The following is a 72,089-nucleotide window of genomic DNA, read 5'->3' on the forward strand; positions in this document are numbered from 1 at the left end:
CGTGGAGGTTGTCCGGCGACGCCGCTGAGGAGGCCGCCGCCACGAGGCCCACAACCACCCCGAGCCTCCTACACCAGATGCCGATCTAGTCGAGGTTGGTGGCAAAACGAGTGCGGGGCAGAGACGCGGGCGAGGAGGGATGGTCGCTGGTCGGGAGTTGCTTCACCAGTTGCTGGATCGGGCAGCCGCCTCCAGCAACGAGGCACACACAGATCGAAATCGCCGCCACCCGCGCGCAACCCCTCCGCCGGATATGGAGTGCTGGCGCTCGAATCCCTGTCGCCAAGCTCGAGTTCGTCATTCCCCCACTCGTGGAGATGTCGAGGAGAAGGAGGGGAAGAGGCGAGGGAGTGGAGGCAAAGGTTGCGTGTGCGAGGAGAGGAAGACGAAAGTGAGGAGAGGGGGCGGCCGTATACGGACAGGCTAATCTGAGGATAATATATCTGCCTCCCCTATTCTTTTCTAGCCAATACGCGTGCGCGCTCAACAGTACAGCTTGCCGACGTGGCATGCGCGAGCATCCGCCCCTTGCGCGACTGTTATTGGGGTAAATGTTGAGCCAACCCTTTTAATACACATGAGCTACTATGGTGAATACACACATCACACAAGTACGCACGCAACGCCCGCATGCATGCATGCAATACTCACATGTACACATGCACAAACAATACTCGCATGAACAAACCTACGCGTGCATGCACGCACGCAACGCTCGCACGAACACACGCAAGCATGCATGCATGCAACACTCGCATATACACATGCACAAACGCAACACTCGCACGAACACATGCATGCATGTACGCACGCATCACACGACGCAACACATACGTTCACGCTCCAGTGCTCAACCTACACATAGCCAGAATGGTTCGCCCACAAGGACCAGTTCCGTGGGGTCTCATGTTCGAATCCTACCGTGCCTATGTAATTTTTTTACCAACTGACAGGTGGGACCCGCAAACCACGTGGTCGATTTGACCAGTCAACAAAGTGCCACGTACACTTTTTAATCGGTCAACTGAGTGCAATTTGTAATTACGATTTTCACATCCGTATTGTGCCGACGGGTTTCGGATGTTCACTCCCACCTCGCGCGCACGTGAGGAGCTAGTCGACCGGCTTAAATAGTCGAGTCATCTAGAAGCGACAAGTTACAGTCATCATTGCATCCTTTATTAAGGACATGGATTGTTACTATTAATCTTTTTTGTGATAAGCAAAACATTAATGTTTGCACCTTTCTTTTTGAATCACAATGTGTCAAACAGGTTATCAATGTATATGAATAGTTCAAAAAGAACTTAACACTCGATGAACAATCATCAGTTTGTGAGTTGGTCTGCGTCAGGCTCGCGCGGCGAGGTGAGACAAAAAACCAGCTCAGGCGAGCTTGTCTCCTCTAAGAGAGGAAAGAGCTTCGGCTGGCAGCAGGTGGGACCGCTATGTGTTGGAGCGGGGTGCCCGGTCGTGTCCGGTCGTCCCTACATTTGGTCTCGATTTGAGGGGTGCTGGTCAGTCCGGACGTTTAGGGACTAAGTGGGTGGTCCGGCTGGGTGAACTTTTTTGGTCGCGCACTGACCCAGCGAACGTTGCAGACGTTTAAGGAGGAAATAGGACGCTCAGGGACAAGTTTAGAAGGAAAAAGACGGTACAATTACAACACGCATGTCACATTCGCGTCCAACCCGAGACGGTTGGTCGGGCACGCTGCTCACCCAAGGAAACGTGTGTCTTGTGTTTTCATTGACACGTGGGACAACATGTGAGCAAACCAACGATAGGCAGATTCTCACGCCTATCGCGCGTCGGCTGAGTTATTATAAGAGAGAGTAGGCTGCTCAGAAAAGAGAGAGAGAGGAGGTAGAAGAGATAAAGGGTCGAGTTTAGATATACATGGAATCCAAGAAATTGGTGAGAGCGTAAAGTGGGTCATATGTTAATACAGTACTATATTCGTCCTTGTATGTTGATCCCCTTTGTATTTTATGTCAAATTTTGATTATATTTAACTATAAAAAGTATCACCAAAAATTATATCGCTGAATTTGTATTTGAACATAGATTCTCATGGTATAGGTCTTTATGAAATGCAATGATAGTTTATTAGTTAAATATATAGTCAAAATTTAACACTACAAAGGGAACAATCAATCAGGATAGAGGTAGTACTATGGGTGAACCCCTGAATTGCACCGTCTCCCCTTCCTTTCAGCTAAATTTCATGTGTTTGACCCTTTTGCGAAACTTGATCGAGATCTGACCCTGCTTTTCAAAAATTTCGGATTCTGACCCTTTTCTTACCGCTAGGGTCCATGGCGGTAGGTTATAACAGCCTACCGCCAAGGTCCTTCGCGGTAGGGTTGCATGCCTTGCTGCAAAATTTCCTAAGTATGAACACAGTGCGCTCTCGCGCCTACCGCCGGGCACCTTGGCGGTAAGATTGTACAGACTACCACCAGCCTGTTTTGACGGTAGGGATGTTTCCTACCACCAAGATCCTTGGCAGTAGGTTGTTAAAGCATCTCCAGCCGTGCCCCCAACACGGCCTCCCCAGGCGATTTTTTCGCGCCGGTGGCGAAAAAACGGCCCTGTCGCGCCCCAGGAGCCCGTTTTTCACCGGCTTGGGCCAAAATCAGCGCCGGTGGACCCAGGGCGAACCTGACGCGTCGAGGGGCGCCCGGGGGCACCGGGGCGAGTTTTTTGGCGCGAAACAGCCGCGGACCCGTCGAGTCAGTGAGGCGGCCGCTTCGTCGCCCTCATCGCCTCGATTCCCATGGGAATCAATGCCAAGGCTGCCGCGCCGGTCAGCCTCCATTGATGCCTCATGGGCGGCACAGTGAAGACGCCACCGAGGCGCGTTCCGTCCGCTCCCACCACACGTCCTCCCGCATGTCGCCTCCCCGCCGCCCCGCTTCGGCTATAAAAGGCGTCCACTCCCCGCATGTGAGCGCCACAGCCTCCCCCCTCTTCCTCTCGCAAAAGCCTTCACCCCCGCCGGCGAGTGCCACTGCCTTACCCCCCCTCCCATCCCACCATGAGCAAAAGCATGGCCGAGAGGTTCCCAAGCGACAGCGCAGCGGCGAACGGCTTCGGCCACCGACACCTCCAAGAGCCGGAGGCATGCCTCCTTTACGAGGCCGAGTACCCGGCGCCCCCCGACATGCGCGTGCCGGGGGCGTGGAGACTGAGCGCCGACAGCGTCCCGGTGCCGTCGATGCCCGAAGGGGCGGCACAGCGAGCGGAGATCGCCCGCGTCCGCTCCTCCCTGACGGAGGAACAGTGCAACGAGCCGAGGTACGCACCCGACAACAAAACACTGTGGACGCTATTCTTCCAGCGCCGCCGCGAGGAGCAGATCGCCTCCGTCAACGACATTATTCCGCGCGACCGCTTCAACAACGAAGGACGGCGCGAGTGGGGCATCCCCGGTCGCACCCTCGATGCCGTCCTCGACCACATCGAGACCGGCCACGTGGCGCGGCTGGAGTACCCGGCGCGGTCGTCCTTCTCTCGCCGCCGCGACAGTTCCTGGATGCCGCGGCGAATGGACCCGGGGTCGTCCTCGTCGTCAGGCTCTGGCTCGCCGGCCCTCCACCCCGTCAGGCCCGAGCCGGAGGGGACCCCTCTCGTGCGTCACGCTCGCAGCGGCGCCCTCGTCATCAACGAGCCCTCACCGCCTGCGAAGGCACCGGCGAGGCGTTCCCTGCGCCTGGTCTAGCCGAAGCCCGAGACGGGCTTGCTCCCCGTGAAGCCGGAGCACGTCGACATGGTGGCCCCCGACGACGAGTCTGCCCTCAAAATGGGCGAAGAAGGACTAAGCTCGCGAGCAGGTGCACCACCAGCGCCGGGCGTGGAAGGAGCTCCGGGCCCGTCGCCGTGCCGAGGCCCGTCGCCGCGCCGAGGAAGGCGGCGTCATCGTCATCGACAACGACGACGAGGGCGAGGCCGGGCCGTCAAGCGCCCCGCCATGTGTCGGCGACCCCGGCCAGGGCTGCAGCAGGGACGTCGCAGGCGAGGCGCGCGACGACGACGACGGCGGCGGCGACTACACCCGCTTCTACATGCTTCTCGACATGTAGACGACGGCGGCGGCGGCGACGGCTAGCTAGGCTAGTTTGTTTTTTAAGTTAGGCGTGTTTTTACGTTTTTTGTACAAATTTCGATGAAGTTTGGCCGAGTTCCTGCAAAAAATCGTTGAGTTTGCAAAAAAATGAAACGAACTTCGCCGAACGCGCGGCGACCGTGGTCCTGTGACTGGGAGCGAACCGAACCCCAGGGACCAATTTAGCGCCGGTTCGCCCCCAGGCCGCTCTTTTTCGGTGCCTTGAGGGGCCGGACGGCTGGAGATGCTCTTATACCCGTCATGGACCCTGGCGGTAGCAAAAGGGTCAGATCCCGAAATGTAGCTATATTTATCAATAAATAGCAGGTGGTAGCACAATGGGCAAACTTTTTTAGTTGAACACAATGTTAATTATTATGGAAAGATTCAATTCTTTGCTGATTTCCCCCTACGATAATTTTATTTATTCTTACTGAAGGTGCTTATATTTAATTCAGTAGAGCACATGTATAGCCTGTGAAGTTTTTCTATGACACCTGTAGTTTTTATGCACTTATATTACTTCATTTTTTCTTATACGTATGTTTCTGTTTTCTTATTTTCACTTAGGGGTTCCATACCAAATAAGTCAGCATAATTCTTCAAGCCGAAAGCAGATGAAGCTTTCTGCTTTCTTTTCTGAGAAACAAAATGGAATGCGGCATCAGGGCAATCAAAATGATGAAAACAAAGACCTTGAGTCTTGTGAATAGGAAGGGCCATTACTGAATGTGGAGGTAGCAGAAGACTCACTATCCTCAGATGAACATGGAGTTCCATTAATGAAAATGGAGGTAGCAGAGGACTCACTATCCTCGGATGAACATGGAGTTCCATTAATGAAAATTGAGGTAGCAGAGGACTCACTATCCTCAGATGAACATGGAGTTCCATTAATGAATGTGGAGATAGGAGCGGACTCACTATCCTCAGATGAACATGGAGTTTCAACATTTGAAGAACGAGATGGTGAAGATATTGCAGTGGATGAGGATGATAGTGCCTGTAAAATAGCATTTTCAGAAAGTATGGATAATGACATGGATGCTGAACTTCATGTGGCTCAGTCTCCTGATGCTACTTCAAGGTGTTCAGATGTATGCGGTACAGTCTCTGTGCGCGGCCATTTGTCAATTTGTTCATTGGAGAAAGATACAGCTAAATCTTCTAGCCGATCACATTCAACCCTGACAGATCCTAATTTTGTAGAGAATTATTTCAAGGCATGTTACTCAAACAATTTGCCATCATCGATGTTCCGTTTTCATACTTGTTACACTATTCTTGGCATGCTGTGGTTACTCAAACAATTTGCCACTGAAGTCTCGAAAATATTCTCTTTTAAAGGAATCACATTTATGTCCAAGTCCTGTTCTTGTGTTGGTAAGGATTGGACAGAATGCAATCTTGTGTGCAGTAACTGTATATGGAGGGGTGGTTTGAGGTCTCATTAATAATTTCTGAAGCTCGTAATTACTGAGATGCTTTGGTGCTTCTATTTCATTATAATATCAGATACCTTATCATAAATGTGATGTTGCATTTTTTTTGTCACACTGATTATTTTTACATTGACCTTACTTGGTACTATAGCATTCTCGACTGCATTTCATTGGGACTTGGCGAAATCGCTACCGCAAGCGCTTCTCAAATTTACCTGGAGCTAAAAGCAGTAAGGGCAACAATGATCATTCAGGGAAGAAGAAACCAATCATTCATATTGATATGGTAATCTTGTTAACATGTTGTCCTTTTTGCTAGCTGTACAAACAAATTGTACTTTTATACTGCTGAATTTGGTCGTGAAGATTTTTTTTGCTTTGCACTATATTTCGCTGTATAATTAGGCATTTCACTTTGTGACCTTTAGAATCCAGGTTTAGTTATGCCATGCTTATGAGTTAGGAGTCCTTGATCAGTGACCAGTCACAGTTTTGCAATTTGGTTTTTAAATATCATAATGAATGTAACAAGCGTGGTAAATTGAAATTCTACTTCTAAAGGACACACCATCTTTTGAGAGGAATGTGCTGAAAAAGAGCTAAATACCACTAACCATGACTTAGTTCTCCATGTCATTGGATTCTGGGAAAAAAAACATCCACATAGACACTAACAGGTAAGCAGCAAATCAGATCTTTAAAACTTCAGTCCAAGCTACACATTTCAGTCAATAGTTGAATTAATACTCACAGAAGACTGAAGATCAATATTTTCTCAGTTGCTTATCTTGATCCTGGGCATAACCTTTCTGCAGATTCATTACTGTATTTTGGTACCTGCTATTATCAGACGCATGCCAGAGCTATTTGCATCATAGTTGTTATCTTGACATTTTACACATTTTCCCGCAATTCCAGGACTGCTTTTTTGTATCCGTCGTCATCAGAAATAGGCCAAAGCTGCACGATAAGCCGGTAGCAGTTTGTCACTCTGACAATCCTAAAGGAACTACAGGAATATCATCTGCAAACTACCCTGCACGAAACTATGGTGCATTTATTTTTATTGGAAATCACAACTGGAGCTTAAAATCTTGTTACTATGGACACGTCTAAGTACTTATGTGTTCTCTTTTGTGGGTTCCAGGGATAATGGCTGGCATGTTCGTTAGAGATGCCGAAGCTTGGTGCCCTCACCTAACGGTTGTTCCTTATGACTTCGATGCATACGGAGAGGTTTATAGTTTACTACGACGGTCAGTTCGCCTTCAACTTCTGTCTGGACACTCCCTTTGTTATAGTGAGATATTGGTATGGAATTGTTGTAGGTCGCGGACCAGTTCTATGGTATTTTACATGAATATTGCACTAAGGTTCAGGTTTGTACTGTATTTTCCTTTGATTACTCAGCATGTATTCATGTCAATAAAATCCTGGCACTGTGATTGTCACACTTGCACCCAGAAGTCTAACAAAGTTATTTAGGCTTTGAGCTGCGATGAAGCTTTTTTGGATATGACGGAATGCTCACACGATAATCCCGAGGAAGTTACAGAGAGAATGAGAAATGAGATTTTTGGTACAACAAAGTGTACTGCCAGTGCAGGTATTGCTGAAAACAGGTTCCTAGCCCGACTAGCCACCAGATCTGCAAAGCCGAACGGGCAGTTATTTATTTTATCTGAGAAGGTATGCGTCCATGTTAATCGTGCCTATCCTTAGATTTGTAAGATACTAATACCTCCGTCCGGGATTTTTAGCTCGGCCAGCAACTCAGCGAGGTCCGGCTTTACTAGGCCGCATGCAAGAAAACTAATTAAAGAAGTACTGCATTCAAATAAAGTAATGAAGGAGGGAGGCGTGAGAAGGTGTACTATGTGCGTGCAGCGGTCAGTTACCCTGAAAAGGAGCGAGGCGTGCAGCTTTTTGCTGCATGGAACTATATTAATTTGCGACAATCTAGCTAGTCTTCTCGTTTTTCATCCCGTCTTGGTACGAGATTTTCGGTCAGCAGGAATTGTAAACCCGGACGGAGGTAGTAGTTCCATTCCATGTACCAGGTTAGTAAAAATGAGTTCCTGTTTGGAACAACAATTTTGTAGGAATATGAAAGAATTTCCCTGTCTCCTACATATTTCTGGCACTTAAAAAACGAGCCATCAAAGTTGATTACAACTGTGAAGTCAACTACACAAGCTTGTTGGCTAAGAAAGTGCATGTTCTGTTATTTAGAAAATCTTACCTGTAATTTGTTAGATCGAACTACACCTTAAGGTGCTAATGGCTATTCAGCTGGAGAGTATGAGATAAATGAACAACCTTGAGAATCTGTGACTGTGTATAAATCTTTTGTGAAAATATTTTCGATCTGCTTCACAGCTTCAGGTTACTGATTTTACTTTAGTCTTTGCATACAGTTCAATCTAATTCAGTACATTTAATTAGTGCAAGTATTTGCTTTATTCATCATGGCACAGTTTCTTTTGACCTGCTCAATCAACTATTGTTTGGTCTAAGAGCAACGTTATTACAGGTTAATGATTATTTGAGTACCCTAAAGATTATATCATGCATTGCCATATCTGTGATTTGGAGCTTTGTACATATGCTTTCTTTACTGATTTTATTCAATTAGCTTTACTAGCGTGCAAACATTTCTTACGTAGGATGCTCTCAATAAGGACTTCGGAAAAAAGATCAGTAATATGCTATGGAATTATTGCAGAGGAATTGATCATTCAGTTGTTGAATCTGTTCAGGTAGAAGCATCCTAGTTTTTTTTCTGTTCTGAGAACATACACCTGTATTGTCAAGGCCATAACTTTCTTGCAGGGTGACATGCAAATTTGATGCCTGTTTTGTGTTAAAGGTTGCATCACTAAGAATGCTATCTTGAAACTGCACACTGTTAATTCATTTGTTGCAAACACCTCAAACTAACTTCATTTATGTTGTTTTCTCACAAATTGATTTTGTAGACAGGAAGTATGCCTTGTGAATACAAGAAACAACAGTCCCCCTGAAATTCTAAAAACTGTTTTTGTTCCGTACACGTGTCCTGTCTTTTGGAAGGAATTAATTACGTGAGGGATGCATGCCTTCAGTATGAATTCAGATTAATATTGGTAATTTCGTGCATGTTGTACTAAAATGCCGTAGACATTTTTTTCTTACAGATGTACAAAATGTCGTAATGTTCCTTTGGCATAATCTCCTCTTATCGATTGTTGCTATTGGATACAAAAGTCATAAGGGAAATGAAATATACATATTAATTATTTTACTTTACAGTATTCTGCCTCCTGCATATATCGATTGCACTATTTTTTGCTTTATTTTGATTTATGACCCCCCCTCCCCCCCCCAGCTTCTGCGTAGCATGGATTATTTGCTGAAATACAACTGTGTCATATGGCATCGCTTCAGTAATATCTGAAGATAGAGGACACAATCAGACATGCTAGGACTAACATGGTCTCCAAGAATAATAGTTATTTCTTTCTTTTGAACTGCGTTAGCTGTTGACATGGGCGCATTTTTCTTCTTATCGGGATTCAACGGTTTGATTTTATTTATCACTGATACCTAACTGGCACAGTTTTCCGGTAATATTTTTCTTTTGGAATTGAATAACCTGATATATTTAAATCTTTTTGGCACCCAAATGATACAGGAAACAATATCTGTGGGTGCCGAAGTCAATTGGGGAGTCAGATTTAACGAGAACAAAGATGTATGCCCCTTTTATATTTTTCTCCTGTGTATTATTTTAATGCTGCACCTTTTCGTGTTTAATATTTTTATGTTTATTTGCAGGCTGATAATTTTCTAGTCAACCTCAGCAAGGAGGTTTCTTTACGCTTACAAGGATGTGGACTACAGGGCCATACTATTACCCTTAAGGTTCTTTGGGCTGACTCAACACACTTTTCTCTCCATTTCTTGCCAGTTGATAGAAGGTTCATAACCATATGTTCCACCTTGAAGGTGAAAACAAGAAGGAAAGGGGCTGGAGAAACACTAAAATTTATGGGGTGTGGTGACTGCGAACCATGAGTCGTTCTACCACGGTAAGGGTTAAATAGTACATTTGAATATATAGAGTTGTGTCACTGTGTTGTAGTCTTAGTTTTCTTTTGTCTTTCTGTTTGAACTTGCTGTTCTGTCTCATTGTGTTGTAATGTTGACCATTTTTGGCAAGGGTTTGACAATTAGTTTTCCTGTAAAATGAGTTATCAGTTCTTATTGCATATGTGCCCGTTATTGTATTTTGCACCATGTGATTTCTTTTATCGCTACTGTTTTACCTTTCTTTCTTTTCCTTTGCTGTTTCAAAGATCACAGGTGCAACTGACAATTTACTCACCCTTCAGAGAATTGCAAGACATTTGTTTGCAGCTTTGCATGTTGGTAAGTTCGATATATTCTCCTCATCTTATATACACCGCTGTAGACTGCCATACGTCTGTTTAAGTAGCCTTTTTTCGTGGTTACTTTGTTGAAGACTAAGTTCTATAATGCCATTTTCTAGATGTGAAGGAAGTTAGGGGAGTTGGACTAAAAATGTCGAAGCTTGAGCATGCAGATTTAGTTCGGGGAGGTATCTTCTAACTATTCAATTCCTTAACACCCTTTTGGGCACAGTATACATGTTGCTGCACTGTTTATGTAACTACCTTTTTCTCTAACACGCTTCTAAATGCGTGTCGTTGTGTATTAGAACACCAAGAAGACATGGTGTTTATTTAACAATGTTTTCTAAAGGTACTCTCGGGTAGTATTGGTTTTAAGAGAAAAGACAAGCATCAAAGGTTCCTTTCCAGGGCACTAATGCAATAAGTCAATAACGTTTATCTCTTCCACCACCCTTATGATAGCTTGCTCCAGTACGTCTCAAATGATTTGTGCTAAAATAACATTGACAAAGCAGTTCAAATACTATCTCTAGGTTGCAATGCTGATAAATTTCTGCCAAATGATAAGTGCGCTTCACGTTCTTCTTTCCCTGTTGCTTACCTGATTTTATGAATGCTTGTCTGTTATCTCCTTATGTTTTTTATTTTTAATTAAGCACCACAAGGGAATATGCTTAAGTCATGGCTTGGTTCATCATCTGAGAAGCTCAAGAAACAGTGCAGTGAGAGAACCTGCTTTCTTAAGAACAGTGATGATGCAGGTATTGGGCATTTCTATTTATCATATCAAGGTGTTGTTTTCCATCATGTAGCAAATGCATTATTTGATGTTGCTTTATGTGCTTACTTAGATTTGAATTTGCAAATTTTCCATTCTATGGATTTGTTTAAAAGATTTTTGACTTGCCAGAGATCTTGTAGGAACCAGTGAGGTGCGAAATCTCGGAAGCTCCAGACCATTATTTACAGGTGTTGCATCCCACTCGTCAAAGGTGAACCTTACAGGTGGTAGGTCTACCAGAGTTCATGCCGTTGAGTTGCCACCACTATCAGAACTTGATTTGGAGGTCCTCAAGAACCTTCCTCCAGAGATAATATCTGAAATGAATGACATTACAAGGGAGAATTGCATGGTTTTCAGTGCATGAGAAGCAGCGATGAAGGCAAGGAAAGCAACTCAAAATCTCGTGTTTTATCTGCCGTTAACCAGAACTCTGTACCTGTTAGTAATGCAAGGTTGCACCAATATGGGGAGCGCACTGACTCCATGCATTTGGAAAAGCGGAATAATATTAAGGCGAGATGATCACTACACTAAAACTGGAAACAGAGTGGAAGCACTAGTCAAATCTTCTACTTTTTTATTCCTATTTTGAACCATTCCTCGAGTATTCTAATTGTTGCATTATTCCCATAGGGGGCATCAGATGAGGAAGTTCAAACTGCCCATGCTTCGTGCTCAAGAGCCAATGAATTGATTGATACAGAAAGTGACACACGGCTTGATTTCGTGCCTAATTCTCTAAGCCAGGCAGACTTCACAATTTTGCAGGAATTACCTGAGGATGTCAAGGCTGATTTGTTCAATGTGCTTCCATTACATAGGTCAATAGATCCTACACGCCACACTTCAAATGTTACTGAAAATAAATCTCTGAAGAATGGAGGAACTGATGATCCAAAAAATCCAGTGATTTGCGTTTTGCCAGGAAGTTCTGAGAAATGGGCCGAACAGTTCAGAGTTAGTAGTTCCCTACTGTTGAAAGCTATTGCAGAGCAACACGCAAATTCTATCTCCAGTCAACCTTTATCTTCAATTTTGGAGCATGCTGCTTCCCTCCTCCTTCTGTGTCCTCCCTCAGGTAGCGAAGAATGGAACGACACACTCTCCCGACTCTGTTCTTCTTACAGTGTATATACACCTGAAAGTTGATTCTGATATTGAAGAACTGTACAAATGTTTCCTTCTTTTGAAAAGGTAAAGTGTACTGCTCGAGTAAAAAGGAGTAAATCATACAGCCATTTAATCATCATTAGATATGTATTTGTTGGGAAATTGTTGCAAACCAAGATGTGCATACTTAGTGAACATGAACTGGTATAAATGTTGTAGTTAGTCTCTCTCACGATGAGGACGGTATTCATGAAACCATGTCTTATTATTAATCACTGAACTTTCCTACTGTAGGTTCTCGTCAGCATCTGAGCTTTTTCTGGAATGGCACAATAGCATTCTTCCTTTACTACAGGTAAAATTTACATGTTCAATGTTATCATTTTGTTTGTGGACGAGATTGTTAAGATTTACCTCTGTATTCGTTATGGCTAGACTTCAAGTCCTTTGCTTTATCACTTTTGGCTTTCACAAACATGAGGAATAAACTATGTTAGTTTTTAGATGGAACCGGACAGTTGTCCACCTTCATCTTCGTTCTGATTATAAAGTTTTTAGTTGTTTCTATTTAAGCTTTATAAAGGTCCACTACAGTTTGAAATATGAGTAATTTGTGCTGCATGTACACAAATTTGCAAGCTGGATGCAAGTAGACACATCAACTCAGCAGTTCAGATTCTGGACATTTTTGTCCACAAACTAGTCAAACCGCCCATCCCAGTAACTGTTTGGTCCTTTTATAGGATTCCAATCATCAACCGTATGGCGGGACACTGTCTCTAGTTTGAAGTTTAGGTATTGCGTACCATTTGGCGATAGAAAGGATATAGAGGTGCTTGGCGGTCTCTGCTCTCGTTTATCAGTGGTGACAATGGAGTGTGATGACTGGCTGCTCTTCTGGTCCGAGCATATGAACCGAATCAGGGTTCTGAATGAAATGGAAATCATGTACACCTGTGAATAGTAGAGTACTTCTAGAATACATGAAAGATACCACGAGCTCGCATTTTGTTCTTTGTAACATAGGCTTTTCTCCTTTGAAATACCTCGCTGTAAACCGAAGAATGCAAAAGCTGATATACGCCAGTTGAAACCATCATGGTGGGCGTACCTTTTTTTGGATGTATATATATGTCATGAAAGATAATAAATCCTTTTGTGGTTTGATCAGTGGATCGGCGACGCCCCTCTGTCCGCCCGCTTTCCCGATCTCTTCGCCATTGCAGTTGATCCTCGGGTCTCTGTTGAGACGGTCCTTATTGACTTAGGGCGCCTCGCGTTCCGTCGTCCTTTCGGCCCTCCCGAAGTGGCCGCCTGGGATGCCCTTCTCCAGGACATCGTCCTTCTCCCGATGAGCGTCACCGACGCCCCGGACGCCATCTCGTGGCGCCTAGAGTCTTCCGGACGCTTCTCTACTAGGTCCTTGTACGCGGCCATCGCGCCTTCGCCCGCCCCCGAGCCCTTCGGTTTGATCTGGGATATTTGCTTGCCACTGAAGATTAGGATCTTCCTTTGGCAATGGATCCGTGGCCGCCTCCCCTCCGGAGTCGAAGTCCTCAAGCGTAACGGACCTGGAGATGGGCTTTGCCCTCTGTGCGGCATGGTGGAGGATGCTAACCACGTCTTCTTCACGTGCCTCACGGCCCATTCTTTGCTCCAGTTTCCGCGAGACGGTTGGTGGACAGTGGTGCAACTCCAACTTCCCCGACCTTCTCGCGGAAATCCATGCCTCCCCCCCCCCCTCGCTACCGCCATATTCGTTGGCTCTGCGTTGGGGTCCTCGCCTGGACGCTGTGGACCGTCCGCAATAAGCTTGTCATCCAAAAGGTCCCTCTACGACGTGCTACTGACGCCATTTTTAAAATGTGTGGGTACATGCAGCTTTGGCGGCCGCTTAGCCGCCCTCAGGATCGGGACGTCATCAGCACCCTCCTCGCCGACCTTCGATCGCTCGCCTTCCGCTTGGCGCCACCGCTCCCCCCCCCCCCCCCTCGAGCCTGACTAGTTGATGTCGTTCTTTTCTGTTCTAGGGCTTGTTGAGCTGTGCCCTCAGCATTAACCCTTTTTGGATCGTGTGTGTGTACTTGGTGTGTGTTTGCGTGCGTGTGAACCTTTCTGGATTGTTGGCTTGGGTATGTGCTTTATAATATAAAGCGGGGCGAAAGCCTTTTTCGATAAATCCTTTTGTGGATCTATATCATGGTTTGTCGCACACATGTAGTTACATCAAGAAACAGCAAGATGAGAATTTGTCAACTTTGATTGAATTCAAATCGCAACTTTGGACTGCAAGTCTGAACATGGACATGAGAACTCAAAATTGTGAAAAGGAAAGCTTTGTCGATTGCTTAGGTGCGTGCAGAATTATAATTCGACACAGCCACATCTTTCCCAACAGGACGAGTAATTTTTCTTTGCAGATTTGTAGCATTAAATCTCGCTTTCAATTCGTCAACTTCTTTCGATCAACTACAGAACATGCATACGAGCTACAACTACAAGCAACTGCATTGCAGTATGCCATGTTCAGTCTTTGAGAAGAAGGATATACTACATAAAAGTGACCTAAAAAGTGACCAGGACTAGTTCTGGATCAACTGTTTTCTTGACTAGAGCTACACTACACGTGAAGCTGCGTCGTCCTGACCGAGAAGGTCTTCTTGACCATGGAGCTGGTGCACCGCCTGATTGGCTGCATCATCTTGGGCGCCTGCACCAACTGCGTCTTGCGCCGCCGTTTGGCGTCCTCTGCTTCCTGGTAACCCTGGCGGAGCTTGCGCTTCGCGGCTTCCATCTTCTCCTCCGAGCAGAACTCAGCCCGGTCACCGTCGGCGAAGCTGGCGGCGGGATCTGACGCCTTTTTGATGATTTCCGCCAACCGCTTGATCTTGGGAGGTCGCTTCGTCTTTGCGTCAGGATCGGCGGAGGCATGTTGCTGGCCGCCAGCCGCCTTGGGCCGCGGCAGCTTCTTCACGGGCGTGGCTGGTGTGACCTTGGCGCCGTCGACCTCGTTCTGGACGGAGGCCTCCCACCCGCTCACGATGCCGCGCGCGAGGAGGCGGACGCGCTCCGAGTCGTGCTCCCGCAGCGCGCGCACAGACTCGGCGAGCTCCGTGGAGACGGGCGCCTCTGGCGTTGATGGAACCAGCCTCAGCGTCTCGAGAGACTCCGCCATGATGTCGTCGAGAATCCGGCAGATGCGCTCCGCCTGGTCGTCGTCGGCGGCGCTGCAGAGCCGTCCCAGCAGGTCCCCCCTCGCGCGCCGGAACACGTGGCGGGAAAACTGGTCGGGGTCGGCGGCCTCGATGGCGGCGTCCACGGGGTCGAAGGCACCGTAGAAGCTCTGCCACCGGCGGAGCATCTGCGCGGCCATGGCGGCGCCTTTTCCGCGAGCTCCTGATCGATCTTGGATTGGATTGGATGGAGAGGTTGGGAGGACTGGATGGAGAAATTGGGAAGGAAGATGGCAATCGCCTACCACGAGGCCTTCAATGGAGCTTATATCTCCCGCCGAGGCGGTGGCCGTACTCCAGTCGGACGCGAGCAGAGCGCCACTCCCGGTCGAAATCGGAATCCGATTGAACAGCGGCAAACGCGCTCCACGCGTTGCGCGCGCGCCACGAAAAATTGCCATGTACTCCCCTCGCTTGCTCACCAGCAGAGGGGGCGGGTACCCCATGGCCACCGTCTCGCGAATAGCCGGCGCTGAAGCCGCCATTGGCGCCATGATCGACGACCACCATTTTATCAAAAAATGATCGACGACCACGCCGCTGGCTCCCGCAGGAGACGGCGCATCGGGAGCACCGAGGACTAGAGCTGACGCGCGTGCTCGGGAAGGGCGGCTTCGGCGTCGTCGTCAAGGTGCGCCACCGCGCCACCGGCGCGGACGTCGCCCTCAAATGCCTCATCCGCTCACCCGACGACGGCAGCGGCAAGAGGAGGCGCCGTGCCACTGCCCACGCGCTCCGCCGCGACTTGCTGCGTGAAGCGTACTGCCTCGCGGCGTGTCGCGGCCATCCCTCCGTCGTCGGCTTGCACGGCATCGCGCGGGACCCCCGCACCGAGCAGTGCAGCCTCACTCGGCTTGGAGCACGTCGGCCCGAGCCTTGGCCACGTTCTGCGTGGTCGCCGCCGGCCGTTCGTGGACGAGGAGACGCGCCACATCATGCGGCAGCTCCTGACTGAGCGGGGCCGGGAGGATGCACTAGCGTGGCATCGTCCACCGGTACGGTACATCAAGCCTGGGAACATCCTCGTCGGCGGCGAGGGCGTGGTAAAGATATGCGATCTCGGGCTGGCCATTTCCATGGCGAGCGCGACGCCGCCGCGCGGCCAGGCCCGCACGCTCTGGTACATGGCTCCCGAGATGCTCCTGGGGAAGCCGGACTACGACGAGCTCGTGGACGCCTGGTCGCTCGGCTGCGTCATGGCGGAGCTGCTCGCCGGCGAGCCATTGTTCCATGGCCACAGCGCCACCGACCAGCTCCTGAGAATCTTCCGCGTGCTCGGCGGCACGTGTATGGCATCCACGGACGACCACATTCTACCTCATCACTTGGGAGTGTTGTTTAAAAAATCACTTGGGAGTGCATTTCCATTCCTCCGATGTACAAAGATGATTTATTTTGTAATGTATATTGACGAATTTACTGCCGGGGAATAGTTTCGAATAGCGAAGATAGCATCCGCTAGTGCGTCTGCAATAGAGCTAGCGTAATAGCGTCCGATATCGCTCAAAATAAATGCCATTATTTTTTCTGAATGATCTAGAATAATATGCAATAATCTAGTGTTTTTAAAAATTCATCATGCGGACATAGCGTCCGCAGTATCGCCCGCTATCCGCATTCCGCTACACGGATCCCGATCCGCTACCTGCGCGCTATCCGCTATTTAAAACCACTAACGCACCTTGTAAGCAAGCTAGTGGTTGGGACGCACCCTGGTCGTGTCTCTTGAGACTGTCCGGTGACGCACACCTATTTTTCTTACAGTTATTTGAATATAGGTGAATATGATATCTTTAAACTAATGCAACTGAATCAGCTATGCAACTATAGGAGTACTCTGTAAAATAAAATATGACCTCAAATATATCAGACCAACTTTCTTATATAGCACAGAAACTTCGTAGGGAAACATTTCAACCAAATATATTTAGGGTCTATAGGCATCATTAATAAACATAACAAAAGAAACATTTATACAGGTGAGGTCATCTCGACCTTCTATGTAATTCAGCACAAAAGCATATACACGTCAGATGACAAGAATAAGAAACAAATGGAAAGGAAAGATAATCTGCATTGAGTCCGAGTTTGCTTGATTGTGTACATTTCATCAACTCAAAATTATGTTGAGTGGGGTTATCTGCAACAAGGAAAACATAAAATCAATAGATGAAACATTGCAAATTGAGTTTTTTTTTGCACAGTTATTGGGTTATCTACACCATGAAAAAACCCATAAAATCTAGAGTAGAAGAATTCCTCTGGAGAAAACACATACCAAAAAATGAGCAAAAGAAAAGCATATGAAAATATATCGATGTTGCAGAACTGACATGTTCTTTTCACTAAATCAGCTACAATATGCACTAATATGCAAGAATAGCTGATGCAAATAATCGTTAAACTTTCATGAGAGCTGTATAATTTCTACCTATATATGTCGAACCGAAGCAAACATAACTCATATATATTGAAGGAAATCTGCCATCCATGCCTAGCACATTCACAGTTTTGCATAACCGAAACATCTATTTTAATAATTATCATGTGTATGGATCTTTGTGAGAAATAAAACATACATGCATACCTTTGGGATACAAAGGAAGCATGCTAAATAGTAGCAGTTGCGAACATAACATTGGCTGAACCAATAGCTACCTATCGGGAATGGCCATATAAGTATATATCATCGCTATCAGTCCTTGCCAACATGTAAACCACCCAGCCAATAGTAAATGATGTTCTAGAGTTGATGCTAACTAATTCTACATAGGCAATGCTTTAGCAAACATTATGCAATATATAACAAATAAATTAGTAATCTATTGTTAATCCAGGACAAAGTGAAATTACCTGAAAAGAAAGCATTAGAAAAGAAAAAAGAACTAGCTGACAGCAATCTCATGGCATCGATAAAGAAATGCTAATGAGGCATGAACATCTATAGAAGGAAGTGTTGCAAAACCGCCTCTAGAACAACCCATAACAAGTAGAAGTAAAAGGAACTCTGAAACTGTACATACATTTCCAGTAGAATACAAAAGACAGATGTAAAATAATTAGAGGGAACTTCAGTTTAAACCCCTAATTCAGTTGCAGCAGAGAGGAAGCTTGAATTTAAATCCCTAATTGAATAACAACACACATCTTCGTTATGAACTTATTTGAGCTAGACTCTCCGAAGTGGATTTCTGTGAGCTAGACTCCAGAAGTGAACAATTTTTGCATGGTTCATCTGTGCTGGTGCAGAGTTGATACGTCTCCAATGTATCTATAATTTTTGATTGTTCCATGCTATTATATTATCTGTTTTGGATGTTTAATGGGCTTTAATATGCTCTTTTATATTATTTTTGGGACTAACCTATTAACCGCAGGCCTAGTGCCTGTTTCTGTTATTTTTGCCTATTTTAGAGTTTTGCAGAAAAGGAATGCCAAACAGAGTCCAAGTGGAATGAAACCTTCGCGATGATCTTTCTTAGACCGAAAGCAATCCAGAAGACTTGGAGTTGAATTCTGAAACGTCACGAGGAGGCCACGAGGCAGGAGGGCGCGCCCCCACCCTCGTGGGCCCCTCGTAGCTCCACCGACGTACTTCTTTCGCCTATATATACTCTTATACCCTAGAAACATCAGGGGGAGCCACGAAACCACTTTTCCACCACCGCAACCTTCTGTACCCGTGAGATCCCATCTTGGGGCCTTTTCCGGCGATCTGCCGGAGGGGGAATCGATCACGGAGGGCTTCTACATCAACACCATAGCCTCTCCGATGAAGCGTGAGTAGTTTACCACAGACCTTCAGGTCCATAGTTATTAGCTAGATGGCTTCTTCTCTCTCTTTGATTCTCAATACTAAGTTCTCCTCGATGTTCTTGGAGATCTATTCGATGTAATACTCTTTTGCGGTGTGTTTGCCGAGATCCGATGAATTGTGGATTTATGAACAAGATTATCTATGAATATTATTTGGTTCTTCTCTGAATTCTTATATGCATGATTTGATATCTTTGCAAGTCTCTTCGAATTATCGGTTTAGTTTGGCCTACTAGATTGATCTTTCTTGCAATGGGAGAAGTGCTTAGCTTTGGGTTCAATCTTGCGGTGTCCTTTCCCAGTGACAGTAGGGGCAGCAAGGCACATATTGTATTGTTGCCATCGAGGATAAAAAGATGGGGTTCATATCATATTGCTTGAGTTTATCCCTCTACATCATGTCATCTTGCTTAATGCGCTACTCCGTTCTTATGAACTTAATACACTAGATGCATGCTGGATGGCGGTCGATGTGTGGAGTAATAGTAATAGATGCAGAATCGTTTCAATCTACTTGATACAGACGTGATGCCTATATTCATGATCATGCCTTAGATGTCTTCATAATTATGCGCTTTTCTATCAATTGCTCGGTGGTAATTTGTTCACCCACCGTAATACATGCTATCTTGAGAGAAGCCACTAGTGAAACCTATGGCCCCCGGGCCTCTTTTCTATTATATCACATCTCTTTTCCATTATATCACATCTCGTTTATTATTTTGCAATCTTTACTTTCCAATCTATAGAACAAAAATACCAAAAATATTTAATTTACTATCTTTATTAGATCTCACTTTTGTGAGTGACCATGAAGGGATTGACAACCCCTTTATCGCGTTGGTTGTAAGGTTCTTGATTGTTTGTGCAGGTACTAGGGTGGCGAAACCCTAGCCGCCACCCAAGCCCCACCTCCTCCTCCCTTCCCTCGCCATCGCCGGAGGATGCTGTCGAGCCCGGGAACCTAGGGTATCCAGGCCCTTCTGCTTTCGGCCCAGGACGCGGCGCATGACAAGGGACTAATAAGTGGCCCACCAGTCGGTATGGCGAGCAAGACCCCTTACGAGGCCCTAGCCTCCTGAGGACCCCTCCTCAGGGAGTGGGTGAGCAAGCAAAGACTTAGCGACTTCACCAAGCGCCTCGCGAGGCCCTCCCTCGAGGCGGCCTCCCGAGGCACCTTCCCCAAGGCAGGCAAGGCAAGTGTCGTTCGGCCTGGTCATGCAGTCTCATGTCCTGCACATGGGTGATGCACGCGGTGATGAACGGCTGCAGAGGCCATGCCAGCAGGCGCGGATGAAGAGGATTTTCCCTTTTGTGCTAAGGGAGCAAGGCTAGCAATCTAATTCCCAAAGCAACCCCCAAAAGGTTGCCCGATAGGTGAAAGAAGACCAAGACGACGGGCGCCCGAGGCGGAGGTCATCCTCAAGCCCACCAACGCTCCATGGATGGTAGCTTTGCAGGCGAAGACCACCTTTTGTCAGGACAGACTGCGCTCCTGTCCCCCTTCAAACTTGTCATTGTGTGGCCACCCTTCCCGCCAATGTTTTCAGGGTAAGAGGACTGATACTCTCCAATGTATCTATAATTTTTTATTGTTCCATTCATTTTATAGCAACTTTATATCATTTTTTGGGACTAACCTATTGACATAGTGCCCAATGTCAGTTGCTGTTTTCTACTTATTTTTTACTTCACAGAAAATCAATACCAAACGAAGTCCAAATGCCACGAAACTTTTTGGAGAGTTTTTCTAGATAGAAGACATCCTGGGAGCCAAAGAAGTGCACGGGAGGAGGCCCGTGGGGCCCACTAGGCACCAGGACGCGCCATGGTGGGTAGTGGAGCCCTCGGGAGGCTTCTCTGCGGCTTTGTACTGAGTGGGCTGGTGCGCACCCCTTGGTGACACGGATTGGACCCCCTAGAGGTGTAAACCCCTAGAACCGAACAAAGCTTCACGCATTGTCGCACATAAGACCCCGTATCGTCTCCCACACCGCAAATTAGCAAGAAATTCCAACATTTGCAATCTTGTGAAACTCCTTTGTGAATCAATAGATTAGAGCATCTATAGTCGGGCTCCTCAAACCCACCTCGTACGCCCGGGCAGGCCGCCCAGTCACTGTCCGGTCACTATTTTTTGACCTAGACGGGCCCCTCAAACGACCCTCAAATGCCCGGGCTGACTGTCACCCCCCATATCTAGCCCAAATATGGGGCGGATATGGGGGTGCCTGGGCGCGCCCGGGCACGCCCGCCATGCCGGACCCGATAGGCCGACCCTACCCCAAATTGCACTAAATCCAACCAAAGACCAGCCGGATCCATTTGTTATCTCCTCTCTTCTTACTCCTCCGCACCGTCCATCTTGCGGTCCGCCTCCGTGCCCGCTCCGAAGCCGTTTTGAGACTCCCCGCCACCAACTTCGAAAGATCCCTCCCATCCTCGCCGCGCGGGATGTCATCGCCGGCCCGGACGCTACCATGGTACGTCCGGCAACTCTCTGGCTCTGCCTTGTGCTTGATGTGTTCAACACATTGTCCGACCGGATTTTGTGTGATTTTGTTAGGTAAAATGATGGATTCCGATGCTTCGTTGGACGAGGAGTATGGACCAACGGAGCTTGACCAGATGATTCAAGATGAGTTCTTTGATTCGTCTGATTCGAACGAAGAAGTGGACATGATTATGCTCATGAGCATGCAAGAGGAAATGGACCGGCAAGTGGAGCATATTCTCAACTTCAAGGGCTCAATCGAAGGGAGAAGAGTGATCAACCGGGACAAGGTGTCCGGAGCAAAGATACCGCACAAGGACTACATTGCTCCCAAACCTACTTTCTTGGACGATCCATGGTTTCTTCGCCGTTTTCGCATGCGAAAACCATTGTTTTTGCGCATTATGGAGGGAGTGGAGGCACATGACGAATACTTCAAGCTCAAAATGGATTTATGCGGCCAACTCTCTTTCTCGGCCAAGCAGAAGTGCATGGCTGCTCTGAGGATGCTTGTGTTGGAAATATGCCCTAGAGGCAATAATAAATTACTTATTATTATTATATTTCCTTGTTCATGATAATCGTTTATTATCCATGCTATAATTGTATTGATAGGAAACTCAGATACATGTGTGGGTACATAGAGAACTGTTGGGGAACGTAGTAATTTCAAAAAAATTCCTACGCACACGCAAGATCATGGTGATGGCATAGCAACGAGAGGGGAGAGTGTTGTCCACGCACCCTTGTAGACCGTAAGCGGAAGCGTTAGCACAATGCGGTTGATGTAGTCGTACGTCTTCACGATCCGACCGATCCAAGCACCGAACGTACGGCACCTCCGAGTTCAGCACACGTTCAGCTCGATGACGATCCTCGGGCTCCGATCCAGCAAAGCTTCGGGGATGAGTTCCGTCAGCACGACGGCGTGGTGACGATGATGATGTTCTACCGGCGCAGGGCTTCGCCTAAACTCCGTGACGATATGACCGAGGTGGAATATGGTGGAGGGGGGCACCGCACACGGCTAAGGAACGATCCATAGATTAACTTGTGTGTCTTTGGGGTGCCCCCCTGCCCCCGTATATAAAGGAGCAAGGGGGGGAGGCCGGCTGGCCCTAGGGGGCGCGCCAAGGAGGGGGGAATCCTCCTCCTAGTGGGAGTAGGATTCCCCTTTCCTAGTCCCACTAGGAAGGAGGAAGGGGGAAGGAAAGAGAGGGAGAGGGAAAGGGAAAGAGGGGCCGCGCCCCCCTCCCTAGTCCAATTCAGACTCCCCATGGGGGGGGCGCCACCTCCTGGGCTGCTGCCCTCTCTCTCCCCTCAGGCCCACTAAGGCCCAATACTTCCCCGGGGGGTTCCGGTAACCCCTCCGGCACTCCGGTTTTCTCCAAAATCACCCGGAACAATTCCGGTGTCCGAATATAGTCGTCCAATATATCAATCTTTATGTCTCGACCATTTCGAGACTCCTCGTCATGTCCGTGATCACATCCGGGACTCCGAACAAACTTCGGTACATCAAAACTTATAAACTCATAATAAAACTGTCATCGTAACGTTAAGCGTGCGGACCCTACGGGTTCGAGAACTATGTAGACATGACCTAGAACTATTCTCGGTCAATAACCAATAGCGGAACCTGGATGCCCATATTGGTTCCTACATATTCTACGAAGATCTTTATCGGTCAAACCGCATAACAACATACATTGTTCCCTTTGTCATCGGTATGTTACTTGCCCGAGATTTGATCGTCGGTATCCAATACCTAGTTCAATCTCGTTACCGGCAAGTCTCTTTAGTCGTTCCGTAATGCATCATTCCATGACCAACTCATTTGGTCACATTGCTTGCAAGGCTTATAAAGATGTGCATTACCGAGAGGGCCCAGAGATACCTCTCCGACAATCGGACTGACAAAACCTAATCTCGAAATACGCCAACTCAACATGTACCTTTGGAGACACCTGTAGTACTCCTTTATAATCACCCAGTTACGTTGTGACGTTTGGTAGTACCCAAAGTGTTCCTCCGGTAAACGGGAGTTGCATATTTCTCATAGTTATAGGAACATGTATAAGTCATGAAGAAAGCAATAGCAATATACTAAACGATCAAGTGCTAGGCTAACGGAATGGGTCATGTCAATCACATCATTCTTCTAATGATGTGATCCCATTAATCAAATGACAACACATGTCTACGGTTAGGAAACATAACCATCTTTGATTAATGAGCTAGTCAAGTAGAGGCATACTAGTGACTATATGTTTGTCTATGTATTCACACATGTATCATGTTTCCGGTTAATAAAATTCTAGCATGAATAATAAACATTTATCATGATATGAGGAAATAAATAATAACTTTATTATTGCCTCTAGGGCATATTTCCTTCAGTCTCCCACTTGCACTAGAGTCAATAATCTAGATTACATAGTAATGATTCTAACACCCATGGAGTCTTGGTGCTGATCATGTTTTGCTCGCGAGAGTGGCTTAGTCAACGGGTCTGCAATATTCAAATCCGTATGTATCTTGCAAATCTCTATGTCTCCCACTTGGACTTGGTCCCGAATGGAATTGAAGCGTCTCTTGATGTGCTTGGTCCTCTTGTGAAATCTGGATTCCTTTGCCAAGGCAATTGCACCAGTATTGTCACAGAAGATTTTCATTGGTCCCGATGCACTAGGTATGACACCTAGATCGGAAATGAACTCCTTCATCCAGACTCCTTCATTTGCCGCTTCCGAAGCAGCTATGTACTCCGCTTCACATGTAGATCCCGCCACGACGCTTTGTTTAGAACTGCACCAACTTACAGCTCCACCGTTTAATAAAAACACGTATCCGGTTTGCGATTTAGAATCGTCCGGATCAGTGTCAAAGCTTGCATCGACGTAACCATTTAGGACTAGCTCTTTGTCACCTCCATATACGAGAAACATATCCTTAGTCCTTTTCAGGTATTTCAGGATGTTCTTGACCGCTGTCCAGTGATCCACTCCTGGATTACTTTGGTACCTTTCTCCCAAGCTTATTGCTAAGCATACGTCAGGTCTGGTACACAACATTGCATACATGATAGAGCCTATGGCTGAAGCATAGGGAACATCTTTCATTTTCTCTCTATCTTCTGCTTTGGCCGGGCATTGAGTTTGACTCAACTTCACACCTTGTAGTACGGGCAAGAACCCTTTCTTTGCCTGATCCATTTTGAACTTTTGCAAAATTTTATCAAGGTATGTGCTTTGTGAAAGTCCTATTAAGCGTCTTGATCTATCTCTATAGATCTTGATGCCCAATATGTAAGCAGCTTCACCGAGGTCTTTCATTGAAAAACTTTTATTCAAGTATCCCTTTATGCTATCCAGAAATTCTATATCATTTCCAATTAATAATATGTCATCTACATATAATATCAGAAATGCTACAGATCTCCCACTCACTTTCTTGTAAATACAGGCTTCTCCAAAAGTCTGTATAAAACCATAGGCTTTGATCACACTATCAAAGCGTTTATTAAAACTCCGAGATGCTTGCACCAGTCCATAAATGGAACGCTGGAGCTTGCACACTTTGTTAGCACCTTTTGAATCTACAAAACCTTCTCGCTGCATCATATACAACTCTTCTTCCAGAAATCCATTCAAGAATGCAGTTTTGACATCCATTTGCCAAATTTCATAATTATGAAATGCAGCAATAGCTAACATGATTCAGACAGACTTAAGCATCGCTACGGGTGAGAAAGTCTCATCGTAGTCAACCCCTTGAACTTGTCGAAAACCTTTCGCAACAAGTCGAGCTTTATAGACAGTTATATTACCATCAGCGTCAATCTTCTTCTTAAAAATCCATTTATTCTCAATGGCTTGCCGATCATCGGGCAAGTCAACCAAAGTCCATACTTTGTTTTCATACATGGATCCCATCTCAGATTTCATGGCCTCTAGCCATTTTGCGGAATCTGGGCTCATCATCGCTTCCTCATAGTTCGTAGGTTCATCATGGTCAAGCAACATGACTTCCAGAATTGGATTACCGTACCACTCTGGTGCGGATCTTACTCTGGTAGACCTATGAGGTTCAGTAGAAACTTGATCTGAAGTTTCATGATCAATATCATTAGCTTCCTAACTAATCGGTGTAGTTGTCACAGGAACCGGTTCTTGTGATGAACTACTTTCCAATAAGGGAGTAGATACAGTTATCTCATCAAGTTCTACTTTCCTCCCACTCACTTCTTTCGAGAGAAACTCCTTCTCTAGAAAGGATCCGATTTTAGCAACAAAAATCTTGCCCTCAGATCTGTGATAGAAGGTGTACCCAATAGTCTCTTTTGGGTATCCTATGAAGACACATTTCTCCGATTTGGGTTCGAGCTTATCTGGTTGAAGTTTCTTCACATAAGCATCGCAGCCCCAAACTTTAAGAAACGACAACTTTGGTTTCTTGCCAAACCACAGTTCATAAGGCGTTGTCTTAACGGATTTTGATGGTGCCCTATTTAACGTGAATGCGACCATCTCTAAAGCATAACCCCAAAATGATAGCGGTAAATCAGTAAGAGACATCATAGATCGCACCATATCTAGTAAAGTACGATTACGACGTTCGGACACACCATTTCGTTGTGGTGTTCCGGGTGGCGTGAGTTGCGAAACTATTCCGTGTTGTTTCAAGTGTAGACCAAACTTGTAACTCAAATATTCTCCTCCACGATCAGATCATAGAAATTTTATTTTCCTGTTACGATGATTTTCTACTTCACTCTGAAATTCTTTGAACTTTTCAAATGTTTCAGACTTGTGTTTCATCAAGTAGATATACCCATATCTGCTCAAATCATCTGTGAAGGTGAGAAAATAACGATATCCGCCGCGAGCCTCAACATTCATTGGACCACAAACATCAGTATGTATGATTTCCAACAAATCAGTTGCTCGCTCCATAGTTCCGGAGAATGGCGTTTTAGTCATCTTGCCCATGAGGCACGGTTCGCAAGTACCAAGTGATTCATAATCAAGTGATTCCAAAATCCCATCAGTATGGAGTTTCTTCATGCGCTTTACACCGATATGACCTAAACGGCAGTGCCACAAATAAGTTGCACTATCATTATTAACTCTGCATCTTTTGGTTTCAACACTATGAATATGTGTATCACTACTATTGAGATTCAATAAAAATAGACCACTCTTCAAGGGTGCATGACCATAAAAGATATTACTCATATAAATAGAACAACAATTATTCTCTGATTTAAATGAATAACCGTCTTGCATCATACAAGATCCAGATATAATGTTCATGCTTAACGCTGGCACCAAATAACAATTATTTAGGTCTAAAACTAATCCCGATGGTAGATGTAGAGGTAGCGTGCCGACCGCGATCACATCGACTTTGGAACCATTTCCCACGCGCATCGTCACCTCGTCCTTAGCCAATCTTCGCTTAATCCGTAGTCCCTATTTCGAGTTGCAAATATTAGCAATAGAACCAGTATCAAATACCCAGGTGCTACTGCGAGCATTAGTAAGGTACACATCAATAACATGTATATCACATATACCTTTGTTCACTTTGCCATCCTTCTTATCCGCCAAATACTTGGGGCAGTTCCGCTTCCAGTGTCCAGTCTGCTTGCAGTAGAAGCACTCAGTTTCAGGCTTAGGTCCAGACTTGGGTTTCTTCTCTTGAGCAGCAACTTGCTTGCCGTTCTTTTTGAAGTTCCCCTTCTTCTTCCCTTTGCCCTTTTTCTTGAAACTGGTGGTCTTGTTAACCATCAACACTTGATGCTCCTTCTTGATTTCTACCTCCACGACTTTTAGCATCACGAAGAGCTCGGGAATAGTCTTGTTCATCCCTTGCATATTATAGTTCATCACGAAGCTCTTGTAGCTTGGTGGCAGTGATTGAAGAATTCTGTCAATGACACTATCATCAGGAAGATTAACTCCTAGTTGAATCAAGTGATTATTATACCCAGACATTTTGAGTATATGTTCACTGACAGAACTATTCTCTTCCATCTTGCAGCTATAGAACTTATTGGAGACTTCATATCTCTCAATTCGGGCATTTGCTTGAAATATTAACTTCAACTCCTGGAACATCTCATATGCTCCATGACGTTCAAAACGTCGTTGAAGACCCGGTTCTAAGCCGTAAAGCATGGCACTCTGAACTATCGAGTAGTCATCAGCTTTGCTCTGCGAGACGTTCTTAACGTCGTCAGTTGCATCAGCAGCAGGCCTGGCACCCAGCGGTGCTTCCAGGATGTAACTTTTCTATGCAGCAATGAGGATAATCCTCAGGTTACGGACCCAGTCCGTGTAATTGCTACCATCATCTTTCAACTTTGCTTTCTCAAGGAACGCATTAAAATTCAACGGAACAACAGCACGAGCCATCTATCTACAAACAAACATAGACAAGCAAAATACTATCAGGTACTAAGTTCATGATAAATTTAAGTTCAATTAATCATATTACTTAGGAACTCCCACTTAGACAGACATCTCTCTAGTCATCTAAGTGATCACGTGATCCAAATCAACTAAACCATGTCCGATCATCACGTGAGATGGAGTAGTTTCAATGGTGAACATCACTATGTTGATCATATCTACTATATGATTCACGCTCGACCTTTCGGTCTCCGTGTTCCGAGGCCATATCTGTATATGCTAGGCTCGTCAAGTATGACCTGAATATTCCGCGTGTGCAACTGTTTTGCACCCGTTGTATTTGAACGTAGAGCCTATCACACCCGATCATCACGTGGTGTCTCAGCACGAAGAACTTTCGCAATGGTGCATACTCAGGGAGAACACTTCTTGATTATTAGTGAGAGATCATCTTAAAATGCTACCGTCAATCAAAGCAAGATAAGATGCATAAAGGATAAACATCACATGCAATCAATATAAGTGATATGATATGGCCATCATCATCTTGTGCTTGTGATGTCCATCTTCGAAGCACCATCGTGATCACCATCGTCACCGGCGCGACACCTTGATCTCCATCGTAGCATCGTTGTCGTTACGCCATCTATTGCTTCTACGACTATCGCTACCGCTTAGAGATAAAGTAAAGCAATTACAGGGCGTTTGCATTTCATACAATAAAGCGACAACCATATGGATCCTGCGAGTTGCCGATAACTTCGGTTACAAAACATGAAAATCTCATACAATATAATATAGCATCACATCTTGACCATATCACATCACAACATGCCCTGCAAAAACAAGTTAGACGTCCTCTACTTTGTTGTTGCAAATTTTACGTGGCTGCTACGGGCTTTAGCAAGAACCGTTCTTACCTACGCATAAAAACCACAACGATAGTTCGTCAAGTTGGTGCTGTTTTAACCTTCGCAAGGACCGGGTGTAGCCACACTCGATTCAGCTAAAGTGAGAGAGACAGACACCCGCCAACCACCTTTAAGCACGAGTGCTCGTAACGATGAAACCAGTCTCGTGTAAGCGTATGCATAATGTCGGTCCGGGCCGCTTCATCTCACAATACCGCCGAACCAAAGTATGACATGCTGGTAAGAAGTATGACTTGTATCGCCCACAAGTCACTTGTGTTCTACTCGTGCATATAACATCAACGCATAAAACCTAGGCTCGGATGCCACTGTTGGGGAACGTAGTAATTTCAAAAAATTTCCTACACACACGCAAGATCATGGTGATGGCATAGCATCGAGAGGGGAGAGTGTTGTCCACGTACCCTCATAGACCGTAAGCGGAAGCGTTAGCACAACGCGGTTGATGTAGTCGTACGTCTTCACGATCCGACCGATCCAAGCACCGAACGTACGGCACCTCCGAGTTCAGCACACGTTCAGCTTGATGACGATCCCCGGGCTCCGATCCAGCAAAGCTTCGGGGTTGAGTTCCGTCAGCACAACGGCGTGGTGACGATGATGATGTTCTACCAGCGCAGGGCTTCGCCTAAACTCCGCGACGATATGACCGAGGTGGAATATGGTGGAGGGGGGCACCGCACACGGCTAAGGAACGATTCGTAGATAAACTTGTGTGTCTTTGGGGTGCCCCCCCGCCCCCATATATAAAGGAGCAAGGGGGGAGGCCGGCCGGCCCTAGGGGGCGCGCCAAGGAGGGGGAATCCTCCTCCTAGTGGGAGTAGGATTCCCCTTTCCTAGTCCCACTAGGAAGGAGGAAGGGGGAAGGAAAGAGAGGGAGAGGGAGAGGGAAAGAGGGGCCGCCCCCCTCCCTAGTCCAATTCGGACTCCCCATGGGGGGGGGGCGCCACCTCCTGGGCTGCTGCCCTCTCTCTCCCCTCAGGCCCACTAAGGCCCAATACTTCCCCGGGGGGTTCCGGTAACCCCTCCGGCACTCCGGTTTTCTCCGAAATCACCCGGAACAATTTCGGTGTCCGAATATAGTCGTACAATATATCAATCTTTATGTCTCGACCATTTCAAGACTCCTCGTCATGTCCGTGATCACATCCGGGACTCCGAACAAACTTCGGTACATCAAAACTTATAAACTCATAATAAAACTGTCATCGTAACGTTAAGCGTGCGGACCCTATGGGTTCGAGAACTATATAGACATGACCTAGAACTATTCTCAATCGATAACCAATAGTGGAACCTGGATGCCCATATTGGTTCCTACATATTCTACGAAGATCTTTATCGGTCAAGCCGCATAACAACATACGTTGTTCCCTTTGTCATCGGTATGTTACTTGCCCGAGATTTGATCGTCGGTATCCAATACCTAGTTCAATCTCGTTACAGGCAAGTCTCTTTACTCGTTCCGTAATGCATCATTCCGTGACCAACTCATTTGGTCACATTGCTTGCAAGGCTTATAAAGATGTGCATTACCGAGAGGGCCCAGAGATACCTCTCTGACAATCGGAGTGACAAAACCTAATCTCGAAATACGCCAACTCAACATGTACATTCGGAGACACCTGTAGTACTCCTTTATAATCACCCAGTTACGTTGTGACGTTTGGTAGTACCCAAAGTGTTCCTCCGTAAACGGGAGTTGCAAATTTCTCATAGTTACAGGAACATGTATAAGTCATGAAGAAAGCAATAGCAATATACTAAACGATCAAGTGCTAGGCTAACGGAATGGGTCATGTCAATCACATCATTCTTCTAATGACCTGATCCCATTAATCAAATGACAACACATGTCTATGGTTAGGAAACATAACCATCTTTGATTAATGAGCTAGTCAAGTAGAGGCATACTAGTGACTATATGTTTGTCTATGTATTCACACATGTATCATGTTTCCGGTTAATACAATTCTAGCATGAATAATAAACATTTATAATGATATGAGGAAATAAATAATAACTTTATTATTGCCTCTAGGGCATATTTCCTTCAACAACACCATGTCCCTAGTAAGCCTCTAGTTGACTAGCTCGTTGATCAACAGATGGTTACGGTTTCCTGACCATGGACATTGGATGTCGTTGATAACGGGGTTACATCATTAGGAGAATGATGTGATGGACAAGACCCAATCCTAAGCCTAGCACAAAGATCGTAGTTCGTATGCTAAAGCTTTTCTAATGTCAAGTATCATTTCCTTAGACCATGAGATTGTGCAACTCCCGGATACCGTAGGAATGCTTTGGGTGCACCAAACATCACAACGTAACTGGGTGGCTATAAAGGTGCACTACGAGTATCTCTGAAAGTGTCTGTTGGGTTGGCACAAATCGAGACTGGGATTTGTCACTACGGTTGACGGAGAGGTATATCTGGGCCCACTCAGTAGGACATCATCATAATGTTCACAATGTGACCAAGGGGTTGATCACGGGATGATGTGTTACGGAACAAGTAAAGAGACTTTCCGGTAACGAGATTGAACAAGGTATCGACATACCGACGATCGAATCTCGGGCAAGTACAATACCGCTAGACAAAGGGAATTGTATACGGGATTGATCGAATCCTAGACATCGTGGTTCATCCGATGAGATCATCGTGGAACATGTGGGAGCCAACATGGGTATCCAGATCCCGTTGTTGGTTATTGACCGGAGAATGTCTCGGTCATGTCTGCATGGTTCCTGAACCCGTAGGGTCTACACACTTAAGGTTCGATGACGCTAGGGTTATAGGGAATAGATATACGTGGTTACCGAATGTTGTTTCGGAGTCCCGGATGAGATCCCGGACGTCACGAGGAGTTCCGGAATGGTCCGGAGGTAAAGATTTATATACGGAAAGTTGTTGTTCGGGTTCCGGGAAAAGTTCGGGTTTTTCTGGTATTGTACCGGGAAGCTTCCAGATGGTTCCGGAGGATTCCGGAGGGGTACAGAGGTCCGGAAATTGTTCCACCACGTCCAATACAGCAGCATGGGCTGTAAGGGGGCGCCCTAGCCTTAATGGGCCAGGGGCACCAGCCCCCCCAAGGCCCATGCGCATGGGAGAGGGGAAACCCTAATGGGGAGGGCCTCCACTTGACCTGGGAGGCACTCCTCCCCCCCTTGGCCGCCGCCCCAACCCTAGATGGGATCTAGGGGGGCCGCCCCCCTTCTCTCCCCACCTATAAATAGTGGAGGGGTGGTAGGGCAGCCGCACCCCAAGTTCTGGCGCATCCCTCCCCCTCTCCCGAGTACTCCTCTTCTCCCGCGGTGCTTGGCGAAGCCCTGCAGGATTGCCACGCTCCTCCACCACCACCACGCCGTTGTGCTGCTGCTGGACGAAGTCTTCCTCAACCTCTCCCTCTCTCCTTGCTGGATCAAGGCATGAGAGACGTCACCGGGCTGCACGTGTGTTGAACGCGGAGGTGCCGTCCGTTCGACACTAAGATCTCCGGTGATTTGGATCACGACGAGTACAACTCCTTCAACCCCGTTCTCTTGAACGCTTCCACTTAGCGATCTACAAGGGTATGTAGATGCACTCTCTTTCCCCTCATTGCTGGTTTCTCCATAGATAGATCTTGGTGACACATAGGAAAATTTTGAATTTCTGCTATGTTCCCCAATAGTGGCATCATGAGCTAGGTCTATTGCATAGATTCTTTGCACGAGTAGAACACAAAGTAGTTGTGGGCATTGATTTTGTTCAATATGCTTACCGTTACTAGTCCAATCTTGATTCGGCGGCATTGTGGGATGAAGCGGCCCGGACCGACCTTACACGTACACTTACGTGAGACAGGTTCCACCGACTGACATGCACTTGTTGCATAAAGGTGGCTAGCGGGTGCCAGTCTCTCCCACTTTAGTCGGATCGAATTCAATGAAAAGGGTCCTTATGAAGGGTAAATAGCAATTGGAATATCACCGTTGTGGCTTTTGCGTAGGTAAGAAACGTTCTTGCTAGAAACCCATAGCAGCCACGTAAAACATGCAACAACAATTAGAGGACATCTAACTTGTTTTTGCAGGGTATGCTATATGATGTGATATGGCCAAAAGAATGTGATGAATGTTATGTGATGTATGAGATTGATCATGTTCTTGTAATAGGAATCACGACTTGCATGTCGATGAGTATGACAACCGGCAGGAGCCATACTAGTTGTCTTAATTTATTGTATGACCTGCATGTCATTGAACAATGCCATGTAATTACTTTACTTTATTGCTAACCGGTAGCCATAGTAGTAGAAGTAATAGTTGGCGAGACAACTTCATGAAGACACGATGATGGAGATCATGGTGTCATGCCGGTGACGATGATGATCATGGAGCCCCGAAGATGGAGATCAAAAGGAGCAAAATGATATTGGCCATATCATGTCACTATTTGATTTCATGTGATGTTTATCATGTTTATGCATCTTATTTGCTTAGAACAACGGTAGTAAATAAGATGATCCCTCATTAAAATTTCAAGACAGTGTTCCCCCTAACTGTGCACCGTTGCGAAAGTTCGTCGTTTCGAAGCACCACGTGATGATCGGGTGTGATAGATTCTAACGTTCACATACAACGGGTGTAAGCCAGATTTACACACGCGAAACACTTAGGTTGACTTGACGAGCCTAGCATGTACAGACATGGCCTCAGAACACAAGAGACCGAAAGGTCGAGCATGAGTCGTATGGTGGATACGATCAACATGAAGATGTTCACCGATGATGACTAGTCCGTCTCACGTGATGATCGGACACGACCTAGTTGATTCGGATCATGTAATCACTTAGATGACTAGAGGGATGTCTATCTGAGTGAGAGTTCATAAGATGAACTTAATTGTCCTGAACATAGTCAAAAACCCCTTTGCAAATTATGTCATAAGCTCGCGCTTTAGTTCTACTATTTTAGATATGTTCCTAGAGAAAATATGGTTGAAAGTTGACAGTAGCAATTATGCGGACAGTAGAAGGCTTATGTCCTTAATGCACCGCTCGGTGTGCTGGACCTCGAACGTGGTCTGTGGATGTTGCGAACATCTGACATACACGTTTTGATGACTACATGATAGTTCGGTAATGTAAAAGGGTTTAGAATTGAGGCACCAAAGACGTTTTTGAAACATCGCGGAACATATGAGATGTTCTGAGGGCTGAAATTGGGATTTCAGGCTCGTGCCCACGTCAAGAGGTATGAGACCTCCGACGAGTTTTCTAGCCTACAAACTAAGGGAGAAGATCTCAATCGTTGAGCTTATACTCAGATTGTCTGGGTACAACAATCACTTGAATCGAGTGGGAGTTAATCTTCCAGATGAGATAGTGATGTTTCTCCAAAGACATTGCCGCCAAGCTACTAGAGCTTCGTGATGAACTATAACATAACAGGGATAGATATGATGATCCTTGAGCTATTCGCAATGTTCGACACCGCGAATGTAGAAATCAAGAAGGAGCATCAATTGTTGATGGTTAGTGAAACCACTAGTTTCAAGAAGGGCAAGGGCAAGAAGGGGTACTTCATGAAACGACAAATCAGTTGCTGCTCCAGTGAAGAAACCCAAGGTTGAACCAAAACCTGAGACTAAGTGCTTCTGTAATGAGAGGAACGGACACTAAAGCAGAACCACCCTAGATACTTGGTAGATGAGAAGGCTGGCAAGGTCGATAGAAGTATATTGGATATACATTGAAATAAATGTGTACTTTACTAGTACTCCTAGTAGCACTAGGGTATTAGATACCGGTTCGGTTGCTAAGTGTTAGTAACTCGAAATAAAAGCTATGGAATAAACGGAGACTAGCTAAAGGTGAGCTGACAATATGTGTTGGAAGTGTTTCCAAGGTTGATGTGATCAAGCATCGTACGCTCCCTCTGCCATCGAGATTGGTGTTAAACCTAAATAATTGTTATTTGGTGTTTGCGTTGAGCATAGACATGATTGGATTATGTCTATCGCAATACAGTTATTCATTTAAGGAGAATAATGGTTACTCTGTTTATTTGAATAATACCTTCAATGGTCTTGCACCTAAAAGGAATGATTTATTGAATCTCGATCGTAGTGATACACATTTTCATGCCAAAAGATATAAGATAGTAATGATAGTACCACTTACTTGTGGCACTGCCATGTAAGTCATATTGGTGTAAAACGCATGAAGAAGCTCCATGTTGATGGATCTTTGGACTCACTCGTTTTTGAAAAGTTTGGGACATGCGAACCATGTCTATTGGTATATACACATGGAGAAACTCCATGCAGATGGATCATTTGGACTCACCTGATTTTGAATCACTTGAGATATGCAAATCATACCACATGGGCAAGATGACTGAAAAGCCTCGTTTTCAGTAAGATGGAACAAGATAGCAACTTGTTGGAAGTAACACATTTTGATGTGTGCAGTCCAATGAGTGCTGAGGCATGCATTGAATATCGTTATGTTCTTACTTCACAGATGATTTGAGTAGGTGTTGAGTATATTTACTTGATGAAACACAAAGTCTGAATTATTGAATGGTTCAAGTAATTTCAGAGTGAAGTTGAAGATCATCGTGACAAGAGGATAAAATGTCTATGATATGATCATAGAGATGAGTATCTGATTTACGAGCTTTGGCACACAATTAAGACACTGTGGAAATTGTTTCACAATTAATACCGCCTGGAACACCATAGTGTGATGGTGTGTCCGAACATCATAGTTGCACCCTATTGGATATGGTGCGTACCATGATGTCTTTTATTGAATTACCACTATCGTTCATGGGTTAGGCATTAGAGACAACCGCACTCACTTTAATAGGGCACCACATAATTCCGTTGAGACGACACCGTTTGAACTATGGTTTGGAGAAACCTGAGTTGTCGTTTTTAAAAGTTTGGGGCTGCGACGCTTATGTGAAAAGGTTTCAGGTTGATAAGCTCGAACCCAAAGCGGATAAAATGCACCTTCATAGGACACCCAAAACAGTTGGGTATACCTCCTAATTTAGATCCGAAAGAAATAGGGATTGTTTCTTGAATCGGGTCCTTTCTCGAGGAAAAGTTCGTCTCGAAAATTGAGTGGGAGGATGGTGGAGACTTGATATCGTTATTGAACCGTCACTACAATTAGTGTGTAGCAGGGCACAGGAAGTTGTTCCTATGGCACCTACACCAATTGAAGTAGAAGCTTATGATAGTGATCATGAAACTTCAGATCAAGTCACTACCGTACCTCGTAGGGTGATGAGGATGCGTACTACTTCAGAGTGGTACAGTAATCCTGTCTTGAAGGTCATGTTGCTAGACAACAATGAACCTACGAGCTATGGAGAAGCAATGGTGGGCCCATATTCCAACAAATGGTTAGAAGCCATGAAATCCGAGATTGGATCCATGTATCAGAACAAAGCATGGACTTTGGTGGACTTGCCCGTTGATCGGCAAGCCATTGAGATAAATGGATCTTTAAGAAGAAAACGGACGTGGATGGTAATGTCACTGTCTATGAAGCTCGACTTGTGGCGAAGAGTTTTTCACAAGTTCAAGGAGTTGACTACGATGAGATTTTCTCATCCGTAGCGATGCTTAAGTCCGTTGGAATCATGTTAGCATAAGCTGCATTTATGAAATCTGGCAGATGGATGTCAAAACAAGTTTCCTTACCAGTTTTCGTGAGGAAAGGTTGTATGTGATACAACCAGAAGGCTTTGACAATCCTGAAGAACGCTAACAAATATGCAAAACTCTGGCAATCCTTCTAAGGACTAGAGTAAGCATCTCAGAGTTGGAATGTACACTTTGATGAGATGATCAAAGATTTTGGGTTTATACAAAGTTCATTAGAAACTTGTATTTCCAAAGAAGTGAGTGGGAGCACTATAGAATTTCTGATGAGTATATGTTGTTGACATATTGTTGATCAGAAATTATGTAGAATTTTTGGAAAGCATATAGGGTTATTTGAAAAGTGTTTTGCAATGGAAAACCTGGATTAAGCTACTTGAACATTGAGCATCAAGATCTATGAGGATAGATAAAAAAACGCTAAATGGTACTTTCAAATGAGCACATACCTTGACATGATCTTGAAGGTGTTCAAGATGGATCAGTCAAAGAAGGAGTTCTTGCCTGAGTTGTAAGGTATGAAGTTAAGAGTTAAAGCTCGACCACGGCAGAAGAGAGAGAAAGGACGAAGGTCGTCCCCTATGCTTCAGACGAGGCTCTATAGTATGCTATGCTGTGTACCGCACCGGAAGTGTGCCTTGCCATGAGTCAGTCAAGGGCTACAAGAATGATCCAGGAATGGATCATTGGACAACGGTCAAAATTGTCCTTGGAGTAAATAAGGACATGTTTCTCAATTATGGAGGTGATAAAGAGTTCGGCGTAAAGGGTTACGTCGATGCAAGCTTTAACACCTATCCAAGTGACTCTGAGTAGCAAACCGGATACGTATAGTGGAGCAACCATTTGGAATAGCTCCAAGTGGAGCGTGGAAGCAGTATTTACAATATGACCTAGAGATTTGCGAAATACATACGGATCTGAATGTTGCAGACCCGTTGACTAAAACCTCTCTCACAAGCAAAACATGATCAAACCCCAAAACACATTGAGTCTTAATCACATGGCGATGTGAACTAGTTTAGTGACACTAGTAAACTCTTTGGATGTTGGTCACATGGCGATGTGACCTATCAGTGTTAATCACATGGCGATGTGAACTAGATTATTGACTCTAGTGCAAGTGGGAGACTGTTGGAAATATGCCCTAGAGGCAATAATAAATTAGTTATTATTATTATATTTCCTTGTTCATGATAATCGTTTATTATCCATGCTATAATTGTATTGATAGGAAACTCAGATACTTGTGTGGGTACATAGACAACACCATGTCCCTAGTAAGCCTCTAGTTGACTAGCTCGTTGATCAACAGATGGTTACGGTTTCCTGACCATGGACATTGGATGTCGTTGATAACGGGATTACATCATTAGGAGAATGATGTGATGGACAAGACCCAATCCTAAGCCTAGCACAAAGATCGTAGTTCGCATGCTAAAGCTTTTCTAATGTCAAGTATCATTTCCTTAGACCATGAGATTGTGCAACTCCCGGATACCGTAGGAATGCTTTGGGTGCACCAAACGTCACAACGTAACTGGGTGGCTATAAAGGTGCACTACGGGTATCTCCAAAAGTGTCTGTTGGGTTGGCACGAATCGAGACTGGGATTTGTCACTCCGGTTAACGGAGAGGTATCTCTGGGCCCACTCGGTATGAAATCATCATAATGTTCACAATGTGACCAAGGGGTTGATCACGGGATGATGTGTTATGGAACGAGTAAAGAGACTTTCCGGTAACGAGATTGAACAAGGTATCAGCATACCGATGATCGAATCTCGGGCAAGTACAATACCACTAGACAAAGGGAATTGTATACGGGATTGATCGAATCCTCGACATCGTGGTTCATACGATGAGATCATCATGGAACATGTGGGAGCCAACATGGGTATGTAGATCCTGCTGTTGGTTATTTACCGGAGAACGTCTCGGTCATGTCTGCATGGTTCCCGAACACGTAGGGTCTACACACTTAAGGTTCGATGACGCTAGGGTTATAGGGAATAGATATACGTGGTTACTGAATGTTGTTCGGAGTCCCGGATGAGATCCCGGACGTCACGAGCAGTTCCGGAATGGTCCGGAGGTAAAGATTTATATATGGAAAGTTGTTGTTTGGGTTCCGGGAAAAGTTCGGGTTTTTTCTGGTATTGTACCGGGAAGCTTCCAGAAGGTTCCGGAGGATTCCGGAGGTCCAGAAATTGTTCCACCACGTCCAATACAATAGCATGGTCTGTAAGGGGGCGCCCTAGCCTTAATGGTCCAGGGGCACCAACCCCCCCCCCCAAGGCCCATGCGCATGGGAGAGGGGAAACCCTAAGGGGGAGGGCCTCCACTTGACTTGGGAGGCACTCCTCCCCCTTGGCCGCCGCCCCAACCCTAGATGGGATCTAGGGGGGCCAGCCCCCTTCTCTCCGCACCTATAAATAGTGGAGGGGTGGGAGGGCAGCCGCACCCCAAGTTCTGGCGCAGCCCTCCCTCTCTCCTAAGTACTCCTCTTCTCCCGCGGTGCTTGGCGAAGCCCTGCAGGATTGCCACGCTCCTCCACCACCACCACGCCGCTGTGCTGCTGCTGGACGGAGTCTTCCTCAACCTCTCCCTCTCTCCTTGCTGGATCAAGGCATGGGAGACGTCACCGGGCTGCACGTGTGTTGAACGCGGAGGTGCCGTCCGTTCGGCACTAAGATCTCCGGTGATTTGGATCACGACGAGTACGACCATGACTCCTTCAACCCCGTTCTCTTGAACGCTTCTGTTTAGCGTTCTACAAGGGTATGTAGATGCACTCTCCTTCCCCTCATTGCTGGTTTCTCCATAGATAGATCTTGGTGACACGTAGGAAAATTTTGAATTTCTGCTACGTTCCCCAACAGCTTGCACTTGGTACTACTGAAGTCATCATTGACGAGATGGTCAGGATGGGGGAGAGCACGCGCCTGAAGACTATTGTCAAGTTTTTGCCCGCGCCGTGGTGGAGGTGTTTGGACCTGAGTATCTTAGAGAACCAAATGTGTAGGACACGAAGAAGTTGTTGGCTATTGGAGAGGCAAGGGGGTTTCCAGAAATGCTCGGATCAATTGATTGCATGCATTGGCAATGGAAGAACTGCCCCAAAGGTCTGCGGGGAATGTGTGATGCCCCTGATTCTATTGTACACTAATCATACGCGCAAACGTGTATGATCAAGATCAGGGACACATGGGAAGATATCACAACACAAAACACAAATAAAAGTCATACAAGCTTCATATTACAAGTAAGGGGCCTCGAGGGCTCGAATACATAAGCTCGATCATAAACGCGTCAGTGGAAGCAACAATATCTGAGTACATACATAAGTTAAACATGTTGCCATAAGATGGCTAGCACAAACAGGGATACAGATCGAAGAGGCGCAGGCCTCTTGCCGGGGATCCTCCTAAACTACTCCTGGTCGTCGGCGACCTACACGTAGTAATATGCACTGATGTCTACTACACAACCTTCTTCTTATAGACGTTGTTGGGCCTCCAAGTGCAGTGGTTTGTAGGACAGTAGCAAATTTCCTCAAGTGGATGACCTAAGGTTTATCAATCTGTGGGAGGCGTAGGATGAAGATGGTCTCTCTCAAAAAACCCTGCAACCAAATAACAAAGAGTCTCTTGTGTCCCCAACACACCCAATACAATGGTAAATTGTATAGGTGCACTAGTTTGGCGAAGAGATGGTGGTACAAGTGCAATATGGATGGTAGATATAGGTTTTTGTAATTTGAAAATATAAAAAAATAAGGTAGCAAGTAACAAAAGTGAGCGAAAACGGTATTGCAATGCTTCAAAACAAGGCCTAGGGTTCATACTTTCACCAGTGCAAGTTCTCTCAACAATAATAACATAATTAGATCATATAACAACCCCTCAATGTGAAACAAAGAATCACTCCAAAGTCACTAATAACGGAAAACAAACGAAGAGATTTGATAAGGCCATAAGAAGATGCAATACAATGCCACGTCAAATTCATCGAGGAGCCGACGGAAAAATACAAGTATTGTGCGGTCCAGAAATAAGGGATAAAAATAGATGTACATGTGGGAGAGCAGTTTACTATAGCATTGTCCAAGCAAAAAAGAACCGAGAACCAGAACCGAAGGAAATAACCCCCACGTTCAGAACTCCACCGCAAGGGATCAAGATTGGGTCGTTTCAGTTCCCATGGAATAAAGAAAAGGAAGGCATGTTACATGCTATAGATAAATGCATGCATGTGTAATTAAAATGATTTTCTATTAGGAAGTTTCCTAGTGTAGTTATGTTCCTTCGGTTAGTTAGGATTCCTATTTACTTTCCTAGTCCTAGTCATGCATGATTTGGTTTCTTGAGATATTCACGTTAGTTATTTGGCTCACTGGAAGGGACGTGCATTGGGCATATAACGGCCAGGCTACGACTATTGTATTGGATCAGTTTTAGTTTGTTTCCAGAGTTATGAAATATACAGAAAAACATCCGAGTTAGGGACGACCATATCTTGTGTATCATCTGTGATTTTTCATCGTGAAAATTTATTAGGGACGGAGGATTGCTCATCACATCGACACCTGTGTGCTAATCCAAGGGGATCATTATTTTTATCCGTGTATTTGCATACACGGGTGAAAATTGTTCTTGGATGTTGCAAGGAGGAACAGGGAGACAGACTGTTCATCAAACATCGCCGTGAAAGATCGGGCCGTCTACGCACACGAATTAACATCTCGCTAGTCCGTGCTACATCAAGTGGTATTCAGAGCTAAGGTTAGTCATGGCAATTTAATTTGCAATATCGTCTACAGAGACGAGCATCAACATGTTGAGGAAGAACATATTGATGGAGGAGGAAGGCATTGGCGAGGTCTTTCTTTTTCACAGTCATTGCGTTGTGAACGAACGACGTGTCAATCTGACAATCGATGAGACTACTGGAGTCAACATGGTTAGCTTCGAGGTGGTGGAAAAATTGGGGCTGAAGATGACACCTCTTGAAATACCATACACACTTAAGTGGTTCAAAGGTGAAAACCATATTACACATCAGATTTTGTTAATTTTTACTTTGGGGAAATATTGTTGTGCGGAATTTTTTCACGTTTGTCCTGTGCCCATGGTGTCGTGCCATCTGTTGCTTGGGAACCCATGGTGCAAACGTGTTGGGGATGTTCGGAATCCCAAGAAAAATACTTTCTCTATACCATGGAAGGGCCAACAAATCTGTTTTATTCCTATGCCAGTGGATGTGTTCATGGCAGATTGGATAGGCCGTTTGCAGAAAAGAAGAGAAGAGCAAAAAGAAATAGAGGAAGAAGTTGATGCACCGACGAAGGGTGTAAATCTTTTGGTGGAAAAGGTTCAGGGGGATGGTGATGGAAAGGGGCAGCGATGGAGTGTTTTCAAAACATAGTGTAAGATCAACAATCATGCTTGCAAGTTAATAATTCATGGTGGTAGCTTTACAAATGTCATTAGCAAAGATCTTGTGCAGGCATTGGGTTTGTTCATGTGGCGCCACCCACAACCACACCACGTGGAGTGGCTATACAACTCCGGAAAATTAAAGATCACACATAAGGTACGTGTGAAGTTTGCAGTTGCCGATTATATTGATAAGGTGGACTGTGATACGTCTCCAACGTATCTATAATTTTTGATTGTTCCATGCTATATTATTATCTGTTTTGAATGATTACGGGCTTTATTATACACTTTTATTTTACTTTTGAGACTAACCTATTAACCGGAGGCCCAGCCCTTATTGCTATTTTATTGCCTGTTTCAGTATTTTGAAGAAAAGGAATATCAAACGGAGTCCAAATGGAATGAAATCTTCGGCAGTGTGATTTTTGGGAAGAATATCACCCAGGAGACTTGGAGTTCACGTCAGAAGAGCCTCAAGGAGGCCACGAGATAGGAGGCCCCCCCCCTACTGGGAGCACCCCCTGTCTTGTGGGCCCCTCGAGCACTCCCTGACCGACTTCTTTTGCCTATATAAGCCTACACACCCTAAAAACATCGAATATCAAGATAAATCGGGAGTTCCAGTGCCGCAAGCCTCTGTGGCCACCAAAAACCTCTCGGGAGCCCGTTCCGGCACCCTGCCGGAGGGGGATCCCATCACCGGTGGCCATCTTCATCATCCCGGCGCTATCCATGACGAGGAGGGAGTAGTTCACCCTCGGGGCTGAGGGTATGTACCAATAGCTATGTGTTTGATCTCTCTCTCGTGTTCTCTCTATGGCACGATCTTGATGTATCGCGAGCTTTGCTATTATAGTTGGATCTTATGATGTTTCTCCCCCTCTACTCTCTTGTGATGAATTGAGTTTCCTTCTTGAAGTTATCTTATCGGATTGAGTCTTTTGTTTGAGAAACACTTGATGTATGTCTTGCCGTGTTTATCTGTGGTGACAATGGGATATCACATGCCACTTGATGTATGTTTTGGTGACCAACTTGCGGGTTCCGCCCATGAACCTATGCATTAGGGTTGGCACACGTTTTCTTGACTCTCCAGTAGAAACTTTGGGGCACTCTTTAAAGTACTTTGTGTTGGTTGGATGAATCTGAGATTATGTGATGCATATCGTATAATCATGCCCACAGATACTTGAGGTGACAATGGAGTATCTAGGTGACATTAGGGTTTTGGTTGATTTGTGTCTTAAGGTGTTATTCTAGTATGAACTCTATGATGGATTGAGCGGAAAGAATAGCTTTATGTTATTTTACTACGAACTCTTGAATAGATAGAACAGAAAGGATAACTTTGAGGTGGTTTCGTACCCTACCATAATCTCTTCGTTTGTTCTCCGCTATTAGTGGTTTTGGAGTGACTCTTTGTTGCATGTTGAGGGATTGTTATATGATCTATCTATGTTATTATTGTTGAGAGAACTTGCACTAGTGAAAGTATGAACCCTAGGCCTTGTTTCCTATCATTGCAATACCGTTTACGCTCACTTTTATCATTAGTTACCTTACTGTTTTTATAATTTCAGATTACAAATACCTTTATCTATCATCCATATTGCACTTGTATCACCATCTCTTCGCCGAACTAGTGCACCTATACAATTTACCATTGTATTGGGTGTGTTGGGGACACAAGAGACTCTTTGTTATTTGGTTGCAGGGTTGTTTAAGAGAGACCATCTTAATCCTACGCCTCCTATGGATTGATAAACCTTAGGTCATCCACTTGAGGGAAATTTGCTACTGTCCTACAAACCTATGCACTTGCAGGCCCAACAACGTCTACAAAAAGAAGGTTGTGTAGTAGACATCAGACTGTGATGTTTTGCCAATGGACGCGTGTCAGATGTTATTGGGAAGACCATGGCAGTTTGATCATGCTGCAGTTCATGCTGGAAGATCCAACACATACACATTTATGCATGACGGAAGGAAGCATACGCTAAAACCAATGGCGGACAACGCAATCAACATAGAGCTGCAAATTCTGGAGAAGGCGAAGCAGGAAATTGACACGAAACCATGGATGGTTTCGCTTCAAGGGGGAGAGGATGATAAGGCCATAACAAGATGCAATACAATGCCACGTAAAATTTATCAAGGAGCCGATGCAAAAATACGAGTATTGTGTGGTCCAGAAATAAGGGATAAAAATAGATGTACAAGTGGGAGAGGAGTTTACTATAGCATTGTCCAAGCAAAAAAGAACCGAGAACCAAAACCGGAGGAAATAACCTCCACGTTCAGAACTCCTCCTCAAGGGATCAAGATTGGGTCGTTTCAGTTGCCATGGAATAAAGAAAAGGAAGGCACGTTACATGCTATAGATAAATGCATGCATGTGTAATTAAAAATGATTTTCTATTAGAAAGTTTCCTTGTAACTTTTACCTTCCTTCGGTTAGTTAGGATTCCTATTTACTTTCATAGGCCTAGTCATGCATGATTTGGTTTCCCGAGATATTCACGTTAGTTATTTGGTTCGCTGGAAGGGACGTGCATTGGGCATATAACGGCCAGGCTACGGCTATTGTATCAGATCAGTTTTAGTTTGTTTCCAGAGTTATGAAATATACAGAAAAATGTCCGAGTCAGGGACAACCATATCTTGTGTATCATCTGTGATTTTCCATCGTGAAAATTTATTAGCGACATAGGGTTGATCATCACATCGACACCTATGTGTTGATCCAAGGGGATCATTATTTTTATTCGTTCATTTTCATACACGGGTGAAAATTGTTCTTGGAGGTTGCGAGGAGGACCAGGGAGACGGACCGCCCACCAAATATCGCCGTGAAAGATCGGCCCGTGTAACGCCCTGGATCCGACGCACCAGGTGTCCGCCAGTTATTTGCCGTCGTTGCCATGTCATTTGCTGGCGTGTTGCACTTTGCCATGTCATCATCTGCATTTCATCTGCCGTTCGGATCCTCCCAGTTCTCTCCGTTGTCCGTTCGGAGTCCAGACCACACCCGCACGCGCCCGCGGCACCTCCGAATATTATTTTATAAGTGGCATAAAAATGTTCTCGGAATGGATTGCAACTTGTCGTGCGGTTTTATTATAGTGTAGACAGACCGCCTGCCAAGTTTCGTCGCATTCGGAGCTCGTTCGATAGCCCAACCGTTAAACATAGCGGTACCGCTGCCGGTACCTTCGTCGGATGTTTCGGTCTCCGAAACTGCCGCCGGGCTGCATTTCTCTTCTCTTCCCTCAGCCCAAACCCTCTCCTCACAGCCCACTAATCCCTCCTAGGCCCAGTCTAACTCCCCCCTCCGACCGGAACCGTTCGATTGCGATCGGAGGGCTCCGAAACCCCCTCCTAACCCCTCAAACCCTAGCTCTACCTATAAATGGAAGCCTCCCTTCCATTTTTGGTAGCAGCCAAACCCCCTCCTCGAGCCCCGCGCCACCAACCTCCCTCCGTTTCCGCGCCCGGCCAGCCGTCCACCGCCACTTGGTGCCGTCCCAGTGGCCGTGCCGCCACCAGCGCCGTCGAAGCCGCCCTCCTCCTCCAACCCACGCACGCCACGCGGCCCCTGCCTCCACTCCTGCCACCGCGGCCCTCCCGGCCCAGATCGGGCTCGCCCCGGGCCGCATCTGGGCCCCGCAAGCCCGCACGCCCCCAGCCGCGCCCGAGCTCGGCTCCCACCATCGGAGCCTCGCCGGAGCCCGACCTCGCGCCGCCGTCGTCCGGCTCCGCCGCCAGGCCAGGACCCCGCTGCCCTCTTCTTCCTTCTCTCTCTTCCTCATGGCCTTCTCTCTCTCCCTCGCAGAGTACCGCCGCCACCATGGATGCCCCGCGCCGCTGCTGGAGAAGACCGGAGCCGAACCTCGTCGCCGACCCCGCCTGAGCTCGCCCCGGGCCTCCCCCGCGCCAGATCTGCCGGCCCTGCCGCGGATCCGGTCCCTGCAACCTGGATCCCGCCGTCCTCGAACCGTCCCCGCCACCTGTGCCGCTCACCGCCGCCGGAGGCGCTCGTGCCGCCACCCAGAGCTCCTCTTGCTCTTTTGGCCGCGCCGGACATGTTTGGAGGAGCCCGGACATGTCCGTCCAGTCAACCCCCCCCCCCCGCGAGGTCTATTTTTTGCCTGTCTTTTTCTGAAAAATCATATTATGTTGCATTGTTGTGATGGGTGTAACTCTGTGCATGTAGCTCCGTTTTGTGCGTGTAATATGTCAAAATGTTTGTTGTGAGATGCTCTCATTTTGTTCTATTGTGCCATGCTTGTTTGATTGCATATTGATGCCTGAATCATCGTTGCAAGAGTGCTATATGATGTTAATCTGCTGAAACTGTTATAACTTGGTGATTTGTCATTTTTGTTGCATTTGATGTGTGCATCCTATGAGCATGAGTCCTACATGTGTTTTGAACTACATCATGCCATCTTTACAGGGGTGCAATCCATGTATTTTTGCGAGTCTTGTAGTGAGTGCATCAAGCTTGTTAAGTAGGGTACTTGCTGTTACTGTTTTGCTAGGCTGAATCTGTGATTTTGCGGTGCTATGTAAACCTGCTGCTACAAGTCATTCTATGCATAATCTGGAGATATTCACTAAGGATATTTTGTTATACATGTCATGCTCTATCCATCAATGTCCATGGTTGCATTTATAGCATGGTGTAGCTTGTTGTAATCTTGCTCTCAAGTTGCTAAATAATGTTGCTGTCAGCCTGTTAACATGAAGTTCAGTTTTGCCATGTGTTTTGCTAATGATCCATGCACTCTATGAACTTTCTCTTGCCATGCTTAGCTTAATAAACATGTATTCTTACTGTTGGTTGCCTTGCCATGCCATGTATTTATCTGTGGTAAGTGGTACAAGCTCATCAACATGCCTACTTATCGTTGATCCTGCCATGTTTGAATCTGTCATATAACTTGCTATGTTTACATGGGTGCCATCATATCTTCTGATCCTTTTTGGCTCATGGTCAGTAAAGGACTTTTGTTCTATGCAATTAGTAGATTCATGCCATGCCTTTGTTTGCCATGATAAGATCCTGTAACATGTTGTTTGATAGCTCTAAACTTTGCAACCTGATGTTATTTCTGCAAAGTCTGAAACTATTATTATTTGCAATCTTGCCATGTCTTTTTGAGCATGTTCTAGTAGTTTCTGGAGATAGCTTAGTGTTCATGTTTTGTTATGCTTTGCCTGTACATCATGTCCATGCCTTTTTTATCATGTTTAGCTGCTGTAGCATATTATTTTGATGCTTGCAATATGCCTAGTTGCTGTTTTGGGCAGATTGTTGTTATGTCTTGTTTGGAGTGTATGTGTTGCACCGTTGCTCCGTTTTGAGTGTGCTCTATATGAAACTTGCTTAGAATTGCATGTAGTTTCATATTATCATATTGCATCCTTGTTTTGAGGTGTTTGGGTGCATTTTGCATCAATGCCATGTTTGACTTGTTTTGCTCATATCTTCTAGGCCGTAGCTCTCAATTAAATGAACTTTATATGTAACTTGACTAGAATCTCGTGTAGATCATCATGGTGCATTTTAACTTGCTGTTTAACAACTTGAACATAAGGTTTATTCAGATCTGGACCAATTTCGAAACTTGCATATGAGGACTTACCGGAATTGTTATATGTTGTTCCCGGCCTCATTTAAACTTGCCTTAATGTGTTGCTCTTGTATGCATCATCTCTTGCCATGAGTAGCTTCATGTAGTCTTGTCTTACATCATGCTTGTGTGTGCATCATGCCTTGTTCATGTGTGGTGTGTTTACTATGTTGTGTGCTTCTTCTCGATAGTTCCCATTTCGTTGCGATCGTGAGGATTCGTTCGTCTACGCTTGGTTCGTCTTCGTGGCTTCATCTTCTTCATGGGCTCGTTCTTCTTCCTAGCAGGATTTCAGGCAAGATGACCGCTAATCTGGATCTCACTACTATCATTGCTATGCTAGTTGCTTCGTTCTATTGCTATCCTGCGTTACCTATCTTTTGCTCCTCAAGCCTCCCAAATTGCCATGAACCTCTAACCTTTGACACCCTTCCTAGCAAACCATTGCGTGGCTATGTTACCGCTTTGCTCAGCCCCTCTTATAGCGTTGTTAGTTGCAGGTGAAGTTGAAGATTGCTCCATGGTGGACATGTTTATGTTGGGATATTATAATATCTCTTATTTAATTAATGCATTTATATACTTGGTAAAGGGTGGAAGGCTCGGCCTTATGCCTGGTGTTTTGTTCCACTCTTGCCGTCCTAGTTTCCGTCATACCGGTGTTATGTTCCCGGATTTTGCGTTCCTTACGCGGTTGGGTGATTTATGGGACCCCCTTGACAGTTCGATTTGAATAAAACTCCACCAGCAAGGCCCAACCTTGGTTTTACAATTTGCCTCACCATCACCTACATTTCCCTTGGGAGTAATTAACCCGAGGGTCATCTTTATTTTAGCCCCCCCGGGCCAATGCTTGTCTAAGTGTTGGCCCAAACCGAGCGATGTCCGGCGCCCCCTGGGCAACCAGCGTCTATGCCAACCCGTCGTCTTGCTCATCCGGTGTGCCCTAAGAACGAGATATGTGCAGCTCCTATCGGGATTTGTCGGCACAGCGGGAGGTCTTGCTGGTTTTGTTTTACCATTGTCGAAATGTCTTGTAAATCGGGATTCCGAGTCTGATCGGGTCTTCCTGGGAGAAGGTATATCCTTCGTTGATCGCGAGAGCTTATCATGGGCTAAGTTAGGACACCCCTGCAGGGTATAAACTTTCGAAAGCCATGCCCGCGATTATGTGGCAGATGGGAATTTGTTAATGTCCGGTTGTAGATAACTTGACACCTGATTCGAATTAAAACGCATCAACCGCGTGTGTAGCCGTGATGGTCTCTTTTCGGCGGAGTCCGAGAAGTGAACACGGTTTTGGGTTATGCTTGATGTAAGTAGGAGTTCAGGATCACCTCTTGATCATTGCTAGCTTCACGACCGTTCTGTTTGCTCTCTTCTCGCTCTTATTTGCGTGTGTTAGCCACCATATATGCTTAGTCACTGCTGCAACCTCTCCACTTTACCCCTTCCTTTCCCATTAAGCTTTGCTAGTCTTGATACCCATGGTAATGGGATTGCTGAGTCCTTGTGGCTCACAGATTACTACAACAACAGTTGCAGGTACAGGTTATGCGATGATCATGACGCGAGAGCGATGTTTGCTTGTTTTGGAGTTCTTCTTCTACTTCTTCTTCGATCAGGGGATAGGTTCCAGGTCAGCAGCCTGGGCTAGCAGGGTGGATGTCATTTGAGTTTCTGTTTGTGTTTCATCCGTAGTCGGATGTTGCTCTTATGTAAGATGATGTTGTATTCATGTGGCATTGTATGCCTCTTGTATGTATCCCCATCTATTATGTAATATTGATGTAATGATATCCACCTTGCAAAAGCGTTTCAATATGCGGTTCTATCCTTGGTGGGACCTTCGAGTCTCTTTACGATAGTATCGCATATCCATGTATCGGATCAGTTTTAGTTTGTTTCTAGAGTTATGAAATATACAGAAAAACGTCCAAGTCAGGGACGACCATATCTTGTGTATCATTTGTGATTTTCCATCGTGAAAATTTATTAGCGACAGAGGGTTGATCATCACATCGACACCTACGTGCTGATCCAAGGGGATCATTATTTTTATTCGTGCATTTTCATACGCGGGTGAAAATTGTTCTTGAAGGTTGCAAGGAGGACCAGGGAGACGAACCGCCCATCAAATATCGCCGTGAAAGATCGGGCCGTCTACGCGCGCAAATTAGCATCTCGCTAGTCCGTGCTACATCAAGATTATTGTAGGGTATGAAACCACCTCAAAGCTATTCTTTCCGATCAATCTATTGGGCTATTCCTATAAGTGTCACAAACAGCCCTAGAGTTCATAGTAAAATAACACCTTAAGACACACATCAACCAAAACCCTAATGTCACCTAGATACTCCAATGTCACCTCAAGTATCCGCGGGTATGATTATACGATATGCATCACACAATCTCAGATTCATCTATTCAACCAACACAAAGAACTTCAAAGAGTTCCCCAAAGTTTCTACCGGAGAGTCAAGACGAAAATGTGTGCCAACCCCTATGCATATATTCCCAAGGTCATGGAACCCGCAAGTTGATCACCAAAACATACATCAAGTGAATCAATAGAATACCCCATTGTCACCATAGGTATCCCACGTAAGACATACATCAAGTGTTCTCAAATCCTTAAAGACTCAATCCGATAAGATAACTTCAAAGGGAAAACTCAATCCATCACAAGAGAATAGAGGGGGAGAAGCATCATAAGATCCAACTATAATAGCAAAGCTCGCGGTACATCAAGATCGTGCCACATCAAGAACACAAGAGAGAGAGAGAGAGAGAGAGAGAGAGATCAAACACATAGCTACTGGTACATACCCTCAGCCTCGAGGGTGAACTACTCCCTCCTCGTCATGGAGCGCGTCGGGATGATGAAGATGGCCACCGGTGATGGATCCCCCCTCCGGCAGGGTGCCGGAACAGGGCCTCGATTGGTTTTTGGTGGCTACAGAGGCTTGCGGCGGCGGAACTTCCGATCTAGGTTTCTTTTCGGGGGTTTCTGTATTTATAGGAAATTTTGGCGTCGGTCTCCGAGTCATCCACGAGATAGGGGGCATTCCGAGGGGGTAGGGCGCGCCCTCCACCCTCGTGGATGGCTCGGGACTCTTCTAGCCCAACTCTTTTACTTCGGGGTTTTTTTTTGGTCCATAAAAAATCCACAAAAATTGGCAGGTCAATTGGACTCCGTTTGGTATTCCTTTTCTGTAAAACTCAAAAACAAGGAAAAAACAGAAACTGGCACTAGACTCTAGGTTAATAGGTTAGTCCCAAAAATCATAAAAAATAGCATATAAATGCATATAAAACATCCAAGATGGATAATATAATAGCATGGAACAATAAAAATTATAGATACATTGGAGACGTATCAGGCACCCTCGGTGTAGTAGGTGTCGTCGAAGGTGGCATCTGGCTCCGGGGCTCCAGCATCTGGCAGCAGCAACCGCGTATAGGGGAAAAGGGGGAAGCAAAGCAACCGTGAGTACTCATCCTAAGTACTCGCAAGACTGGCATCAGATCTATACTACATATGCATCAGTATCAATGAAATGGGTAGTATTTGTGGAGTAGACTGCAGACTTCCAGAATAAGAGGGAGAAAGCTAGTCCTATCAAAGACTATGCTTCTGGCAACCTCCATCTTGAAGCATAAAGAAGAGAGTAGCTGGTAAGTTAACCAAGTATCATCGTATAGCATAAACCTACCCGACGATCCTGTCCTCATCACCCTGTGAGAGAGCGATCACCGGGTTGTATCTGGCACTTGAAATGGTGTGTTTTATTAAGTATCTGGTTCTAGTTGTCAGAGGTTGAAGTACAACTCCAAGTCGTCCTGTTACCTCCTGCATATATCGGTTGCACTATTTTTGCTTTATTTTGATTTATGATCCACCCCCCTAGCTTCTGCGTAGCATGGATTATTTGCTGAACTATAGTTGTGTCATATGGCATCGCTTCAGTAATAGCTGAAGATAGAGGACACAATCAGACATGCTAGGACTAACATGGTCTCCAAGAATAATAGTTATTTCTTTCTTTTGAATTGCGTTAGCTGTTGACATGGGCGCATTTTTCTTCTTATCAGGATTCAGCGGTTCTATTTTATTTATCACTGATACCTAACTGGCACAGTTTTCTGGTAATATTTTTCTTTTGGAATTGAATAACCTGATATATTTAAACTTTTTTGGCACCCAAATAATACAGGAAACAAAATCTGTGGGTGCTGAAGTCAATTGGGGAGTCAGATTTAACGAGAACAAAGATGTATGCCCTTTTTATATTTTTCTCCTGTGTATAATTTTAATGCTGCACCTTTTCGTGTTTAATATTTTTATGTTTATTTGCAGGCTGATAATTTTCTAGTCAACACCAGCAAGGAGGTTTCTTTACGCTTACAAGGATGTGGACTACATGGCCGTACTATTACCCTTAAGGTTCTTTGGGCTGACTCAACGCACTTGTCTCTCCATTTCTTGCCAGTTGATCAAAGGTTGATAACCATATGTTCTGCCGTGAAGGTGAAAACAAGAAGGAAAGGGGCTGGAGAACCACTAAAATTTATGGGGTGTGGTGACTGCGAAACCATGAGTCGTTCTACCACAGTAAGGGTTAAATAGTACATTTGAATATATAGAGTTGTGTCATTGTGTTGTAGTCTTAGTTTTCTTTGGTCTTTCTGTTTGAACTTGCCATTCTGTCTCATTGTGTTGAAATGTTGACCGGCAAGGGTTTGACAATTAATTTTCCTGTAAAATGAGTTATCAGTTCTTATTGCATATGTGCCGGTTATTGTATTTTGCACCATGTGATTTCTTTTATTGCTACTGTTTTACCTTTCTTTCTTTACCTTTGCTGTTTCAAAGATCACAGGTGCAACTGACAATTTAGTCACCATTCAGAGAACTGCAAGACAATTGTTTGCAGCTTTGCTTGTTGGTTAGTTCGATATATTCTCCTCATATCTTATATACACCGCTGTAGACTACCATATGTCTGTTTAAGTAGCCTTTTTTCGCGGTTACTTTGTTGAAGACTAAGTTCTGTAATGCCATTTTCTAGATGTGAAGGAAGTTAGGGGAGTTGGACTGTTAGGGGAGTTGGACTGAAAATGTCGAAGCTTGAACATGCAGATTTTGTTCAGCCAGGTATCTTCTAAGTATTCAATTCCTTAACACCCTTTTGGGCACGGTATACATGTTGCTGCACTGTTTATGTAACTACCTTTTTCTCTAACACGCTTCTAAATGCGTGTCGTTGTGTATTAGAACGCCAAGAAGGCACGGTGTTTATTTAAGAATGTTTTCTAAAGGTACTCTCGGATAGTATTGGTTTTAAGAGAAAAGACAAGCATCAAAGGTTCCTTTCCAGGGCACTAATGCAATAAGTCAATAACATTTATCTCTTCCACCACCCTTATGATAGCTTGCCCCAGTACGTCTCAAATGATTTGTGCTAAAATAACATTGACAAAGCAGTTCAAATACTATCTCCAGGTTGCAATGCTGATAAATTTCTGCCAAATGATAAGTGCGCTTCACGTTCTTCTTTCCCTGTTACTTACCTGATTTTATGAAGGCTTATCTCCTTAACTTTTTTTAGTTAAGCACCACAAGGGAATATGCTTAAATCATGGCTTGGTTCATCATCTGAGAAGCTCAAGAAACAGTGCAGTGAGAGAACCTGCTTTCTTAAGAACAGTGACGATGCAGGTATTGGGCATTTCTGTTTATCATATCAAGGTGTCGTTTTCCATCGTGTAGCAAATGAATTATTTTATGTTGCTTTACATGCTTACTTAGATTTGAATTTGCAATTTTTCCATTCTATGGATTTGTTTAAAAGATTTTTGACTTGCCAGAGATCTTGTAGGAACCAGTGAGGTGCGAAATCTCGAAAGCTCCAGACCATTATTTACAGGTGTTGCATCCCACTCGTCAAAGGTAAATCTTTCAAGTGTTAGGTCTACCAGAGTTCATGCCGTTGAGTTTCCACCACTATCCAAACTTGATTTGGAGGTCCTCAAGAACCTTCCTCCAGAGATAATATCTGAAATGAATGACATGTACAAGGGAGAATTGCATGGTTTTCTGGGCATGAGAAGCAGCGGTGAAGGCAAGGAAAGCAACTCAAAATCTCGTGTTTTTTCTGCCGTTAACCAGAATTCTGTACCTGTTAGTAATGCAAGGTTGCACCAATATGGGGAGCGCACTGACTCCATGCATTTGGAAAAGCGGAATTCTATTAAGGTGAGAGTGAGATGATCACTAAACTAAAACTGGAAACAGAGTGGAAGCACTAGTCAAATCTTCTACTTTTTTATTCCTATTTTGAACCATTCCTCGAGTATTCTAATTGTTGCATTATTCCCATAGGGGGCATCAGATGAGGAAGTTCAAACTGCCCATGCTTTGTGCTCAAGAGCCAATGAATTGATTGATACAGAAAGTGTCACACGGCTTGATTTCGTGCCTAATTCTCTAAGCCAGGCAGACTTCACAATTTTGCAGGAATTACCTGAGGATGTCAAGGCTGATTTGTTCAATGTGCTTCCATTACATAGGTCAATAGATCCTACACGCCACACTTCAAATGTTACTGAAAATAAATCTCTGAAGAATGGAGGAACGGATGATCCAAAAAATCCAGTGATTTGCGTTTTGCCAGGAAGTTCTGAGAAATGGGCCGAACAGTTCAGAGTTAGTAGTTCCCTACTGTTGAAAGCTATTGCAGAGCAACACGCAAATTCTATCTCCAGTCAACCTTTATCTTCAATTTTGGAGCATGCTGCTTCCCTCCTCCCTCTGTGTCCTCCCTCAGGTAGCGAAGAATGGAACGACACACTCTCCCGACTCTGTTCTTCTTACAGTGTATATACACCTGAAAGTTGATTCTGATATTGAAGAGCTGTACAAATGTTTCCTTCTTTTGAAAAGGTAAAGTGTACTGTTCGAGTAAAAAGGAGTAAATCATACAGCCATTTAATCATCATTAGATATGTATTTGTTGGGAAATTGTTGCAAACCAAGATGTGCATACTTAGTGAACATGAACTGGTATAAATGTTGTAGTTAGTCTCTCTCACGATGAGGACGGGTATTCATGAAGCCATGTCTTATTATTAATCACTGAACTTTCCCATTGTAGGTTCTCTTCAGCATCTGAGCTTTTCTGGAATTGCACAATAGCATTCTTCCTTTACTACAGGTAAAATTTACATGTTCAATGTTATCATTTTGTTTGTGGACGACATTGTTAAGATTTGGGTCCTTTGCTTTATCACTTTTGGCTTTCACGAACATGAGGAATAAACTACCTTAGTTTTTAGATGGAACCAGATAGTTGTTCACCTTCATCTTGGTTCTGATCATAAAGTTTTTTTAGTTTTTTCTATTCAAGCTTTAAAGGTCCACTACATTTTGAAATATGAGTAATTTGCGCTGCATTTACACAAATTTGCAAGCTGGATGCAGGTAGACGCATCAATTCAGCAATTCAGATTCTGGACATTTTTGTCCTCAAACTTGTCAAACCGATCGAGTGAAAGCCCATCCGAGTAACTGTTTTGTCCTTTTTGTAGGATTCCATCACTCAGCATTATGGTGGGACACTGCCTCTCTAGTTTGAAGTTCAGTTATTGCCTACCATTTGGCGATAGAAAGGATATAGAGGTGCTTGGGGGTCTCTGCTCTTGTTTATCAGTGGTGACCATGGAGTGTGATGACTGGCTCTCCTGGTCCAAGCATATGAACCGAATCAGGGTTCTGAATAAAGTGGAAATCATGTACACCTGTAAATAGTACTGTACTTCTAAATGAAAGGCACCACGAGCTTGCATTTCGTTCTTTGTAACATAGCCTTTTCTTTGAAATACCTTGGTGTGATGACTGGCTCTCTTGGGTTGGAATGCGAACATTCTCGCCACGCCATGTATAAAAGGGGAATCATGTACACCTGTAAATATTATCCTTTTTTTTGCGAGGACTGTAAATATTACTTCTACATGAAAGATAGCACGAGCTTGCATTTTGTTCTTTGTAACATAGCCTTTTCTACATTAAAATTAAAATACCTCGCTATAAACAGAAGAAGGCAAAAGCTGATATACGCTGGTCCATATTTTGCTGCTGCTTTGTATGCAATCTGTGTTGAGTACAATTCAACTTGCAAACCTCAGAAAAGATTCATCTTTTTCTGAATGTATATCACGGTTATGTCGTACATATGTAGTTTTATATCAAGAACAGCAAGGGAAGAATTTTGTCAATTTTGGTTGAATTCCAATTGCAACTTGGACTGCAAGTCTGAACATTCTTTTCGAAAAGGGGCAAGACCCCAGCCTCTGCAAGTCTGAACATGGACATGAGAACTCAAAGTTGCAAAAGGGCAGAATTATATAATTCATCAACTTCTTTGCAGATTTCAGGAGATTTTTAACACTAAATCTCTCTTTCAATTTCATTAACTTCTTTCGATTACAGAGCATACGAGCTACGAGCAACTGCATTGCAGTAGTGCTACTTACAACTACAGTATGCCATGTTCGAGTCTTCGAGAAGAAGGATATACTACTACATAAAAGTGACCTAAAAAGTGACCAGGGCACTAGTTCTGGATCAACTGTTTTCTTGACTAGAGCTACACTACACGTGAAGCTGCGTCGTCCGGACCGAGAAGGTCTTCTTGACCATGGAGCTGGTGCACCACCTGATTGGCTGCATCATCTTGGGCGCCTGCACCAACTGCGTCTTGCGCCGCCGTTTGGCGTCCTCTGCTTCCTGGTAACCCTGGCGGAGCTTGCGCTTCGCGGCTTCCATCTTCTCCTCCGAGCAGAACCCAGCTCGGTCACCGTCGGCGAAGCTGGCGGCGGGATCTGACGCCTTTTTGATGATTTCCGCCAACCGCTTGATCTTGGGAGGTCGCTTCGTCTTTGCGTCAGGATCGGCGGAGGCATGTTGCTGGCCGCCAGCCGCCTTGGGCCGCGGCAGCTTCTTCACGGGCGTGGCTGGTGTGACCTTAGCGCCGTCGACCTCGTTCTGGACGGAGGCCTCCCACCCGCTCACGATGCCGCGCGCGAGGAGGCGGACGCGCTCCGAGTCGTGCTCCCGCAGCGCGCGCACAGACTCGGCGAGCTCCGTGGAGACGGGCGCCTCTGGCGTTGATGGAACCAGCCTCAGCGTCTCGAGAGACTCCGCCATGATGTCGTCGAGAATCCGGCAGATGCGCTCCGCCTGGTCGTCGTCGGCGGCGCTGCAGAGCCGTCCCAGCAGGTCCCCCCTCGCGCGCCGGAACACGTGGCGGGAAAACTGGTCGGGGTCGGCGGCCTCGATGGCGGCGTCCACGGGGTCGAAGGCACCGTAGAAGCTCTGCCACCGGCGGAGCATCTGCGCGGCCATGGCGGCGCCTTTTCCGCGAGCTCCTGATCGATCTTGGATTGGATTGGATGGAGAGGTTGGGAGGACTGGATGGAGAAATTGGGAAGGAAGATGGCGATCGCCTACCACGAGGCCTTCAATGGAGCTTATATCTCCCGCCGAGGCGGTGGCCGTACTCCAGTCGGACGCGAGCAGAGCGCCACTCCCGGTCGAAATCGGAATCCGATTGAACAGCGGCAAACGCGCTCCACGCGTTGCGCGCGCGCCACGAAAACTTGCCACGCACCAGCAGCGGGGGCGGGAACCCCATGGCCACCGTCTCGCAAATCGCCGGTGCTGAAGCCGCCATTGGCGCCATGATCGATGACCACGCCGCCGGCTCCGCAAGAGACGGCGCATCGGGAGCACCGAGGACTACGAGCTGACGGGCGTGCTCGGGGAGGGCGGCTTCGGCGTCGTCGTCAAGGCGCGGACGTCGCACTCAAATGCCTCACCCGCTCACCGTGCTACTGCCCACGCGCTCCACCGCGACTTGCTGCGTGAAGCGTACTACCTCGCGGCGTGTCGCGGCCATCCCTCCGTCGTCGGCTTGCACGGCATCGCGCGGGACCCCCGCACCGGGCAGTGCAGCCTCGTCCTGGAGCACGTCGGCCCGAGCCTTGGCCACGTTCTGCGTGGTCGCCGCCGGCCGTTCGTGGACGAGGAGACGCGCCACATCATGCGGCAGCTCCTGAGCGGGGCCGGGAGGATGCACGAGCATGGCATCGTCCACCGGTACATCAAGCCCGGGAACATCCTCATCGGCGGCGAGGGCATGGTAAAGATATGCGATCTCGGGCTGGCCATTTCCATGGTGAGCGCGGCCAGGCCGGCACGCTCTGGTACATGGCTCCCGAGATGCTCCTGGGGAGGCCGGACTACGACGAGCTCGTCTGCTCGTGGACGCTTGGTCGCTCGGCTGCGTCATGGCGGAGCTATTCGCCGGCGAGCTATTGTTGCCTGGCCACAGCGCGACCGACCAGCTCCAATCTTCCGCGTGCTCGGCGGCACGTGTATGGCATCCACTGACGACCCCCATTCTACCTCATCGCCTGGAAGTGCATTTCCATTCCTCCGATGTACAAAGATGATTTACTTTGTAATGTATATTTACGAATTTACTGCCAGGGACGAACGCGCCTAGTAAGCAAACTAGTGGTTGGGACACGTCCTCGGCGTGTTTCTTAGACTGTCCGGCGCGCATCTATCATGCTTATAATCTTTAAACTTATGTACTACTTCCGTCCGGATTTATTGGTCCATATTGGGCGTGTTTGGTTGCCTGGGTGGCTCTAGCCTGTATCGCATGGGGGATCCTGAATGAGTGTGGCCTGGTTGAGTTGATGCAAAGATGAACTAAGATGTGTGTTTGGTAGACTGCATGATATGAGTACATGAGAGATGCTATGTACACCAGATTTTGTTTGGTTGACTGCATTTGACCATAATTATGCTAACTTTTCTCTTCCAATTTCCATCACTCCAATTGGATCTGGTGATTCCATGGACAAAAACAACAACTAAGACTAGCCTGAACTGAAATCTGAACCAAAGCTTAAGTTTCAATTTTATTGATCACAAATTTCTCAAAAACATCAAAGCCTCAACTGAATCTGAACCAACCAAAACTTAAGCAGCAGAGACCAAGCGGATGAAGAGGAGACGGCGACAAGATGGCTGAGAAGATGGGTAGCCGGGAGGAGATGCGGTGGCGCAGTTTGAAGGGAGAAACGCGGCGCCAGATGGCAGTTGCGGCTCGCGACACGCAGATGCTCCCCTCCCTCCTTTGTCCTCTCGAGCGGTAGCGGGTGGCGCGGCAAGCTCCGGCGAGCTCGTCGGCAGGGTCGGGTGTGCGCGGCTATGGCGGAGTTCGGCGGCGCTGAGGCGGCGGCAAAAACCGACGATGTGGAGGGGGGAGGCGAGCCCTCGGCGTGGGCGTGGAGTAGCGCCGACGACAGGGATAGGACCAACGGCGAGCGAGGTAGCTCCGACCAGCTTAGACGGCGGCGGGGGCGGCGGGTTGATGTGCTCGAGTCGATGCGTGCGAGAGAGAGAAAGAGGAAAGGGAGCGCGAGATTGCTGTCGAGGCGTGAGGGCCTGGCTCCCGGATACGCTCGATTCCTGCGTTCCCCTCAGCCTGGCTGAGAGGGCTCTTTTGCACGGGTTGGGCCAGGCCGAGGAGGCCACACAGGTAACCAATCACGCTGATTTTTGCATCACGGGTGCGAGCCACATGCGAGCCAGTCATCCAAACACGCCCATTGTATTTTGTGCCAAATTTTGACCATAGATGAAACTAACAAAATGTTCACGTATATCACCAGGCATTATATTTTTGAAAACTATGTTCAAATACGAATCCAATGAAATAATTTTTCTTGACATGCATTAACAATTTGTTAGTTAAATCTTTAGTCAAAATTTGACACAAACTATAAAAAGGACCTATAAACCAGGACGGAGGTAGTACAGTTATTTGAATATTGAATATAGGTGAATATGGTATCTTTGAACTAATGCAATATGCAACTATACGAGTAACCTGTAAAATAGAATATGACCTCAAATATTTCAGACCAACTTTCTTATATAGCACATAACCTTCCTAGGGAAACATGTCAACCAAATATATTTAGGATCAGTAGGCATCATTAATAAACGTAACAAAAAAAATTATGTAGGTGAGGTCATCTCGACCTTCCATGTAAATCAGCACAAAAGGATATACTACGTCAGATGACAAGAATAAGAAACAAATGGAAAGGAAAGACCATATGTGTATTGACTCTGAGTTTCTTGATTGTGTACATTTCATCAACTCAAAATTATGTTGAGTGGAGTTATCTTTTTTTTTATCCGCAACAAGGAAAACCTAAAATCAATAGATGAAACATTGCATAGTGAGCTTTTTCTTTGCACAATTTTCGGGTTATCTGCAGCAGGAAAAAACATAAAATCCAGAGTATAAGAATTCCTCTAGACAAAACACATACCAAAAATTGAGCAAAAGAAAAGCATATGAAACTATATTGATGTTGCAGAACTGACATGTTCTTTTCACTAAATCAGCTACAACACACACTAATATGCAAGAACAGTTGATGCAAAAATCGTCTCACCTAAACTTTCATGAGAGCTGTATAATTTCTACCTATATATGTCAAACTGAAGCAAACATAACTCATATAGATTGAAGGAAAGCTGCCATCCATGCCTGGCAAATTCACAGTTTTGCATAACCGAAACATCTACTTTAGTAATTATCATGTTTATGGATCTTTGTGAGATATAAAACATACATGCATACCTTTGGGATACAAAGGAAGCATGCTAAATAATAGTTGTTGCGAACATAACATTGGCTGAACCAATAGCTACCTATCGGGAGTGGCCATATAAGTATATATCATCGCCATCAGTCCTTGCCAACATGTAAACCACCGAGTCAATAGTAAATGGTGTTCTAGAGTTGATGCTAACTAATTCTGCATAGGCAATGCTTCAGCAAACATTATGCAATATACAAACAAATAAATTAGTAATCTATTGTTAATCTAGGACAAAGTGAAATTACCTGAAAAGAAAGCATTACAAAAGAAAAAATAACCAGCTGATAGCAATCTCATGGCATCGACAAAGAAATGTTAATGAGCATGAACATCGGTAAAAGAAAGTGTTGCAAAACCGCCTCTAGAAAAACCCATAACAAGTAGCAGTAAAAGGAACTCTAAAACTGTACATACATCTCTAGTAGAGTACAAAAGACAGATGTAAAATAATCAGAGGGAACTTCAATTTAAACTCCTGATTTAGTTGCAATAGAGAGGAAACTTGAATTAAAATCCCTAATTCAGTAACAACACACATATTTGTTGTGAACTTCTTTGAGCTAGACTCTGTGTATTTCTGTGAGCTAGACTTCGGAAGTGAACAATTTTTGCAGGGTTCATCTAGACCTGTGCATGAGCAGCCTAGCCCGGAGGCCCGATCCCGAAAGTCCGACATTCGGGCCGGGCTCGGGCTCCATTTTCCCGCTCGAAGCCTGGCCTAAAAACCCGAAAAAAGCCCCAAATGCCCATAAATCTATATTTTATTTGAAATATAGGTATAGTTTATTATTTTAATACCCTAAATGATATTATTTTAATTGGAAAATATCACTGTTCATGTGCTTCGGGCCAGGCTGGGCCTGGGCTTGGGATTTTTTCTTCGGGCTTTTATGAGCCTGGCCCAAAACCCGTCCCGGCCCGAGGAATAATCAGGTTTACGTTCATCTGTGCAGGTGCAGAGTTCATAAATGAACATTATAACCTATCCCCCCCAGCCCCTACGTCGCTCCTAGGGGTGACTTGGGTGGCGAAACACTAGCCGCCAACCAAGCCCCCACCTTCCCCTTCCTCCCGTCGCTGCCGCCGAAGGATGCCGACGGGTGAAGCCCTCGTCGGTGGACGGCAGCAATGGGCCCCTCGTTTGCATGCTCGCTCGCTATTGTTGGGCACACTAGAGCGGCGAGAGCGGGCAGGGGAGGTCGAGATGGCGCGGTTCACATGTGCGGTGTAGCTGCCATGGCGTCGGCTAGCCGCTGCAGCGAGCGGCAGAGCTGCGGGTGCCCAGACCTGGGCCGCACTGGCCTACCTTGACCCGTGTCAACCACTCTGCCCTCATGCATGTTGGGGAACGTAGCATGGAAAACAAAAATTTTCTACGCGCACATAAGATCTATCCATGAAGATGCATAGCTACGAGAGGGGAAAGAATCTACATACCCTTGTAGATCGCTAAGCAGAAGAGTTTATCACGCGGTTTATGTAGTCGTACTCTTCGCGATCCGATCACGATCTAACTGATCTAGTGCCGAACGGACGGCACCTCCGAGTTTAGCACACGTGCGGCTTGATGACGTCTCCTCCTTCTTGATCCAGCAAGCGGGAGAGCAGAAGTGGATGGGATCACAACCAACATGACAGCGTGGTGGTGATGGTGGTGATGGAGCACCGACAGTGCTTCGCTAAGTGTCGCCAGGAAGAGGCAGTGGAACTACAGAGTAACGGGAGAGAGAGGGGCGCCAAGGGCTTGGTGTGACCTCTTGGGGCACCCCTCCCCTCTATATATAGGTGGAGGGGCGTGGCAAACAACCCCTCCAAGCCCTAGGGCCCAACTATGGGGAAGAGGACTTGGACTCCAAGTCCAATCCTATTCCTACTAGGACTCCTTCCTTTTTGCCTTCCCTAGCCACATGGGCTTTTGAGGACTTGGTGCGCCTAGCTCAATAAGGCCAGGTACCTCCCCGCATCCCATGCTAGCCCTTAGGTCGTGGTGGACCCACTTGTGGACTTACGGACCCCTCCGGAATCCTCCGGAACCTTCTGGAAGCTTTCAGGTACAATACCAAAAAAACTGCACCTTTTTCCGGAACCCAAAATATGACTTCCCATATATAAATATTTACCTCCTGACCATTCCGAGACTCCTCATGACGTCCGAGATCTCATCCAAGAGTCCAAACAATATTTGGTTACCACTCATCAAATATCCCAATACTACTCTAGTGTCAACGAATGTTAAGCGTGTGACCCTGTGGGTTCGGGAATTATGTAGTCATGACCGAGAAACCTCTCCGGTCAATAACCAATAGCGGGACCTAGATGCCATATTGATTCCTACATATTCCACGAAGATCTTTTTTCGGTTGAAACTTTATGACAACATGCATAATTCCCTTAGTTTGTCGGTATGTTACTTGCTTGAGATTCGATCGTCGGTATCTCTATACCTAGTTCAATCTCGTCAGTGGCAAGTCTCTTTACTCGTTCCTCAATACATCGTCTTGTAACTAACTGCTTATTCACTTTTCTTGCAAGCTTCTTGTGATGTTGTATTACCGAGAGGGACCAAAGATACATCTCCATCATACGGAGTGACAAATCCCAATCTCGATTCACGCCAACTCAACAGACACCTTTGCAGATACCTGTAGATCATCTTTATGATCACCCAGTTACGTTGTGACGTTTGACAGCACAAAATGTATTCCTCCAGTATCCGGGAGTTGCATGATATCATGGTCAAGGGAATATGTATTTTACATTAAGAAAGCAGTAGCAAAAACCGAACATCATATGATATGCTAACGGATGGGTCTTGTCCATCACATCATTCTTCTAATGGTGTGATCCCGTTATCAAGTGACAACACATGTATATGGTTAGGAAACCTTAACCATCTTTTGATCAATGAGCAAGTCTAGTAGAGGCTAACTAGGGACATTGTGTTGTCTATGCATCCACACATTTATGTGAGTTTCCGATCAAAACAATTCTAGCATGGATAATAGACGTTTATCATGAAGAGGGAAATATGTTAATAACTAATCTATTATTGCCTTTAGGGAATATTGTTGGAAATATGCCCTAGAGGCAATAATAAAAGGATTATTATTATATTTCCTTGTTCATGATAATTGTCTATTATTCATGCTATAATTGTGTTATCCGGAAATCGTAATACATGTGTGAATACATAGACCACAACATGTCCCTAGTAAGCCTCTAGTTGACTAGCTCGTTGATCAACAGATAGTCATGGTTTCCTGACTATGGACATTGGATGTCATTGATAACAGGATCACATAATTAGGAGAATGATGTGATGGACAAGACCCAATCCTAAGCATAGCACAAGATCATGTAGTTCGTTTGCTAGAGCTTTTCCAATGTCAAGTATCTTTTCCTTAGACCATGAGATCGTGTAACTACCGGATACTGTAGGAGTGCTTTGGGTGTACCAAACGTCACAATGTAACTGAGTGACTATAAAGGTACACTACAGGTATCCCCGAAAGTGTCTGTTGGGTTAACACGGATCGAGACTGGGATTTGTCACTCCGTATGACAGAGAGGTATCTCTGGGCCCACTCAGTAATGCATCATCATAATGAGCTCAAAGTGACCAAGTGTTTGGTCACGCGATCATGCATTACGGTACGAGTAAAGTGACTTGCCGGTAACGAGATTGAACGAGGTATTGGGATACCGACGATCGAACCTTGGGCAAGTAACGTACCGATTGACAAAGGGAATTGTTTATGGGGTTACTTGAATCCTCGACATCGTGGTTCATCCGATGAGATCATCGAGGAGCATGTGGGATCCAACATGGGTATCCAGATCCCGCTGTTGGTTATTGACCGGAGAGTCGTCTCGGTCATGTCTGCGTGTCTCCCGAACCTGTAGGGTCTACACACTTAAGGTTCGGTGACGCTAGGGTTGTAGAGATATTAGTATGCAGTAACCCGAAAGTTGTTCGGACTCCCGGATGAGATCTCGGACATCACGAGGAGTTCCGGAATGGTCCGGAGGTGAAGAATTATATATAGGAAGTCAGGTTTCGGCCATCGGGAAAGTTTTGGGGGTCACCGGTATTGTACCGGGACCATCAGAAGGGTCCCGGGGGTCCACCGGGTGGGGCCACCTATCCCGGAGGTCCCCATGGGCTGAAGTGGGAGGGGAACCAGCCCCTGGTGGGCTGTTGCGCCCCCCCTTGGGCCCCCCTGCGCCTAGGGTTGGAAACCCTAGGGGTGGGGGCGCCTCCACCTGGCTTGGGGGGCAAGCCACCCCCCTTAGCCGCCGCCCCTCTTGGAGATTGCATCTCCTAGGGCCGGCGCCCCCTAGGGGCCCTATATAAAGAGGGGGGAGGGAGGGCAGCCGCACCCATGCTCTTGGCGCCTCCCTCTCCCTCTGCTACACCTCTCCCTCTTGTAGAGCTTGGCGAAGCCCTGCCGAGATCGCTGCTGCATCCACCACCACGTCGTCGTGCTGCTGGATCTCCATCAACCTCTCCTTCCCCCTTGCTGGATCAAGAAGGAGGAGACGTCCTCCCCAACCGTACGTGTGTTGAACGCGGAGGTGATGTCCGTTCAGCACTAGGATCATCGGTGATTTGGATCACGACGAGTACGACTCCCTCAACCCTGTTCTCTTGAACGCTTCCGCTCGTGATCTACAAGGGTACGTAGATGCACTCCTCTCTCTCGTTGCTAGATGAACTCATAGATTGATCTTGGTGAAGCGTAGAATTTTTTTATTTTCTGCAATGTTCCCCAATAGTGGTATCAGAGCTAGGTCTATGCATAGTTCTCTTTGCACGAGTAGAACACAATTTGTTGTGGGCGTAGATGTTGTCAAATTTTCTTGCCACTACTAGTCTTATTTTGCTTCAGCGGTATCGTGGGATGAAGCGGCCCGGACCGACCTTACACGTACGCTTACGTGAGACAGGTTCCACCGACTGACATGCACTAGTTGCATAAGGTGGCTAGCGGGTGTCTATCTCTCCCACTTTAGTTGGAGCGGATTCGATGAAAAGGGTCCTTATGAAGGGTAAATAGAAGTTGGCATATCACGTTGTGGCTTTTACGTAGGTAAGAAAACGTTCTTGCTAGAACCCTATTGCAGCCACGTAAAACCTGCAACAAAAATTAGAGGACGTCTAACTTGTTTTTGCAGCATGTGCTTTGTGATGTGATATGGCCAAAAGTTGTGATGAATGATATATATGTGATGTATGAGGTCATGTTCTTGTAATAGGAATCACGACTTGCATGTCGATGAGTATGACAACCGGCAGGAGCCATAGGAGTTGTCTTAATTATTGTATGACCTGCGTGTCAATGATTAAACGCCATGTAATTACTTTACTTCATTGCTAAACCGTTAGCCATAGTAGTAGAAGTAATAGTTGGCGAGCAACTTCATGGAGACACGATGATGGAGATCATGATGATGGAGATCATGGTGTCATGCCGGTGACGAAGATGATCATGGGCCTCGGAGATGGAGATCAAAGGAGCTATATGATATTGGCCATGTCATGTCACTATTTGATTGCATGTGATGTTTATCATGTTTTTGCATCTTGTTTACTTAGAACGATGGTAGTAAATAAGATGATCCCTCATAATAATTTCAAGAAATTGTTCCCCCTAACTGTGCGCTGTTGCGAAAGTTCATTGTTTCAAAGCACCACGTGATGATCGGGTGTGATAGATTCTAACGTTCACATACAACGGGTGTAAGATAGATTTACACATGCAAAACACTTAGGTTAACTTGACGAGCCTAGCATGTACAAACATGGCCTCGGAACACAGAGACCGAAAGGTCGAACATGAGTCATATGGAAGATACGATCAACATGGATATGTTCACTGATGATGACTAGTCCGTCTCACGTGATGATCGGACACGGCCTAGTCGACTCGGATCATGTAACACTTAGATGACTAGAGGGGTGTCTAATCTGAGTGGGAGTTCATTAAATAATTTGATTAGATGAACTTAATTATCATGAACTTAGTCTAAAAACCTTTGCAAAAATGTCTTGTAGATCAAATGGCCAACGCTCATGTCAACCTCAACTTCAACGCGTTCCTAGAGAAAACCAAGCTGAAAGATGATGGCAGCAACTATATGGACTGGGTCCGGAACCTGAGGATCATCCTCATAGCTGCCAAGAAAGCATATGTCCTAGAAGGACCGCTAGGTGAAGCACCCATCCCAGAGAACCAAGACGTTATGAACGCTTGGCAGTCACATGCTGATGATTACTCCCTCGTTCAGTGCGGCATGCTTTACAGCTTAGAACCGGGGCTCGAAAAGCATTTTGAGCAACACGAAGGATATGAGATGTTCGAGGAGCTAAAAATGGTTTTCCAATCTCATGCCCGGGTCGAGAGATATGAAGTCTCCGACAAGTTCTATAGTTGTAAGATGGAGGAAATTAGTTCTGTCAGTGAGCACATACTCAAAATGTCTGGGTTGCACAACCACTTGTCCCAGCTGGACATTAACCTCCCGGATGAGGCGGTCATTGACAGAATCCTTCAGTCGCTTCCACCTAGCTACAAGAGCTTTGTGATGAACTACAATATGCAGGGGATGGTGAAAACTATTCCTGAAGTATTTTCAATGCTGAAGTCAGATGAGGTAGAAATCAAAAAGGAACATCAAGTGTTGATGGTCAATAGAACCACTAAGTTCAAGAAAGGCAAGGGTAAGAAGAACTTCAAGAAGGACGGCAAGGAAGTTGCCGCGCCCGGTAAGCCAGTTGCCAGGAAGAAGTTAAAGAATGGACCCAAGCCTGAGACTGAGTGCTTTTATTGCAAAGGGAAGGGTCACTAGAAGCGGAACTACCCCAAATACTTAGCGGACAAGAAGGCCGGAAACACTAAAGGTATATGTTGATATACATGTAATTGATGTGTACCTTACCAGTACTCGTAGTAGCTCCTGGGTATTTGATACCGGTGCCGTTGCTCATATTTGTAACTCAAAGCAGGAGCTGCGGAATAAGCGGAGACTGGCGAAGGACGAGGTGACGATGCGCGTCGGGAATGGTTCCAAGGTCGATGTGATCACCGTCGGCACGCTACCTCTACATTTACCTACAAGATTAGTTTTAAACCTCAATAATTGTTATTTAGTGCCAGCTTTGAGCATGAACATTGTATCTGGATCTCGTTTAATGCGAGATGGCTACTCATTTAAATCCGATAATAATTGTTGTTCTATTTATATGAGAGATATGTTTTATGGTCATGCCCCGCTGGTCAATGGTTTATTCTTAATGAATCTCGAACGTAATGTTACACATATTCATAGTGTAAATACCAAAAGTTGTAAGGTTGATAACGATAGTCCCACATACTTGTGGCACTGCCGCCTTGGTCACATTGGTGTCAAGCGCATGAAGAAGCTCCATGCTGATGGACTTTTAGAGTCTCTCGATTTTGAATCATTTGACACATGCGAACCATGCCTCATGGGCAAGATGACCAAGACTCCGTTCTCCGGAACAATGGAGCGAGCAACCAACTTATTGGAAATCATACATACTGATATGTGCGGTCCAATGAGCGTTGAGGCTCGCGGAGGATATCGTTATGTTCTCACTCTCACTGATGACTTAAGTAGATATGGGTATGTCTACTTGATGAAACACAAGTCTGAAACCTTTGAAAAGTTCAAGGAATTTCAGAATGAGGTAGAGAATCAACGTGACCGAAAAATAAAGTTCTTACAATCAGATCGTGGAGGAGAATATTTAAGTCATGAATTTGGTACACACTTAAGGAAATGTGGAATCGTTTCACAACTCACGCCGCCTGGAACACCTCAGCATAACGGTGTGTCCGAACATCGTAATCGCACTCTATTGGATATGGTGCGATCTATGATGTCTCTTACCGATTTACCGCTATCATTTTGGGGATACGCTCTAGAGACAGCTACATTCACTTTAAATAGGGCACCGTCTAAATCCGTTGAGACGACACCATATGAATTATGGTTTGGGAAGAAACCTAAGCTGTCGTTTCTAAAAGTTTGGGGATGCGATGCTTATGTCAAGAAACTTCAACCTGAAAAGCTCGAACCCAAGTCGGAAAAATGCGTCTTCATAGGATACCCTAAGGAAACCATTGGGTATACCTTCTACCTTAGATCCGAAGGCAAGATCTTTGTTGCCAAGAACGGATCCTTTCTGGAGAAAGAGTTTCTCTCGAAAGGAGTAAGTGGGAGGAAAGTAGAACTCGATGAAGTACCACCTCTTGAACCGGAAAGTAGTGCAGCTCAGGAAAATGTTCCTGTGGTGCCTACACCGACTGGAGAGGAAATTAAAGATGATGATCAAGGTACTTCAGATCAAGTTGCTACTAAACTTCGTAGGTCCACAAGGACACGTTCCACACTAGAGTGGTATGGCCACCCTGTCCTGGAAATCATGTTGTTAGACAACGGTGAACCTTCTAACTATGAAGAAGCGATGGCGGGCCCAGATTCCAACAAATGTCTTGAATCCATGCAATCCGAGATAGAATCCATGTATGAAAAGAAAGTATGGACTTTGACAGACTTGCCCGATGATCGGCGAGCGATAGAAAATAAATGGATCTTTAAGAAGAAGACGGACGCGGATGGTAATGTTACCATCTATAAAGCTCGACTTGTCGCTCAGTGTTATCGGCAAGTTCAAGGGGTTGACTATGATGAAACTTTCTCTCCCGTAGCGAAGCTGAAGTCCGTCCGAATCATGTTAGCAATTGCCGCATACTATGATTATGAGAATGGCAAATGGACGTCAAAACGGCATTCCTTAACAGCTATCTTAAGGAAGAACTGTATATGATGCAGCCGGAAGGTTTTGTCGATCCCGAGAATGCTAACAAGGTATGCAAGCTCCAGCGATCCATTTATGGGCTGGTGCAAGCATCTCGGAGTTGGAACATTCGCTTTGATGAGATGATCAAAGCGTTTGGGTTTATGCAGACTTATGGAGAAGCCTGCGTTTACAAGAAAGTGAGTGGGAGCTCTCTAGCATTTCTCATATTGTATGTAGATGACATACTTTTGATGGGAAATGATATAGAACTTTTGGACAACATTAAGGCCTACTTGAATAAGTGTTTTTCAATGAAGGACCTTGGAGAAGCTGCTTACATATTAGGCATCAAGATCTATAGAGATAGATCGAGACGCCTCGTAGGTCTTTCACAAAGCACATACCTTGATAAGATATTGAAGAAGTTCAATATGGATCAGTCCAAGAAAGGGTTCTTGCCTGTATTGCAAGGTGTGAGATTGAGCTCGGCTCAATGCCCGACCACGGCAGAATATATAGAAGATATGAGTGTCATCCCCTATGCCTCAGCCATAGGGTCTATTATGTATGCCATGCTGTGTACCAGACCTGATGTAAACCGAACACTGGATAGCGGTCAAGAATATCCTGAAGTACCTAAAAAGGACAAAGGACATGTTTCTCGTCTATGGAGGTGACGAAGAGCTCATCGTAAAGGGTTACGTTGACGCTAGCTTCGACACAGATCTGGATGACTCTAAGTCACAAACCGGATACGTGTATATTTTGAATGGAGGGGCAGTAAGCTGGTGCAGTTGCAAGCAGAGCGTCATGGCGGGATCTACATGTGAAGCGGAGTACATGGCAGCCTCGGAGACAGCGCATGAAGCAATCTGGATGAAGGAGTTCATCACCGACCTAGGAGTCATACCCAATGCGTCGGGACCAATCACCCTCTTCTGTGACAACACTGCAGCTATTTCCCTTGCCAAGGAGCCCAGGTTTCACAAGAAGACCAGGCACATCAAGCGTCGCTTCAACTCCATTCTTGAAAATGTTCAAGATGGAGACATAGATATTTGCAAAGTGCATACCAATCTGAATGTCGCAGATCCGTTGACTAAACCTCTTCCGCGAGCAAAACATGATCAACACCAGAACTCATGGGTGTTCGATTCATCACAATGTAACTAGATTATTGACTCTAGTGCAAGTGGGAGACTGTTGGAAATATGCCCTAGAGGCAATAATAAAAGGATTATTATTATATTTCCTTGTTCATGATAATTGTCTATTATTCATGCTATAATTGTGTTATCCGAAAATCATAATACATGTGTGAATACATAGACCACAACATGTCCCCAGTAAGCCTCTAGTTAACTAGCTCGTTGATCAACAGATAGTCATGGTTTCCTGACTATGGACATTGGATGTCATTGATAACGGGATCACATCATTAGGAGAATGATGTGATGGACAAGACCCAATCCTAAGCATAGCACAAGATTGTGTAGTTCGTTTGCTAGAGCTTTTCCAATGTCAAGTATCTTTTCCTTAGACCATGAGATCGTGTAACTCCCGGATACCGTAGGAGTGCTTTGGGTGTACCAAACGTCACAACGTAACTAAGTGACTACAAAGGTACACTACAGGTATCCCCGAAAGTGTCTGTTAGGTTGACATGGATCGAGGCTGGGATTTGTCACTTCGTATGACAAAGAGGTATCTCTGGGCCCACTCGGTAATGCATCATCATAATGAGCTCAAAGTGACCAAGAATTTCGTCATGGGATCATGCATTATGGTACGAGTAAAGTGACTTGCCGGTAACGAGATTGAACGAGGTATTGGGATACCGACGATCGAATCTCGGGCAAGTAACGTACTGATCAACAAAGGGAATTGTATACGGGGTTACTTGAATCCTCGACATCGTGGTTCATCCGATGAGATCATCGAGCAGCATGTGGGAGCCAACATGGGTATCTAGATCCCGCTGTTGGTTATTGACCGGAGAGTCGTCTTGGTCATGTCTGCGTGTCTCCCGAACCCGTAGGGTCTACACACTTAAGGTTCGGTGATGCTAGGGTTGTAGAGATATTAGTATGCAGTAATCCGAAAGTTGTTCGGAGTCCCGTATGAGATCCCGGACGTCACGAGGAGTTCGGAATGGTCCGGAGGTGAAGAATTATATATAGGAAGTCAAGTTTCGGCCATCGGGAAAGTTTCGGGGGTCACCGGTATTGTACCGGGACCATCGGAAGGGTCCCGGGGGTCCATCGGGTGGGGCCACCTATCCTGGAGGGCCCCACGGGCTGAAGTGGGAGGGGAACCAGCCCATGCGCTCCCCCTTGGGCCCCCCTGTGCCTAGGGTTTGAAACCCTAGGGGTGGGGGCGCCTCCACCTGGCTTGGGGGGCAAGCCACCCCCTTGGCTGCCGCCCCCTAGGGGCCCTATATAAAGAGGGGGGAGGGAGGGAGGGCAGCCGCACCCATGCTCTTGCCGCCTCCCTCTCCCTCTGCTACACCTCTCCCTCTCGTAGAGCTTGGCGAAGCCCTGCCGAGATCGCTGCTGCATCCACCACCACGCCGTCGTGCTGCTGGACCTCCATCAATCTCTCCTTCCCCCTTGCTGGATCAAGAAGGAGGAGACGTCTTCCCCAACCGTACGTGTGTTGAACGCGGAGGTGCTGTCCGTTCAGTACTAGGATCATCTGTGATTTGGATCACGACGAGTACGACTCCCTCAACCCCGTTCTCTTGAACGCTTCCGCTCGCGATCTACAAGGGTATGTAGATGCACTCCTCTCTCTTTCGTTGCTAGATGAACTCATAGATTGATCTTGGTGAAGCGTAGAATTTTTTTATTTTTTGCAACGTTCCCCAACACATATTTCCAATAGTCTTCCACTTGCACTAGAATCAACATTCTAGTTCACATCACCATGTGATTAACACCCAATGAGTACTGGGGTTCGATTATGTTTTGCTTGCGAGAAAGGTTTTAGTCAAATGGGTCTGCAACATTCAGATCCA

General features: G+C 45.7%; 1 long non-coding RNA gene and 1 pseudogene across 9 annotated transcripts in view; one reads left to right on the forward strand and one right to left on the reverse strand.

Moving 5' to 3' along the window:
* Window positions 1-408, reverse strand: part of LOC123159066 (uncharacterized) — a 5,445-nt gene extending 5,037 nt beyond the window's left edge. For all 9 annotated transcript variants that reach the window (XR_006479469.1, XR_006479466.1, XR_006479473.1 and 6 more), the window contains exon 1: window positions 1-408. This exon is cut by the window's left edge and continues 32 nt beyond it. This is a non-coding gene — a long non-coding RNA (uncharacterized lncRNA).
* A 3,961-nt stretch (window positions 409-4,369) lies between these two features.
* Window positions 4,370-55,125, forward strand: LOC123158186 (DNA repair protein REV1-like; annotated as a pseudogene).
* Window positions 55,126-72,089: the final 16,964 nt, after the last annotated feature.

Source organism: Triticum aestivum, chromosome 7B, assembly GCF_018294505.1.
Source record: "Triticum aestivum cultivar Chinese Spring chromosome 7B, IWGSC CS RefSeq v2.1, whole genome shotgun sequence".
Classification (NCBI taxonomy): Eukaryota; Viridiplantae; Streptophyta; class Magnoliopsida; order Poales; family Poaceae; genus Triticum; species Triticum aestivum.